At 44.0% G+C, this 60,948-nt stretch overlaps 1 protein-coding gene across 1 annotated transcript; it reads right to left on the minus strand.

The window, feature by feature from the left end:
- Window positions 1-10,022: 10,022 nt before the first annotated feature.
- On the minus strand, window positions 10,023-60,684 carry LOC309553272 (uncharacterized protein). The gene is made up of 6 exons (XM_082254274.1): window positions 60,588-60,684; window positions 60,467-60,493; window positions 28,587-28,698; window positions 25,256-25,363; window positions 13,949-14,060; window positions 10,023-10,995 (listed from the first exon to the last, which is right to left on the minus strand). The coding sequence occupies exons 3-6, from the start codon at window positions 28,694-28,696 to the stop codon at window positions 10,882-10,884; spliced, it is 444 nt and encodes a 147-aa protein (XP_082110400.1). The 5' UTR covers window positions 28,697-28,698; window positions 60,467-60,493; window positions 60,588-60,684; the 3' UTR covers window positions 10,023-10,881.
- Between the last annotated feature and the right edge of the window lie 264 nt (window positions 60,685-60,948).

The raw sequence follows: 60,948 nt of genomic DNA on the forward strand, positions 1-60,948 counted from the left end.
TTCAATTTAGCCTGAACTAAATAATTGTAAAATTACAGCTTTGAAATATTGTATATTTTGTGCTAATGTAGGTAGTTGGGAAGATTGAAGTCCCACCTACTGGACCTAAATCTGTCTGGGGATGGTACTGGTGTCAGAATGATGTTCTGAGGTCTCTCCTAAAACTCACTTAGCCTGTCTTTGTTGTGTGGAGAAACACAGGAATAGAGTGGAGCTTCAACCAAAACTTTTTTAGGATGGGGAAAGAATTAGTACTTTTGACCAGAATTTTATTGCTGTCTTTGTGCCCCCTTGAGAATTGTAACCTCCTGTACCAGTGACACCACTTTCACCAGATCAAAATACAGGGGGGGCTCTCTGCAACAGGAACAAAAAATAATTCTAGCAGAGTGGGAAAGCTAAAAATTCCTTCTGATAATTATTTCTGTCTGTACCTCTGTGAGAACTTTTTTCTCACTTATTTTGGAAATTGGTGCCACCTGGGACAGAAAGTAAGAAAAGATCACCCCAGTGGGAACACAGATTTAAATTAAAAAGAAACCCTTGCCATTCTATGCAAAACAAAAATGAATGGGCTGCCAACGCACTGAATTGCACAAAAAATGGTTCATGTACAGTTTATGGCATCACTGCAATGCACATCTATTATGAATGCATGCCACCACATCGCACCAACACATGTAACATGAATTGTAGTAAGGGGCACAATAATACATCGATGAAGTGGGAATCTGGCCTTTGTCAACGGAAGAACAAAATACAGTTAATAAAGCACATATAAACAACCTGTGTTTAAGGTTACAGAATTAACAGAAAAATTACCCAATCTTAAACATGAAACTATATAAAGAGAAAAAAAACAAAACCTGATATGTGAGTCAAAGAGAACAAAACACTATAAAGCTCAGCGGGATGAAACAAAAAAAAAAAAAAAACAGGAGCCTGCAAAGAAGTTCTGTACTAACAATGCGATGTTAGTATAGCAATCCCTGCTGCACTATTGTGTTCTGACGGGACGACTGCCAGAACCCACCAGTCAGCGCTCGCAGCCATTGGCTGAGAGCTCTAATTGGTTGCTGGTTTTCTATTATGCTTTTTTGACAGAAGTCAGTTGTGAGATCAGCTTTTTTGAAACAAGGACCTGTATACACTGGCCCAATTTCGGCCGAGTATCTACTGTACCGGCTGATTTTGAGCGATATTCGGCCCGCGTGTACAGGGCTTAAGTCACTGGATCTAGATCCTGGCAACACCCAAAAGTTCCCAAATCTATTCAGCAACTCTAGACTGAATGTTCTGTCTATCCACATGAGGAGAATTGTGAGCCTTAAATGCTGGTCTGGTAAACTGTAAGAAGCAGATAGTGGTGGCCCTTTGAGGGCAAGTATTTGTTTGGGCCAACATTATATGTTTTCATCCAGAGGGTAACTGTAGGAAAAGACACACTGCTGTCTTTGAAAAAGAAGATAAAAACAGCAGGCCTAAAGCCAGGGTCGTCTTCAACTCCAGCTAAGCAATCCTTTCATCAGCCACAGGCCTCGGGCTTCAAGCAGAAGCCTACCACCCACCTCTGCAAGAACTGGAACTTGAAGAACTCCAAGTCTATTTCAGGGTCCTCTTCCCTTGGGAGGGTGTCCCCACTCTTTGATTGTCAGGCTTTGTGGCTGTCTGGACTGGGTACATGACAGATGGTTGGGTTTACAGTGTAGTGTCAAAGAGTTTACAAGCTGAACTTTCCAAAGTTTTCCCCCTCTACTTTTTAGTCGCTCATGTGTTTCTTTGGAGCCTCAAAAGGAGAAAGCGTTTTACAGAACTGGAAAGGTTGATGTCTCAGGGTGTAATTTCACCTGTACCGGAGGGGGAGGAGTTGTACGACTTCTATTCAAACTTTTTGGGGGTTCTAAAGACAAACAGAGATGTCTGGCCTATTCTGGATTTCTAGGGTCCCAAATAATTGTAATGTGCTAAAATTCAGGATGGACCTGTCAGCAATTTCTTCACTCCCCTCACATTTTTTTGGTAAAAAAAAAAAAAAATCCCAATAAGCGTATATTGATTGGTTTGCCCAAAAGTTATCACGCCTACAAACTAGGGGAAAGATTTATGTCATTTTATTTTTTACTAGTAATGGCGGCACTCAGCGATTTTTAGTGGGACTGCGACATTGCGGAGGACAGATCAGACACCTAATAGACATTTTTGACACTTTTGGGGGGGACCAGTGACATAACTGTGTGGGGGATGGACTTATGGAATGAACATAGGGACCTGTGTTCCTAAATAGGAGGATCGCAGGAGCCCTGTGTTCATTGCTGACAGAACAGCAGTCTGCTGGTCTGTCTCCACGAGGAGAGATCGCAGGAGCCCGGTGGCAATCGCGGGCGCCGGACCCACAGACCACTTTCCCCTGCGCCGAATGGGCCCACGAGTGGATGTACAGTTAAGGCGTTACGCGGGACAGAGCCAACCTGCCGCAGTATATGTATTGCTAGCGGTCGGCAAGTGGTTAAGCAATTCATTAATTGCGACACAAGCCGAGTACTCTACATACTAGAGTGCCTGTGCCATAAATATTACATGGGTAAGACAAAACTCCCCTTAAAAATTTGCATCGGGGAACATCTCTCAAGTATCCAGGGCAAAAAAAGATGATGAGCCCCCACTGGCTCAGCATTTCATGCTGTGCCATAAGGTCCAACTGAAAGGATTAAAGGGAAAAGGATTTTTTTACCCTAAAATTATAAAGTAGAAGTGGCGATTCTGATACTGTGTTTGTTCAGCGTGAGAAAGAATGGATCTTTCGCCTGGGGACTTTGGTGCCCAGGGGCCTGAATACTGAAATGAATCTGTAGGTATTCCTGAGACCCTAATTCCCATGAACAGCACTGAACCCCAAACCCTCCCCCCCCCACACCCCCCTTTTTTCTGCACCCCCACAGAAAGGATGCTGAGCCGTGCTGGTGAGATAGATATACTCCTAATATTTTTGTCTGTGCTTTACCTTACCATCAACTACCTTCTAACTAAATTAATTATTTTAACTTGTATATGCAGGCAATCTCCTGGAAAATCAATGTATCTGTCTTTATAAATATCGGCATAGATGTATATGACCATATATGTATGTGATTAAATGTGCCTCTATACATATGCAAATAATTATTTTTGCTGCAATTTAAATTACCACAAGATAGCGATACTGAAATGCAAACACACTACATCGCAGGATATCCTGTTAAGGAGACACCATTCATGCTATTTAGGCAAAAAAAATGGTTGTAACACTACCCTGAAGAAGCCCAGGTGACCACTGGGTGAAACGTGTATGTCTGATCGTCCTCACATGCCCGTGGACATGACCACACTGCGGCTGATGGCATCCTGACGCTCAGCACTACCACCCTGTGATTTGGGTATTGAGGCTACCACATCGACTTGAGGCTCCCATTGCCCAGGCTACCTTTCTGACTCAAGGCTCCCACTCCTGAGGCTACTACCTTGACCCCAGGCTCCCACTTCCACATCTCCTGATGCAGGGAAAAAGCAATGCACTCTCCACTTTTGTATAAAGTGGAGAGTGCGGACTGTGTTCTGGTGTCCCTCTGTGGCTGATCCAAGAACCATGAATTATCCCCAGTGGGGAACAGCGCTACCTGGCCGCACGTCAGACTAACGTGAACTGACGGTTACATACATTGCCAGTGTGAGCTTGATAAGATCACTCACCGCACCTGACGCTGCAAGGATTTGCCTCATTCAATCAGAAAATGCGTGAATTTATATGCATGCACAACACCAACTGTCATAGATTAAACTAAAACCATTACTCACAGAACTGCAGATACTTGCACTAGTGAATTGCTCTGAGTAAAGCACCTACAGATTCGGTCCATTCCAGCAACAGCTCATGCATTCCAAGCACGCCATCTGACATCTGTAGGAACCTTAGTTCATGTGGTGAACTACCATTTCTTGTTTAGCTCATTTGGTCCACTTGGGGAAAAAAGAAGCCCAGACGTCCACTGTGAGCTGTATGGCCGCTAAGCGCTGACACCAAGGCGGTTACCTGGGACTCCTTCAGACCCCATGTACTCTGCCCTTTACCGTTGAGCTGTTATAATCATGACCTTTCATTTATGTGGTATTAAAGTATGTTGACCTAGATGTTGTTACATACACCCAGGCATGCGTTTTATGTATGACGTTGTCAGTCTTTTAACTATTGTCTATTGCCTATCAACTGTGTATGATTTTCTAATTTTTCTGAATAATAAAGTTTTTTCAAGGACAGACCGCTGGTTACTCTATTCCCTTTTCACAATTGTGAGCTACTTATAGCCTTTTCCTATACATTTTCTCCTGGTGTGTTTAGAATAAAGCAATCACAAACAAACTCATGTTAAATAGGAGTCAGTACACACCTGCCATCATTTAAAGTGCCTCTGATAAACCCCAACTTATGTTCAGCTGTTCTAGTGGGTCTTTCCTGACATTTTCCTAGTCGCATCCTACAGCAAAAGCCATGATCCACAGAGAGCTTCCAAAGCATTAGAGGGATCTCATTGTTAGAATGTATAAGGAGAAAGACAAAACGCAAAAAGACAAAATAATTTAGGCATTAGATATACCATGGAACAGTGAAGACAGTCATCATCAAGTAGAGAAAATATGGCACAAAAGTTACATTACCAAGAACTAGACGTCCCTCCAAAATTTATGAAAAGACCAGAAGAAAACTGGTCAGGGAAGCTACCAAAAGGCCTACAGCAACATTAAATGAGCTGCAGGATTATCTGGGAAGTACTGGCTGTGTGGTACCTGTGACAGCAATCTCCCATATTCTTCATATGTCTGGGCTATGGGGTAAAGTGGCAAGACAGAAGGCTTTTCTTTTCTCACTTCTGAATTCTCCCTAAGGCATGTGGGAAATGTGTTTTGATCTGGTGAAACCAAGGTTGAAAAATTCCAAAAGATATGTTTGACACACAAACAACACTGCACATCAGCAAAAGAGCACCCTACCCACAGTGAAGCATAGTGGTGGTAGCATCATGTTTTGGGGCTGTTTTTCTTTAGCTGGAACAGGGGCCTTAGTCAAGGTAGAGGGAATTATGAACAGTTCCAAATACCAGTCAATATTGGCACAAAACCTTCAGACTTCTGCTAGAAAGCTGAACATGAAGAGGAATTTCATCTTTTAGCATGACAACGACCTAAAGCATACATCCAAATCAACAAAGGAATGGCTTCACCAGAAGAAGATTAAAGTTTTGGAATGGCCCAGCCAGAGCCCAGACCTGAATCAGATTGAAAATCTGTGGTGGGGTCTGAAGAGGGCTGTGCACAGGAGATGCCTATGCAATCTGACAGATTTTGCAAAGAAGAGTGGGCAAATATTGCCAAGTCAAGATGTGCCATGCTAAAAAACTCATACCCAAAACGACTGAGTGCTGTAATAAAATCAAAAGATGCTTCAACTAAGTACCAGTATTGCAAACCCGATTCCAAAAAAGTTGGGATACTGTACAAATTGTGAGTAAAAAAGGAATGGACTAATTTACAAATCTCATAAAAACTTATATTTTATTCACAGTATAATATAGACAACATATCAAATGTCAAAAAGTGAGACATTTTGAAATGTCATGCCAAATATTGGCTCATTTGAGAGAGCTACACATTCCAAAAAAGTTGGGACAGGTAGCAATAAGAGGCCGTAAAAGTTAAATGTACATATAAGGAACAGCTGGAGGACCAATTTGCAAATTCTTAGGTCAATTGGCAACATGATTGGGTATAAAAAGAGCCTCTCAGAGTGGCAGTGTCTCTCAGAAATCAAGATGGGCAGAGGATCACCAATTCCCCCAATGCTGTGACGAAAAATAGTGGAGCAATATCAGAAAGGAGTTTCTCAGAGAAAAATTGCAAAGAGTTTGAAATTCTCATCATCTACAGTGCATGATATCATCCAGAGAATCTGGAACAATCTCTGTGCGTAGGGGGCAAGGCCGGAAAACCATACTGGATGCCCGTGATCTTCGGGCCCTTAGACGGCACTGCATCACATACAGGAATGCTACTGTAATGGAAATAACAACATGGGCTCAGGAATACTTCCAGAAAACATTGTCGTTGAACACAATCCACCGTGCCATTTGCTGTTGCCAGCTAAAACTCAATAGGCCAAAAAAGAAGCTATATCTAAACATGATCCAGAAGCGCAGGCGTTTTCTCTGGGCCAAGGCTCATTTAAAATGGACTGTGGCAAAGTGGAAAACTGTTCTGTGGTCAGACGAATCAAAATTTAAAGTTCTTTTTGGAAAACTGGGACGGCATGTCATCCGGACTAAAGAGGACAAGGACAACCCAAGTTGTTATCAGCGCTCAGTTCAGAAGCCTGCATCTCTGATGGTATGGGGTTGCATGAGTGCATTTGGCATGGGCAGCTTACACCTCTGGAAAGGTACCATCAATGCTGAAAGGTATATCCAAGTTCTAGAACAAATATGCTCCCATCCAGACATCGTCTCTTTCAGGGAAGACCTTGTATTTTCCAACATGACAATGCCAGACCACATACTGCACCAATTACAACATCATGGCTGCATAGAAGAAGGATCCGGGTACTGAAATGGTCAGCCTGCAGTCCAGATCTTTCACCCATAGAAAACATTTGGTGCATCATAAAGAGGAAGATGCAACAAAGACGACCTAAGACAGTTGAGCAACTAGAAGCCTGTATTAGACAAGAATGGGACAACATTCCTATTCCTAAACTTGAGCAACTTGTTTCCTCAGTCCCCAGACTGTTATAAAAAGAAGAGGGGATGCCACACATTGGTAAACATGGCCTTGTCCCAACTTTTTTGAGATGTGTTAAAGCCATGAAATTTAAAATCAATTTATTTTTCCCCTAAAATGATACATTTTCTCAGTTTTAACATTTGATATGTCATCTATGTTGTATTCTGAATAAAATATTGAAATTTGAAACTTCCACATCATTGTATTCCATTTTTATTTACAATTTGTACAGTGTCCCAATCGGGTTTGTAGTTTAAGGGTGTGTACATTTATGCAACCATATTATTTTAGCTTTTTATTTTTACTTCCCTCCACCTAAAAGATTTCAGTTTGTTGTTCAACTGAGTTGTACATTTTATAGGTCACATTAAAGGTGGAAAAAGTTCTATTATTATTTATCTGTGTCTCAATTTTTTTTACATCAGAGAAACCTGATACTTTAGCAGGGGTGTGTAGACTTTTTGTATCCACTGTATATGCAAAGTTGAAGTATTCTGGCAGTGGATGATATATTACCCAGGTTTTGATACCGGTGAAAGTGAAAGATAATGCTGCTTGATTTCTTCTATATGGTTTCACACTTTTATAGCAAACAATGTTATCAGAGGATGCTTCTTTTCTGTGCATATACCATTTACTCACCAATATACTGTATGTCTTCAGATGTAAAACGCTTCTGATGTATTATTGAGCTTAGTTTTCTATATGATTTATACATTTTTTTATGTTGATTTATGACATACAATAAAATCTTATTGAAACCAAAAGTTGGGGCCAGCTAAAGCACTAACACCTCTGCTACAAAATCCCTGTTAGAAACCTGGCTGCAGAGGGGGAAATCTGGGATCTGAGCTTCTATATAACCGGCAGGGGGAGTATTTGCAGCAAGCTGGGAAAGATTTTGACTTTGTCAGTGATATAGTTTACATCTAAAAGCTTTGGTGTGTATTTTTCACACATCCTGCACACTGTAGTACAGGTGCTCGAGTGTGGGTCACGGTGATGAGTGCTATTGCATATGAAATGTATGTAGGGTGTTTGTTTTTTTTACGTGTTTAGCCTCATCATATACTGTACAACCTATACAAAATCTAAAGTGGAAGCACAAAAAATATTCTTATGTACATGTAAGGCAGTAAGTGTGAAATGCATAGCATGCTTTAAGTGTGTGTAAAAGGTATATATGGTATATATTGATTTTGGATATAGTAAGAAAGAGTTAGACCAGCCATTCTCAGTTAGGATTCCTGAAGAGGTTGCTAGTCGTTCCTTGAGCAAAAAGCAATATCTGCCTCTGAGATAAGTAATCACTGACACCAATGATCTATCTGTAAGGAGGAATTCTTCCTAATGACCTCAGATGTACAGAAGTATCTTGCACATGACCATAACACTATAGTACTGTTGGTTTTAGATATAGCAATTATTAGCAGGAATTCCCTGAGAGCAGAAAGTTATTTCAAAGGTTCCTCTATCTTATCAAGGTTGAGAAAGGCTGGGTTAGACCATTGGACCACATATCCAGTTTCCCAATGGCATAGCCATTGTAGGACATATGGAGTTGAATGTATGTTTGTGTTTGGACACAGTGATGTCAATGTATGTAAGGCCTAACTTTTATTTGCTCCCTTTTGGTCTGTTAAATATTTAGGGGTCATTCAGACAGGCATTGACACCCATCCTGCTTTCTGAAATGCTGTTTTCTGCATCTGCATCTGCCTTGGAGCTGCATACAAGCGGCCTATACAAGTGAATGCAGTTGCAGTGGCTGCACGTACACAGCCTTGAGTTTAAATTTGACAAGCTTGCAGGAGCAGGTGCATGGATAACACAGCAAGGAGGATTCCTCAATCCAACTTGCTTGTGTGGATGGGGGAATCAATTTGTTATTTTCCAATCAGTGCTCTGGTTGATCTAAACAATTAGTCCGTCTTTGGGTAGAGCTAGGATTGGTAAACTGCAATGTATTTTTGATCTTGGGCTTATGTACACCTTAAGAGCACAAGCTTTAAATGTGTGAGCCAGCTGCTAATTTTCATATAGTAATTGTATCCACAATTCTAGAAAGAGATTGTGCTATTTAGTTTACTGTTTAGAATAAACCAACTCTAGACCATCAAAGCAATTCTGTTAAATCACTTTATTAGACATTTGATTTCATGAGTCATAAGACAGATGGAGGTCACAGTGAGAAGAAGGTGTCCTGCATTCCTTCACTCCGAACAGCTATTTTGTGAGGTTTACAGCATATATTCTGGCTGAGTTAAAAAAATAATAAATGTGCCCCTTCCTTTTCTCAACAGAATCAGAATACATTGCTAGTTTTTCTAGGGTATGTTAAAAGAAAGTATTGCCTTAATTCACAGTCCCACAGTCTTCCCCCTGCCGGTTGCTGTTGTGAGGGCCGGAGCCCTGAATCCAGGAACAATGGTCCTGGAAACGTAGACATTCCAGTGCAGCAGAGCAGGGGTTAGGGTAACTTATACCCTGTAGTTATATGATCCCCTAGTTCAGCTTATCAGTCATTTGGTCCTAAGCACAATGCATGATCACACGAAACCTTAGAGAAGGAATAGGATGGAATATTGCCACAAAACACAAAATGCCTGCCTGTACTGTATGTGAGCATCAGGACCCCTGCTTTGTAAATGATGATGTTGGCACGGGGGGGGATATCACTATTTATTTTTGTGGCCAGAACAATGGTAAATTGTTCTGATACATTATAACAGGTCAGAAGTGGATGTGGTTTCTTTTCAAAGAATGCGCCAACCTAACCTTCGACTATAAGAGTCCAATTTAGCTCTCATCTCAGCATCCTCATTCCTCCTAGCAAGTCTGACCTCTCTTCATCTCTATTCCTCCTCTGAAATTGCTGGTTAGCTAGCTGCCCTGCTGATCCAACGGATATAATACATTTGATACATTGAATACATTTGATTCATTGTCCCGGAACAAGAATGCAAATGAAAAAAGTCATAGAAAAATGGAGAACTTATTCCATATTAGGCACATTTTTTGCCTTGACATATGCTTTATTGCAAAAAGCATTAAAGTGCATCTGGGTGTTAAGATTCCCTTAAAGGAACAGGATCAGCATGATGGCCAGGCAACTAGAATTTTTAGAAAGTTTAACAATTACAGCATATGTGGCTTATCAGTACAAGTTTCCAGAGGGAAATGTCATGTAGGGGACATAGTAGGCTTAGCGGAGTTGGCTCAGTTGTTCCCATGGAAAGAGACAACAATGAAAACTGGCTTTGTGGCATAAAAAACATATTAGAACTTTCCACAACCCTAATCTATTTCAAAAGTGACCAGTCCTCTTTAAAGGGTCAGTCCACCCATAAATAAAATTTTAGTTGGCACATGGGTCGATCTGCAGTTTTCAGACGTTTTGGTTCATTTGGGTGATTTTATTAAGTGCTATTAAATGCTTTAATGGTATTGACCCAATCACAAGGTTTGCTGTGTGCTATATGCTTCATGGGGCAGGGAAAGGAACATTGCAGTGTAGTTATACTATAGAGCAAATGTGCTAAAAATGCCCATTCTGCATCATCCATATATAGTGACGGTTTCAATCAGCCACCCATTTCTTGTGATTTTCAGGGAGCAGTGAGCTTTCTCTGCTACAGTTCCCAGCTCTCCCCATGGAGTCTCACTTTTCTTTCTGCATTCTTGGTAATATAAAATCAATGACAAGTTCAACAGGAAGTAGGAGTCATTTTCTTAAGGACCATGATTGGCAGGTCTTAATGGGAACTATAGTGCAGTGATTTTCATGATCAGAACCTGATAGGTTATTAATCCTGCCAGCATCCACCAAAACAGAAATATTACATTTAGCCAGGCTGACCTTTCAAAATAAAAGTACACCATCCATACTGAATATGGCTAAACACATACACAGTAATTTAAAGGAAGTTAGCTAGCAACCACCCAGTTTAAACATTTATCATAAAAAAAACATTCAGTGACCCAGCACTATATGAAAAGTTAAATATAAAAAGGAGATTCAGGGTTTGAATGGCACCGCCGGGGTGGCACGCATCGACCAGAGTCCTGCCTTGGCCTTTATAATCTTCCTATGCTGTCAAGTCCCAGCTTGATAAGGAGCCCACAAACTGCAGCCAGTGCAGCCAGAAACAGAAGACTGTGGCAGATCCCGCCTGGTTCCGATCGGTATACCTGTGTGCAAGAGAAACATTAGTTCAATAAGGTGCACTACAAGGGAGTGTCTGAAATAAAACTGTTATGTATAGCACTACCCCCGTGGGACTTTCAGATGAAAGGGGTCCCCCACTTCTGCACTGCCAGGCACACTGAATCTTCACAAGCACCCAGAGTCAGAGAACAGTCCATGGCTTTGGTTTTGTTATTTATTGGAGATAACTTGGATAGGGATGGGAGGTTATGGGATGCCCACTTGACTTCAACAACTTCAGGCACAACTTCCTATATACTGTCTCTTCTCCGCTTTCCTTCTGCACAAACACTTTCTCCATGTGAATCACTCTTGACATGATCTGACAAGCTCCCAGTCAGATTTAGCAAGAGCCCATTACAGGCAACAACTCACAGCCCCTTTAAGTGAGGATTAGATATAGTGCAACAGAATGTAACTTCTCCTCTCAGCCCCCTGCCAGCCCATTACTGGGGATAAATACTGTTGATAAATATGCATGGCAGCTACTCCTAACCCCCCACCCTCTAGTTCTAGAAAATTCTCCAACTTTCTAGACCAGGGGGAGGCACCAGAGAGCTGCCAGGATGAATCATCCAGCCCTGAACTTTAATGAACCCTGACCTAGATTCCATGGCTCAGGCTTAGCCCTGAGCCAAACTATATTTGACCTACACTGACTTCTAGCACACACTAGAGGGTGCTGCATTAAAAAAAACAAAAAAAAAACAATATGCAGTGTAATAACTGTCAGTAGGATTAACAGCTCTCTTTGCTTCCCCTTTCCGGCAGTGGTTCTGCAGCTCAGCACCACAGTGCCTTCAGCTACAGCAGTCAGTGAGGGCTTGCATGAAGCTCGTGTGTTGCTTGTTAAGAAAATGCACATCACTTTAATCCTTTAAAAGGAAACTAGTGCTGACCAGAATAATGAGGTGCCTTTTCTGACCACCTACTGAAAATATTATCTGACTGTCTGTCTTTGGATTTAGTACTTTCTGAGACACTTATCTATAGCAAGTATGCACATGAAAAAAAAAAAAAAAAGAGATTAAAGTGTGAGTTCCTAATCTGTACAGTTCAGGTCAGTGACTCAAAAAAGGGGTAAAACTATCAGATCAGCATGACAGACAGGGACCAAGTATTTTCAGAAGGAGAGCAACCCCTACACCCAGCCCAGGTTTCCTTTAAATGGTCAATCCCTAAACAAAGTATTTCAAATGTATCTGTTAAAATAAACAATGTCCCCTTGTAGGTCTTGCTGTCTGGCAGAGCATTGGAAAGCTGGTGTGGCATAGAATTACATAGATGGTTGATGCACCTCAGCAGTCAGGACCTGTATTGTGTCATGGGATGGAGGCATGCCAGAGCTTTGACTTTGGAGCTGAGATGAAGAATGAAAGTAGGTTATGGCTGGGCTTGGGGCTCTGTTGACATAGGGCAGAAGTACTTCTTGAAATTAAAAGAATGTACAGGCACCTTAGTGGGTGATATTATTTAAACTAAAACTACACCTTCCAATTTTTTACAGCCTAAGAAGCTGCCAACTTTGTTTGATCTGCACCCATGTTGTGCGCAGAGTGGCACGCCTTTACATATAGAATTATGCTGCGTAGGCGGAGGAGGGTGTTCCATAGGCAGGAGGAAGTTTGATGGGTGTCCCAAACATAGAGACAAGAAAGAGGGGGCACTTATGAAATCCTCACTTTTAGCCAAAAACCTATGATGGTACAACTTATGTAGGAGGATTTTTTTCATCTCTGAGTATCACCCAAGGCTATTAACTTTTCTGGGTATATGTAAGGGTTTACAACCACTTTAATGCATTTTAGTCTTTTTACTAGCCTGTAAAAGCCTCCCTTGTGTAGACATCCAAAACCCCCAGGACTGCTACTGGATGCCACCATCTTGGATGTAATTTCAGCAACCCCAGCAGATATAAAGCTATCACTCTATAGCATTCCCCTTTGCTTCTCCCCTGGCTGCTGCATGAAAAGTCAGGTAGAGAGTTGAAGGAGGGAGTAGCTGGGCCAGCACAAAGAGTAATTAGACACTCCTAGAAGGTGAGAGGGCTATGGTGTGCAAGTAGAGAGAGGGCTATAGCAGGAAATTGACTCCTCCAAGATTAGCTAAATTTTCTAGAAAGTTCAGGGGCACATTCCGAGTGAATAAAAATTATTTATAGACATTGTTTAGGTTAGTGACAGGGTCTCTTCAAGGAATCTTCAGCATATGCACTGCCAGGAAGTTGTCACTGAGCCTTATTTGGCATAAATGTGCCATCAGTTTCAATAAACCTAGTTCAAGTATTAGCACAGTATCTGTCTGTGTCTATATGGTGATATTTGATAGCTGAGTCATTGTGGGGCTTTCCAGTCCTGCCTGTTGTGCAGGTGAGAGCAAACACAAACATCAGTTGTTAAACTCGACCATAGGAGGAAGTTACTGAGAACTCACTGTCGCTCTACCAAATATAGAACATAAGTATAATACAAACTATACAATTTTTAATTGTACCATTTTTTGTAATGTTTGCTCTTAGATTATACCTAAGAATCATATACATTGGGTTTTCCTAGGTCTAAACACCTGTTGTGTCCATTAATATGGGGTTCCACCGTTCCAATGCGGAGTTCATGGGTCTGTATACCTTCTGTGCTCATTATGAGCGGTTCACCATTCGTGGGTCTGCATACCTGCTGTGCCCATTCTTTCTGTTTTTTTATTTATTTTATATTATGGGAAACCTCCTAGGTGGTCATAAAACAGGAATCAGTAATTGTGGCCGGGAGAGTCACTGTTGGAGTATCCAAGACATATAAAGAACAAGGGGCTAACTCATCCCAACAGGCTTCACTAATAACTAAAACAACACTTTGGGTGGGTAGGCCCTTTTATTGGTTAATATAAATATACAGTATGTGTTTTATAAATGGGAAGGAGACTATTCAAATACAGTACCAGGCTTGTTCTACCAGGAGCTGGGGTCACACCATGATCCACACGGCTTGTAAGATTCCTAACACTTCTTAAAACACTCAGAACAAAAGCTTGGCAAGTGCTGAATATTCTCCTGCGAAAGATAAAGAAAAGTTCACAAAATAAACAATAAATAGCTACTGGAATCTGCCAGCTAAAGCTCAAAAAGGCTCCTTATTCACAAAAGGTGGATTATATTTGTGATATTTGTCAATAGGCTTTGGGCTGGGTTGATGACATCAGTATGAGATATATCCAAGATCATTCAGAATTTATTCACGGGTAAGTCTATGGAATAAAAATCATGCACAACCAGGGCAGCCATCAGGGGGGGGGGACAGCCCATACACATGTAGGGGGCCCAGGCATTCAGAGGGGCCCAGCAACCCAGGCCCCAACCAACAAGACAGAGTTGTTGCTGCTGCAGTAACTAGCAATTGCTAAAGAAGGGAGGATGCAGAGTAAGCCGATGCAGCTGAAGGGATGCCTCTTTGCTGAAAATGTGAGGCTGTCTCTTTGCTGGATTGGGATATCTCTTTGCTGAATATATGAGGCCATCACTTTACTGGATTGCGATGTCTCTTTGCTGTATATATGAGGCTGTCTCTTTACTGGATTGGAATGTCTCTTTGCTGAATATATGGGGAAGTCTCTTTGATGGATTGGATTCATTTTCATTCATTAAGTTGTAAGAGTGTTAACATAGAAGTGGGTGCACTGAAGGACTCGGTGGGATGGCCAGTGGGCAGATTCGGTGGGACGGCCAGAGGACAGGCCCCGCAAAATGTTGGTGGTCAGGCCCAGAGGGGCCCAGGCCTAATGCTGTGTAAGGGGCCCCAAACATTTCTGATGGCTGCCCTGTGCACAACGCAGGTCAGATGCACCTATCAATTTTTTTTTTCCAGTACTTTATTTCAAAAAAACACATGGTAAGTACAGAAATCACAGTTATGGCTATGCGAAACTGGAACATGTTCAATAAAAGTTGGACAGTGCAAGCCGTAACAAACAGAAGAAACAGATGTGTGTACATGGAAAGGACCCGGAATACCAGATTCTAGGTAGTCTCTGTATCCCAGGTGAATTTAGTGCAAGGTAATTACCATTATTATGCAAACGAAAAGTAAAAAGGCAAAGCAGGAAGAACAGGGAGAAAACAAGGAAGAAGGTCGGAGAGGAGAAAGAAGAGGGAGTGAAAAAAAGGGGGAAGTGGTTTAAGGGGCAAGCATGGACCAGTCACTCTGCCAATGCTCCGGGCCTGGAATAACATCAGCAGAAATTAGTCAGATAATAGGATTTACTTTGCCAGCTTCGTGTACTCCTCACAGTAAACAAATTTATGCCAGTAGAACCATTTTTTAAGGAATTTCTCCCCAGGGCCTTTTTCAGTGGCCACCAGGTCCTCATTGATTTCAGCCATTTTTTTCAACCAGACAGCTAAAGTTGGTGACTGTGTATTTTTCCAAAAAAGGGGGACAGCGCTTTGCTGCTGTAAGCAGGAGAGGTAGAATAGGTCGCCTCTAGACCTTGCCCAAGAAGCAATGGTGGTGCAGAAGGAAGAACGCAACCTTTGCTAGCTCGCAGTCCAGGAATGTTTGGGTTATACATAATGACAGAAAGAGCCGCTCAGGTGAGGTGAAGTACTCGGGTGCAGGTCGGATCCGCTGTCCAGATACTGATTCCCAATAAAAAATGAACCTGTCCCATGTCCTTGTGATGCACTGTATGTATTCATTTTTTATGGGGAATTAAAGCACTTCTACTTCATCATACTCCTGGGTGCGGTCAACTTTCCTTTTGATTGCTTAATGTTTGGGCTATACTTTAAACCCCCATCCAGAAGGAATGGAGAAGAAGGCAGGACCAGAAAATGTGTAGGAGACCCGGATTCCTTTCCACACCTCCAACAAAGGTCCGAGCATTGGAGGAACATCCTATGGATCGTCACTGGTGTATGGTACCACCGGGTCAGAACTTATAGACTGGATAACTGATGTTTAGCGCAGATTGAGGTTTTGTGATAGAACAAAAGAATTCTCTCCACCTGTTTATCCGTAAAGTTGACCCTCAGGTCCCATTTTCACTTGGCAATGTAGGGAGGTCTAATGTCTGGAAGTGGAGAAATCAGCAAACTGTATGTTTGGGACACTGCATGATGCAAAGGAGATTGTGCCAGGCATAGACATTTGAATTAAGTGAGGGGTCTCCTGAAGGAGTTCAGTGAAGGTAGGGAGCCGATAAAGTGGGCTAACTGTAGCTTTTGACAGAAGGATAATCATGCGTACTTCAGGCCATCCATGATTTGCTGTCTAGTCACCCATAGTCCATTTACAATAAACTGACAAACCTGGAATGACCCAGCTGCTTTCAAATTTTGGAATCTAGGGTCCTGTAGGCCAGGACTGAAGGTAGGATTACCAACTATGGGAGTGAGCTAAGTGGGGGGTCGGAGCAATGGAAAAGTCCCAAAAAAACTTGGAACAAACTGGCCAGGCCTCCCCCAGGGTGAGTGAGAACTCGGGTAATCAATTATTTCTGAATGATCTCCTAAGCCTCCTAAACTGATGCCATTGATACAGCCCAAAGCCTGCCATAACAGACCCTAAAGCTAGGTGCATGCTTGAGCTTCATTAACCGTTTTTGAAGCTTTTTTTTAAATATGTGTTTGTACATGTGTCTTCCAGGATTGAATGTTTTTTGCTTTAGTAATGAAAAGCTAGTTACTGGGAGAAGGAAAGGCAAGAAATCACGTAAAAAGCACACAATACTTGCATTTTTCAGACACTCCCATCAAAATCTAAAGGGATTTTCTGCAAAGAAGCTCATGTACTTTTGGATGATTACTTGTGAACAGGCACCATAGCATACAATTGGAATCCTCATGTCGAGCGTTGAAGCACATCTAGAAAAGTGCTTCAAATCCCTTAGGTGTGTTTTTTTTATCTGAATTCTCCTATCTATATTCCTATTTAGAAAACAGCTGCTTTAATACTATGTTTTTTTTAGGAAACACTTTACTCTGGAAGTTTACTAGTGTTTCATTCACACTGGAATATGTCTGAGTATCAGAAGGAAGTAAAAGTGAATTGTTGTAATTTTCCTACCTGCACACCAAAATGGTAGACTGAGATAGCAGCTCATGCACCATCCATTTTTTAATGAGCTTTATAAAATCTGGTTTACTTTTATGGCGGTGAATTGCAGGTTATGTAAAACAGCGTTTCATGAACATTACAACAGCAAGAGCAAATATTTTGCAATAGAAATGATATAGACCACAAGTGTAACTACAGGGAATAAAAGTAGAGAGTAAATACAGTTATCTTGCAACTAATGTGTTTCCATTTGGCTGCTTTCACTAGTTAAAGCGTAGGATCACAATCACTCCTCATATAAAGCTACATTTAATTCAGCTATATGCTTAAAGTAATATTAAACCCTCAGCATTTTTTAGTTTAACACATTGAGCACAATGAATTAAACACTCCCCATTAACCACTTGACCTCCCAAAGATTTACCCCCCTTCATGACCAGGCCATTTTTTTTTCAATAAGGCACTGCGTTACTTTAACTGACAATTGCCCGGTCGAGCGACACTGTACCCAAATAAAATTGATGTCATTTTTTTCCAACAAATAGAGCTTTCTTTTGGTAGTATTTGAGCACCACTGCATTTTTTATATTTTGCGTTATAAACAAAAAAGCGAAAATTAAAACAAAAAAAAAAACATTATTTTTTACTTTCTGCTATAAAACACATCCAATAAAAAAAAGTATTTTAAATTTAGGCCAATATGTATTCTGCTACATGTTTTTGGTTAAAAAAAAATCCCTATAAGTGTATACTGATTGGTTTAAGCGAACATTATAGCGTCTACAAACTATGGGATATACAGTATTTTTTTTTTATTACTAATGGTGACGATCAGCGACTTATAGCGGGACTGCGATATTGCAGTAGACAATCGGACACTAACTGACACTTTTGACACTTTGCGGCAACCAGTGACACTAATACAGTGATCAGTGCTAAAAAAATACACTGTACCAATGACACTGGCTGGGAAGGGGTAAACATCTAGGGTGATCAAAGGGTTGACTGTTTGCCTAGCCAGTGTTTTTGTGTACTGTAGGTGCTGCTTTGACTAGGGGAAGATATCGATTCTAGTCCCTTCTTTGCAGAGACACAGAATACATTCCTCCCCCCCCCCCCCCTGCCAGAACTGAGATATGCCTCTGTGTTTTACTGACAATCGACAGGTGCCGGATGACATCAAGTGCCCCCCACCTGCAGATCGGCTTCTGCTGTGAATTATCACAACAGGAGGGGCCCACCGACGGCACGCCCCCTGCAGGTGGAAAGGCAGAATCACGTATTTATACACGTGATCCTGCTCACAGCTGCTTCCCTAAACTTCTGGTGTTTACAGGAAAGAGTTAATAGTGGACAGTGCAGTCTCCAGTCAGTCTGTTAGCTTGGAGAATGGGGGAGGGAGAAAGAGGGAGGAGCATGGGAGTGCCTTGCTATCCTAGGCTACAGGGATGTGTGTTTCTATTGATGCTCACATTGAGATGACATAAGATGACACAACTCTAGTCCCTGTATGCAAGGGGCTCCATAAGATGCCATAGGAGCCACCCTGGTCACGGCACCAGCTTAAACTGGAACATAGCTAAGTTTCAGAGGATAAAGAAGCTGCCTACTTGCTAAGTGACTAAATTAGCTGTTGAAAGTGCTTTAAATATTGAGGGTTTAATATCACTTTAAATTAGACCTAAATTTACGGCTTGTTCACACTAGTCTGTATGGTAAAGCACAGCATTTTACTATGTGGGCAGCTGTCATGTGAGGTCTAACAGGGGATGGTGTGATGCACATTTACTTTTTATTTTATTTTTATAACTATATTCAAGTCTCCACACAGCAGCACGGTGACATGCAGTGACATCCAATGACTGAAAAAATGCACATAAAATTGGTAGTCACCAAACAAAGGTCACATCAATAGAATAGAATAGGGAAATGGAAAAAAATGTGATCTCTGTCATTTTGAATGTGGCATCATTGCTGATTCCAAACTAGCTGGCTTAAAGTCCAGGTATGATCTTTATTGCATATATATATATATATATATATATATATATATATATATATACACAGTACATCAGTTCAGCTTGTACCAATGTAAGTATGCATAGATCATACCTAAGGACCACTGTGGAAGGTGACAATTACAGTAGTAGTCATCGCTATTACAGTGATCATCATAATCTTCTGGGCCCCGTGCCTTGTATTTTTTTAGTGAACACAAAGCATTCTCTGATTGGTTAAGGTAGAGAATATGACAACACCACCCTTCCTCTCTAAATTTCCCATTTAAAGAAGAACTTGTATTCACTGAAAAAAATAGGTTTTGCGAATGGCGTCATTGCCAAACATGTGACCCCCTGTGGTTACTATGCAGAAAGGCAGCTGCTCGGCACAGAAGATTTTGGCGACCACTGTAGTATGCTGAATACTACAGTCATTTTCACCTTCCACAGCGACAGATTAGGTATGAGCAGAGATGTATAGTAACTAAGTAGAACTACTTCACTACTGTACTTAAGTACCGAAAGGCGGTATCTGTACTTTCCTGGAGTAGAATTTTTTTCTCCTACTTCCACTTTTACTTCACTACATTTTTTCGATGATTTCAATACTTCTACTCCGATATTTTTTTTTGTGCTGCATAGTTACTCGTTACAATTATAAAAATTACCACTGCCTGAACAGTAGATGGCAGGTTTCATGAAGCTCAAAACACTTTAAACCCCCATCCAGAAGGAATGGAGAAGAAGGCAGGACCAGAAAATGTGTAGGAGACCCGGATTCCTTTCCACACCTCCAACAAAGGTCCGAGCATTGGAGGAACATCCTATGGATCGTCACTGGTGTATGGTACCACCGGGTCAGAACTTATAGACTGGATAACTGATGTTTAGCGCAGATTGAGGTTTTGTGATAGAACAAAAGAATTCTCTCCACCTGTTTATCCGTAAAGTTGACCCTCAGGTCCCATTTTCACTTGGCAATGTAGGGAGGTCTAATGTCTGGAAGTGGAGAAATCAGCAAACTGTATGTTTGGGACACTGCATGATGCAAAGGAGATTGTGCCAGGCATAGACATTTGAATTAAGTGAGGGGTCTCCTGAAGGAGTTCAGTGAAGGTAGGGAGCCGATAAAGTGGGCTAACTGTAGCTTTTGACAGAAGGATAATCATGCGTACTTCAGGCCATCCATGATTTGCTGTCTAGTCACCCATAGTCCATTTACAATAAACTGACAAACCTGGAATGACCCAGCTGCTTTCAAATTTTGGAATCTAGGGTCCTGTAGGCCAGGACTGAAGGTAGGATTACCAACTATGGGAGTGAGCTAAGTGGGGGGTCGGAGCAATGGAAAAGTCCCAAAAAAACTTGGAACAAACTGGCCAGGCCTCCCCCAGGGTGAGTGAGAACTCGGGTAATCAATTATTTCTGAATGATCTCCTAAGCCTCCTAAACTGATGCCATTGATACAGCCCAAAGCCTGCCATAACAGACCCTAAAGCTAGGTGCATGCTTGAGCTTCATTAACCGTTTTTGAAGCTTTTTTTTAAATATGTGTTTGTACATGTGTCTTCCAGGATTGAATGTTTTTTGCTTTAGTAATGAAAAGCTAGTTACTGGGAGAAGGAAAGGCAAGAAATCACGTAAAAAGCACACAATACTTGCATTTTTCAGACACTCCCATCAAAATCTAAAGGGATTTTCTGCAAAGAAGCTCATGTACTTTTGGATGATTACTTGTGAACAGGCACCATAGCATACAATTGGAATCCTCATGTCGAGCGTTGAAGCACATCTAGAAAAGTGCTTCAAATCCCTTAGGTGTGTTTTTTTTATCTGAATTCTCCTATCTATATTCCTATTTAGAAAACAGCTGCTTTAATACTATGTTTTTTTTAGGAAACACTTTACTCTGGAAGTTTACTAGTGTTTCATTCACACTGGAATATGTCTGAGTATCAGAAGGAAGTAAAAGTGAATTGTTGTAATTTTCCTACCTGCACACCAAAATGGTAGACTGAGATAGCAGCTCATGCACCATCCATTTTTTAATGAGCTTTATAAAATCTGGTTTACTTTTATGGCGGTGAATTGCAGGTTATGTAAAACAGCGTTTCATGAACATTACAACAGCAAGAGCAAATATTTTGCAATAGAAATGATATAGACCACAAGTGTAACTACAGGGAATAAAAGTAGAGAGTAAATACAGTTATCTTGCAACTAATGTGTTTCCATTTGGCTGCTTTCACTAGTTAAAGCGTAGGATCACAATCACTCCTCATATAAAGCTACATTTAATTCAGCTATATGCTTAAAGTAATATTAAACCCTCAGCATTTTTTAGTTTAACACATTGAGCACAATGAATTAAACACTCCCCATTAACCACTTGACCTCCCAAAGATTTACCCCCCTTCATGACCAGGCCATTTTTTTTTCAATAAGGCACTGCGTTACTTTAACTGACAATTGCCCGGTCGAGCGACACTGTACCCAAATAAAATTGATGTCATTTTTTTCCAACAAATAGAGCTTTCTTTTGGTAGTATTTGAGCACCACTGCATTTTTTATATTTTGCGTTATAAACAAAAAAGCGAAAATTAAAACAAAAAAAAAAACATTATTTTTTACTTTCTGCTATAAAACACATCCAATAAAAAAAAGTATTTTAAATTTAGGCCAATATGTATTCTGCTACATGTTTTTGGTTAAAAAAAAATCCCTATAAGTGTATACTGATTGGTTTAAGCGAACATTATAGCGTCTACAAACTATGGGATATACAGTATTTTTTTTTTATTACTAATGGTGACGATCAGCGACTTATAGCGGGACTGCGATATTGCAGTAGACAATCGGACACTAACTGACACTTTTGACACTTTGCGGCAACCAGTGACACTAATACAGTGATCAGTGCTAAAAAAATACACTGTACCAATGACACTGGCTGGGAAGGGGTAAACATCTAGGGTGATCAAAGGGTTGACTGTTTGCCTAGCCAGTGTTTTTGTGTACTGTAGGTGCTGCTTTGACTAGGGGAAGATATCGATTCTAGTCCCTTCTTTGCAGAGACACAGAATACATTCCTCCCCCCCCCCCCCCCTGCCAGAACTGAGATATGCCTCTGTGTTTTACTGACAATCGACAGGTGCCGGATGACATCAAGTGCCCCCCACCTGCAGATCGGCTTCTGCTGTGAATTATCACAACAGGAGGGGCCCACCGACGGCACGCCCCCTGCAGGTGGAAAGGCAGAATCACGTATTTATACACGTGATCCTGCTCACAGCTGCTTCCCTAAACTTCTGGTGTTTACAGGAAAGAGTTAATAGTGGACAGTGCAGTCTCCAGTCAGTCTGTTAGCTTGGAGAATGGGGGAGGGAGAAAGAGGGAGGAGCATGGGAGTGCCTTGCTATCCTAGGCTACAGGGATGTGTGTTTCTATTGATGCTCACATTGAGATGACATAAGATGACACAACTCTAGTCCCTGTATGCAAGGGGCTCCATAAGATGCCATAGGAGCCACCCTGGTCACGGCACCAGCTTAAACTGGAACATAGCTAAGTTTCAGAGGATAAAGAAGCTGCCTACTTGCTAAGTGACTAAATTAGCTGTTGAAAGTGCTTTAAATATTGAGGGTTTAATATCACTTTAAATTAGACCTAAATTTACGGCTTGTTCACACTAGTCTGTATGGTAAAGCACAGCATTTTACTATGTGGGCAGCTGTCATGTGAGGTCTAACAGGGGATGGTGTGATGCACATTTACTTTTTATTTTATTTTTATAACTATATTCAAGTCTCCACACAGCAGCACGGTGACATGCAGTGACATCCAATGACTGAAAAAATGCACATAAAATTGGTAGTCACCAAACAAAGGTCACATCAATAGAATAGAATAGGGAAATGGAAAAAAATGTGATCTCTGTCATTTTGAATGTGGCATCATTGCTGATTCCAAACTAGCTGGCTTAAAGTCCAGGTATGATCTTTATTGCATATATATATATATATATATATATATATATATATATATACACAGTACATCAGTTCAGCTTGTACCAATGTAAGTATGCATAGATCATACCTAAGGACCACTGTGGAAGGTGACAATTACAGTAGTAGTCATCGCTATTACAGTGATCATCATAATCTTCTGGGCCCCGTGCCTTGTATTTTTTTAGTGAACACAAAGCATTCTCTGATTGGTTAAGGTAGAGAATATGACAACACCACCCTTCCTCTCTAAATTTCCCATTTAAAGAAGAACTTGTATTCACTGAAAAAAATAGGTTTTGCGAATGGCGTCATTGCCAAACATGTGACCCCCTGTGGTTACTATGCAGAAAGGCAGCTGCTCGGCACAGAAGATTTTGGCGACCACTGTAGTATGCTGAATACTACAGTCATTTTCACCTTCCACAGCGACAGATTAGGTATGAGCAGAGATGTATAGTAACTAAGTAGAACTACTTCACTACTGTACTTAAGTACCGAAAGGCGGTATCTGTACTTTCCTGGAGTAGAATTTTTTTCTCCTACTTCCACTTTTACTTCACTACATTTTTTCGATGATTTCAATACTTCTACTCCGATATTTTTTTTTGTGCTGCATAGTTACTCGTTACAATTATAAAAATTACCACTGCCTGAACAGTAGATGGCAGGTTTCATGAAGCTCAAAACATGTGTATTATCAGCGCATACAAAAATAAAAGCTACTGTATGCATGAATAAAAGCTGCATTTAAAATAATAAAAAACAATATGATGTTCAAACTTTTGACTTCTTTCTTTAATAACTACATAACACAGTACTTGTACTTTTACTTTCAGTACTTGAGTAGCATTTTTTTTTTTCAAAACTACTGGTACTTTTACTTTCAGTACTTGAGTAGCAAAATTAAAAAAAAAAAACTACTTGCAACACTTAAGTACAAAAAATGTTGAATACTTTAGTACTTCTACTCAAGTCACTTTTTGATCGAGCACTTGTACTTTTACTCAAGTATGAGTTTCGAGTACTTTATACAACTCTGGGTATGAGATATGCATATTTATATTGGTCCAAACTGGTCCAATGTAACTGCAATAATGATCATACCTAGACTATGGCTTTACATATTTTTTCTAATTGCTGATCTTGTTGATAACAGGGATCAGAGGCGAATGGCCAGACTGGTTGAAGCAGTCATAATTGCTATGGGAGCTCGGATCACCGTCCTCTACAACTGTGGTGAGCAGTACATCTCACAATGGGCAACACCACAAGCTTTGAAATGGTTCAGCTACAACAGCAGAAGGCCATGGAAGGTCCACTCTTGTCACAAAGAGCAGAAAGCTGAGGCTGCAATGGACAGAAGCCAACCAAAACTGCCAAAGGCCAGAAAAATGTAGGCTGATCTGATGAATCTTGTTAAGGCACACATATGGTAGACCAGTCACCAGATCTAAAGGCAATACAACACCTTTGGAATCAGTTCAAATATGAAGCTGAAAAATCTGCAGAAATTGCATGATGAAATCATAACATAGACCAGAATCTTTACAGACACTATCTCCATTCACTTCTTTGACATGCTGTACCCCCCACCTAAAGCTCCCCAGCCATGGAAAAACGTTTTTTTTTAATCTAGGCATTAATAATGCAGATATATATCCACATGCAAGGGGCCTAAAGCTGAACTCTTAATTGCATAATTACATTGGCCCTACAAGCAATTTTCTATGGTCAGTATGCGGGGGGCAGCCACATGGCACAGGCCTTGGAATATTGTGGTGATCACTGTAGAAGCAGCGTCAATGTGGACCAATGTAAGTATGCAATTAAGAACATACCTGGAATTCAGCATTACCCTAAAGTTAGGAAAGTCTGAAAAATGTAAAACTAGTTTCAGAGGGGTGCACAACAAAGTGATTTCCTCTGAATAAGGATATTACAGCCTTTATGCTTTAAAAAGTTTTAAAGGGGCCGACATTTTGGTTTTAACATAAAACGGATAATTAGTATTGTTTTGTTATGAGTTTCATGGGTTGACCTTTGTAACAGGACTCAGCGTCACCATTGAAACCATAAAATAAAAATCTCTTTCTAAAGCAAACACTGCGCAGCCAAAGTAAACAGGAACACGGACCTATCTACAGACACTGATACCACACGGAGCTTGTAAACAGGCCCTTACGTACATTGATTCACGGATAATGTGCGCCATCTTGTTTGGGATCCTTCCCTCATATGCTCTGTTGAATTCATCGCCGATGACTGCCAACCTCTGACCGATCTGCACAGCAGAACTGTAAATGCAAGAAATCGAAAGGTTATGGGTCCTTGTAACTTCAATCAAAACAGTGTCATTCAACCCAAAACCTGTGAGCTTGAAGATTGTGGCCTTACCCCTTAGTAACCTCATCAATTCATAATGGGCCTACAGGGAAAATCTGCAGGAAAGAGCATCCTTTCATTATAATGCTCTCTGTAGTATCTAAGGAAGTCTAAGGAAGAAGAGTGGGAAGAGCACATATGACTTTATATGACCAGGAGGAATGAAAAGAAGAAAAAAAAAGGAAAAAGTATGTATGTAAACATTTTTTACTAAATAAAGGTCATTTTGGTCTGGGGTTTCAAAGGTTTGTGCAGATAACTGGACAGGCCAACCTAGACTTTATGTTTATGTTGACAGGATGAAAATCAAGCATCAGGCTGAATATAGACAGAGAAAAATCTACCACTGCTCACTTGCGGGCCTTTGCCTAGGACAAAAGGGTCATAAAGAGGCACATGAAGCCATGAACTGTACACTTTGTGGTATTTTTGCCCCTGTCTTGCTCTCTCTGTCTTGCACTTGTAGTTACATCCAACCATAAAAAAAAAAAACCCTGCAGAGACGGGGATGCAGAGGCTACTCAGAGAAGTAACAAGACTTTTAGTAGTTATCATGGGCGTCTGCAGGTAGGGCCCCCCCCCCCCCCCCCGGAATCTCAACTTTTCCTTTTAAGTGGTTGTTAAGCCACTTTTTACCATCCTTTCTGGTCTGTTTAATAATCCTGTGTGTCTGTGTTTTAAAGAAATAAGCCGTTCTTTACCAGTTTTCAGAGGGCCGAGCACCACTCACGTGACACTGTCAGCTCTCTCCACTCCCCATCTGATAGCTGCCTGCAGCGGGCGGGGCAAAGGATTCCTCACTGATGTCAGTCGGGAGGGGAGGAGGAGGGAAAGGAGGAGAGAGGCGGGGGGTCAAGTGAGCGGCGAGTAGCACTCTGAAAACTTGTAAAGAATGGCTTATTTTTATAAAATACAGATTCAGGGGCACACAGGATTATTAAACTTTAAATGAAACTACAGCAGCAGGAGGAGAGGGGGGGCAGGCACTGACACAGGAGCAGACAGCCAGGGAGGAAGGGGGGGGGGCAGAGGAGGACAGGAGAGCTGCGGATGATGAAGGCACGTAAACTGACCACAGTGTCAGGGCTCAGCAGCCATGGTATACCGTGGTCAGTTTACAGAGGGGAGGACATAGCCAGGCAGAATCAGCCAGGTATTTTAGGTGATAGAAGGGGCCAAATTACACAGCAAAGCACTGTGCTGTATAACATGCTTTAAGGGAACAGGATCAATTTCTTTCTTTTCTTTTTTTAGGTTAACAAAAATGCTTTGCTTTAAAAATAAATGCTCAAAATAAGTATAATGACTAAGCCCCTTCTCTTCATGACATTGTTGAAAAGTTGCAAAGCATGGGGGACCTTAAAATGATGCCCCCCCCCCCCCCCCTGAAAAATGTTCTGCGGACGCCCATTGTAGCTATTTCTTTGCCACCTCTCTTTTGTTTCCTGGTCAGTAATGTTGAGTAATAGCCCGGTGTATAAAAACATGCTGCCTACAATAATGCATTCTAGCTATACTTTTTGCATAAGAAGAGACATCTGTGCAAGATCATATTAAACAGTATGACATTTAAATACAGTCCTTCATACAGAACAAGAAGCCCATTTGAGGTTTTCATTTTACATCCAGGTATTGCTATACATGTCCAAACAACTCCTTTATAGCCAGTAACTTTGGTTCTTGGTACGCCATCTCCTTGGCCTTGTGAATAAGCAGGCCAGGTATTTCTGTATAGCAGAGAAGAATTTTGTGACCAGAGGCATAGGTTTATCCCTGAAACCCTGTAGGCATTTTGCTCAATCTGACTACAGTGGTATTATATAAAGCCTACAATAATACAGGGTGGACATCTGGACTTCAGTCCTGCCCAGTTTCTTGACTGGCATCAGATGATTATTGATTTAACCACTTGCCGACCGCCGCACGACTATTTATGGCGGCGGTCAGCCCCTCACAGGCAAAGTGACGTAGGACTAAGTCGCTAGCCTGCGAGCCTCTAGGGGGCGAGCGCGCGCCGCCGGAGGCGCGCTCCTGCCCCCGCTCGTTCCCTAACATGTCCGAGCGAGTGACCGGCGGACCCGATGTCCGTCGGTCACTCGCGATCTCCCCTTGGAGAGGGAGAAAGGCAGGCAGCTAATGTAAACAAAGCCGCCTGTCATTCTCCCCTGTGTAAGAACAGAGATCATACGGTCCCGCTATGTAGGATCGTATGACTCTGTTGTTACACCACTAGCCACACCCCTTTATGGTTAGAAGCACGCCCTTAGGGACACACTTAACCCCTTGATCACCAATAAAGTTAACCCCTTCCCTGCCAGTGTCATTTTTACAGTAACAGTGCATATGTATAGCACTGATTAACTGTAGTAATGTCACTGGTAACCCCAAAAGTGTCAAAAATGTCAGTCAAGGGTCCGATCTGTCCGCCGCAATGTCGCAGTCCCGCAAAAAAAAAAAAAAAAATCGCAGATCACCGCCATTACTCGTTAAAAAAAAAAAAAAACACCAAGAATGACAGAGATCTTTCCTGTAGTTAGTAGCTTCGATTACTTTTGTGCAAACCAATCAAAATACGCTTATTGTGATTTTTTTTTACCAAACATATGTAGCAGAAAACAAATTGGCCAAAAATGTTAAAAAATTTTTATTTTTACATTTTTTTGGGGGGGAATTTCATACAAAAAAATTTGAAAAATATTGTTGTTTTTTCAAAATTTACGCTCTTTTTTTGTTTATAGCGCAAAAAGTAAAAATCGCACAGGTAATCAAATACCACCAAAAGAAAGCTCTGTTTGTGGGAAAAAAAAAGGACGTCAATTTCATTTGGGTACAGCGTCGCACGACCACGCAATTGTCCGTTAAATTCACGCATTGCCGAATCGCAAAATAGGCCCTGGTCAGGAAGGGGGTAAAATCTTCCGGGGCTTAAGGGGTTAAAAGAGGCGTTTGTGAAAAAGCAAAAGGCCTGTGTGAGAAGCCTGAGAGGGAAGCTCAGCCACGTAACCATTCCTAGTCACTGTACAGAAGACAACAGCCCTAGAATCAGTACACAGCCAAGGAGTCAGAGAATAACAGTTTCCATTAGGGGTTCTATATACGCATGTGGTAAGCATTTCTTCTTAAGTAAGAACATACCTGAGGTTGGAGGTTTCAAAGCTGAGGAAGGACTGTTGCCTTCTGCTCACGTGGCTGTGGGAGCCAACATAACAGTTGGATGTGATATTTCCTGAGATGTTTTGGGACATGTCTGCAAAAAACACAAAAGGAGTCATCATGTTAAAGATACATTTTAGGAAAATGTATACATAAATTTTACTTTTTTTTAATTAAAAAAAAACATTTAATGTGTTTTCCGAAGAACATCTATTATGATGTGAATATGTCTTGATAAGAACTGACTGTAATCCATTGTACGGCACCACAAAACGCACTTGTAGGGTAAGCATTTTGAGTGAATCAGGGATCTTCTACATTGCACAGTGTTCTCAGAATATCCATTTAAAACATGCTTGCAGAAGGGAAGAGAACAGGTATGACCACATATGGGCTAACCACAGGATGGGGGTTTGTCCGGGATCAGACTTATCACTCAACTGCAATGTAGTACATGGGAGAGGTTGAGGCCATGGCTGCTTTATGTGGCAGGGTCTTCAAAATGGCTCAACAGCCTTTTACCATTCATTTATATCTCCTTCATTTTTGTTTCAGCCTTGTATTTAAGAGTTTACTTTAAAATTCGCTTTCAGGTATACAGAAAATAGATACATAAATGTCAGCCATTTAAAACCTTTTAACCACTTCCGGATCGCCCACCATGTATTTATGTCGCTACTTTGACGTTAAATACCAAGGTTATGGCAACAGATAGCTGCCATAACCCCCAGTATTTTTTTACACGGCGGGTGGTCTACTTTGACATAAAAGTGGTCCCAGGAGCAGATTCACCATGGGATCACTTTTATAGGTGGTGGGAGAGATGCCCGTCCCCCTCCTGCAGCTTCCCAGTCATTTTCCCTGCTTACCAGAGCCACCGGTAGCAGGAAAAACTATCTGATCCCCTCCCCTGGTCGGCAGGAAGTCGAGTGGCCCCCACTCGCCTCTTTGCCCTTGGAGGACCGGAGCGATGTCAAATGTCACTTCTGCCCAACGGACCTAAAGAGCCAAAATTTTGGCTTTTTAAAAAAAAATTAAATTTTATTGTAATTGCTTTAAAGTGTAAGTCCCCGTTCACACTAAGGCGACCTGTGAGGCGACCTGGTCGCCTCACAGGTCGCCTTCCATAGGGAAGCTGCGGACCCGTTCTAATAGGAGCGACACAAGTCGCTCCGACTTAGAAAAAGGGTCCGGAGCTTCTTTGGGGCGACCCGGAGGCGACCGCCATAGACTTCAATGTTATGAAGTCCGTGGCGGCCGCTCCGAGGTCGCGGCGCGCTGCCCGCACTGCGACCTCGGAGGTCGCCCCCCCAAGTCGGATCGCCCCAGTGTGAACGGGGCCTTAATGTAAGAACTTTCTGACCCCCAGATCTTACATTATAGAAGACCTACCCTGCTTATTTCTATTACAAGGGATGTTTACATTTTAAAAGTGATTAAACAATATATATATATATATATATATACATATATTTTTTAAAAGGACAGTCTAAAAATAAAAAATAAAAAAGTAAAATAAATAAGAAATTTTTTTTTAAAGCATCCCGTCCCTCTGAGCTCGCACGCAGAAGTGAACACTTATGCAAGTCGTGCCCACATATGTAAATGGTTTAAACCACCCATGTGAGGTATCGCCGCGATCGTTAGAGTGAGAGCAATAATTCTAGCACTAAGCCCCGGTTCACACTTGTGCGTGTGCGGGGTTCGCATGTAATGTCGGAGCGCACTGCTCCGACATTACATGCGATTGGCTGTGCGGTGCGAGTTTAGCCATACAGTTTGTATGGCTAAATTCGCACTGCAGCCGCACCAAACACGCACAGGACCCTTTTTTCTAGCCGCATCAGGATCGGATCGCACAGCGGTTCACACTTGTGCGATCCGATCCTGTGCGAACTGCACGATCGCACTGCGATATGCGATCAAACTGGGGGTGTCGTTAAGATTACATTGACACCCCCAGCGTATCACATATGGCAGTGTGAACTGCCGGGGGTGCGTGTGCGATGCGGGAACAGGCTGCGGATTCGCAGCCTTCCCACACTCGCATAAGTGTGAACCGAGCCTAAACCTCCAAGCTGGTAACCTGCAGAAATTTTTAAAGCGTTACATATGGAGATTTTCAAGTACCAAAATTTGTCGCCATTCCACGGTCGTGTGCAATGACATGTTAGGTATCAATTTACTTGGCGTAGCATTATCTTTCACAATATAGAAAAAAAATGGGCTAACTTTACTGTTTTCTTATTTTTAAATTTTAAAAAAAGTGTATTTTTTTAAAAAGAAATTGCGTTTGTAAGACCGCTGTGCAAATATATGGTGTGACATAAAGTATTGCAGCAATCTCCATTTTATTCTCTAGGGCCTTATTTTTTAACCTGTCATTTAGGCACTGCATTACTTTAACTGACAATTGCGCGGTCGTCCAACACTATACCAAAAAACAACTGATGTCCTTTTTTTCACACAAATAGAGCTTCCTTTTGGTTGTATTTGATCATCCCAGCGGTTTTTATTTTTTGCGCTACAAAAAAAAAACAACAATTTTGAAAAAAATATTTTTTACTTTCTGCTAGAAGACATATCCAATATAAAAAATGTAAAAAATCTAATTTATTCCTCGATTTAGGCCAATTTGTAGTCTGCTAAATATTTTTGGCAAAAAAAATCCCAATAAGCATATATTGATTGGTTTGCGCAAAAGTTGTAGCGTCTACGAACTATGGGATATGTTTACGGAATTTTTATTTATTTATTTTTTTTACTAGTAATGGCAGCAATCAGCGACTTATTGCGGGACTGTGACTTTCCAGCGGACAAATCGGACACCAAGTTACACTTTTGAAACTTTTTTGGAAAACCAGTCAGACGAATATAGTGATCAGTGCTATAAATATGCACCGTCGCTGTACTAATGACACTGTATTGGGGAAGGGGTTAACATCAGGGGCCATCAAAGGGTTAAATGCGCCCAAAATGTGCTTGGTTACTGTGGGGAGGTGCTTGTACTATGGAAAGGCAGAGATCTGTGTTCCTGCTTTGCAGAAACATAGGATCAATACCTTCCTTACTGACAGAATGGCAGTCTGCCTTGTTTACAAAGGCAGACCGCCGTTCTGCTTGTTTCCCAAACGATCGACGGGTCCCAGGGGACATCGTGTCCAACGGACCCGCTGATTGGCTGTGTGCAATCATAGTGGGAGTGGCTCGCCGGCAGTGCATGTGCACACCCCAGACCCAGAAGTGCTGGATTACATACTAGGTACGTGATCCAGCGCAGGAGAGCCTCTTGCCGCCGTATATATACAGTATACGGTCGGCAAGCAGTTAAAGGAGAAAATGGCACATCATACAGAAAAGAAACAAAAACCTTTGACGTGGCATATCGTAAAGAAATAAGACATATACAGTATCTCACCAAAGTGAGTACACCCCTCACATTTTTATAAATATTTTATTATACCTTTTCATGTGACAACACTGAAGAAATGACACTTTGCTACAATGTGAAGTAGTGAGTGTACAGCTTGTATAACAGTGTAAATTTTGTGTCCCCTCAAAATAACTCAACACACCGCCATTAATGTCTAAACTGCTGGAAACAAAAGTGATTACACCCCTAAGTGAAATTGTCCAACCAGGGCCCAATTTGCCATTTTTCCTCTCTGGTGTCATGTGACTCGTTAGTGTTACAAGGTCTCAGGTGTGAAAGAGGGTAAAGATGATGGACTGGCCAAGCATGTCTCCAGACCTAAATCCTATTAAGCATTTTTGGGGCATCCTCAAACGGAAGGTGGAGAAGCACAAGGTCTCTAACATCCACCAGCTCCGTTAAGTCGTCATGGAGGAGTGGCAACCTGTGAAGCTCTGGTGAACTCCATGCCCAAGAGGGTTAGGGCAGTGCTGGAAAAACTGAATTTTTGTAAAATCTTACCTGTAAAATTCCTTTCTCTGAGTCCTCCGACAGTCGCCGCCTCTTCATATTCGTCACATATGGGTATTAGACTTTGCTCCGAAGGAGTAGCTAGGCAACAGAATATGTTAACAATAAAGCTTTTAACATATCCCACCCTCAAGGGGTGGTCCCCTCAGTCAATACCCTCCTACTTCCTGCAACCATATCTCAGTTTTAGTGGAATAGCAGTAGAGTATACAACCAAACCCCAAAAGAGGGGCGGGGGCGGCGACTGTCGGAGGACTCAGAGAAAGGAATTTTACAGGTAAGATTTTACAAAAATTCCGTTTTCTCTTACGTCCTCCGACAGTCGCCGCCTCTTCATATTCGTCACATATGGGGACGTACCAAAGCAGTGCAAACATGAGGGGTGGGAAACGCATCCGCGCCGAAAGGCAACGCAGTCTCCGCATCAAAGAAAGGAACCTTACCAAAGGAAGGAAACCAGCTGGGCAACAGCAAAAAACAAGTGCTCAACAGGAGCAACAACCCAGGAAAAGACAAAAAAACCAGGGGATACAAAACTTATCCCAACAGCCAGGAGTCCCCAACAAGGGACCCTAGGGAACAGCCGCACTAAGAACCTTGCGGCCAAAGGAAGCATCCGCCGATGCCTGAACATCTACTTTGTAGAATTTTGTGAAAGTGTGCACGGTCGACCAAGTCGCCGCCTTACACACCTGGGCTACAGAAGCCCCATGACGACAGGCCCAAGACGTACTCAGAGATCTAGTAGAGTGCGCCTTCACAGGCACAGGGGGAACCTTCCCCTGCAAAGCATAGGCCTGTTCAATGGTCTGCCTGATCCATTTGGCGATGGTAGAGGCCGAAGCCGCCATGCCCTTCCGAGGACCCTCTGGAAGAACAAACAAGGAGTCCGTCTTTCGAAAAGACTCAGTCGATTTAAGGTAAACCCTTATCGCCCGAACAACATCCAGAGAATGCAATCTCACCTCCTTTGGATGTTTAGGCTTCGCGCACAACGAAGGCAAGACAATATCCTCATTAAGATGGAATTCCGAAACTCGTTTCGGAAGAAACGAAGGATTAGGTCGCAAGACCACCTTATCCAAATGAATAACCAGGTACGGAGACTTGCAGGACAAAGCCGCCAGCTCCGACACTCTGCGAGCCGAAGTGATCGCCACCAAAAAGGCGACCTTTTTGGACAACATAGACAACGAGATCTCCCTGATCTGTTCAAAAGGAGCACGTTGTAACACAGATAGAACGAGATTCAAGTCCCAAGGGGGCAGAGGATCCCGCCTAGGGGGGACCAGATGCCGCACACCCTGAACAAAAGTGCCAACCAAGGAGTTGGAAGCCACGGGACGTTGAAACAGAACGGCCAGTGCAGACACCTGACCCTTTATCGTAGCCAGCGCCAAACGCTGATCAACACCCGATTGAAGGAAAGACAGCACACGGGAAACCGAGTACGTGCGGGGTGAAAACCCCCTGGACTCACACCAGGCAAAATAGGCCTTCCAAGTACGGTAATAAACCTTCCCTGAGGAAGACTTCCTCGCGTTGATTAAAGTATGAACGACCTCTGGAGAGAGACCCCTCTCCTTCAGGACCTCGGTCTCAACAGCCAGGCCGTCAAAGCCAGCGACTGTAAAGCAGGATGGTATATCGGTCCTTGAGACAGTAGATCGTCTCGAAGAGGCAGACGCCACGGGGCGTCGACCGCCAGAGTCACGAGGTCTGCGTACCAGGACCGGCGAGGCCAGTCCGGTGCCACAAGAATCACCGTGCTGCGTTCCGAGTGCAACCTGCGAAGGAACCTGGACAGCAACTGAATCGGTGGAAACGCGTACATCAGCCTGTACTGATGCCACGGGGCCACTAACGCGTCCGACGCGTCTGCCCGAGGGTCGCGCGTCCTTGCCACGAACCTCTTCACCTTGTTGTTGAGACGAGACGCGAACAGGTCCACATCTGGAAGACCCCACTTCGCGCACAACATCTGGAAGACAGCCGGGTGGAGAGACCATTCCCCCTTATCCAGGGTCTGGCGACTCAGATAGTCCGCCTGCCAGTTCTCCACCCCCGGAATGTGAACCGCCGTTATCGCCGGGACATGAGTCTCGGCCCAAGACAGAATGTCGGCCACTTCTCGAGCCGCTCGGGCACTCCTGGTGCCCCCTTGGTGGTTGATGTAGGCCACCGCCGTGGCATTGTCCGTCTGCACCCGAACCGGGCAGCCCTGCAGCCGGTCCGTCCAGCGATGAAGACAGAGACTTATCGCACGCAATTCCAGAATGTTGATCGGAAGGGAAGACTCCCCCTCCGACCAAGTCCCCTGGGCGGACAGAACGCCCAGAACTCCACCCCAGCCCGACAGGCTGGCATCCGTGGTGATTACCGTCCACGAGATCGGACGAAACGACTTGCCCCCGGACACCAACGGGGACTGGAGCCACCACAGAAGGTTTTCTCTGGTGCGATGACTCAACGAGATTTGAAGATCCAGAGATTGAGGTCGCCCGTCCCACCTGGACAGGATCTCCGCTTGGAGACCCCGCGTGTGAAACTGGGCGAATGGAATCGCCTCGAAGGCCGAGACCATCAATCCCAGACATCTCATACACGTCCGCAGAGACGAGTGCGGAACGTCCCTGAGGGACCTGACTTCCTCCTGGAGAGTCCTGAGTTTGTCTTCCGGCAGGAAGACCTTCGCCTGCACCGAGTCCAGAATCATTCCCAGATAGGGAAGACGAACCGACGGACTCAGTGTCGACTTTGGAAAATTTATCGTCCAACCAAACTCCTGCAGAGTTTGCATCGTGACAGACAGGTACTTCTCCAGACCCTGGCTGGTCGCAGACCGAACCAGAATGTCATCCAGATACCCCAGGACAGAAACGCCCTGGGCCCTCAATAATGCCAGAACCGGTGCAAGCACCTTGGTGAAGACCCGCGGAGCCGAGGCGAGACCAAAGGGCAACGCCACGAACTGGTAGTGATCCTCCGCAATGGCAAATCGAAGGTATCTCTGGTGACCCTCGAAAATGGGGATGTGAAGATACGCATCCTTCAAATCGATGGAGGCCATGAATTCCCCCGGAACCAGGGCAGCCACCACCGACCGCAGGGATTCCATGCGGAACCTGCGAACCCGCACAGAGCGGTTCAGAGCCTTCAAGTCCAGAATTGGACGAACCTTGCCCTCCTTTCTGGGCACGGTGAACAGATTGGAATAAAACCCCCGAAACCTGTCCCGATGAGGCACCGGAACCACCACTCCCTGAGCCCTCAGGTCCCGCACCGCCAGGTGCAGGTCCCGCAAGCGCTCTGGAGACAGTTGAAGATTTGAGGGAAAAAATCTGCTCTCCGGCCGAGAGAGAAACTCGATCTTGTAACCAGATCGAACGATTTCCTGAACCCATCTGTCCCGCACACGGGCCAACCAGGGCTGAAGAAAACCGAGCAAGCGTCCCCCCACCCAAAAACTGGGTGAGGGCGCCCCTTCAGGCCGAACTGTTATGGGCTGCAGATCCGGATTGGCCGGACTTCTGTTTACCAGACCAGGGCTTCTTCTGAGAGCCTTGACCTTTGAACGGTTTGCCCTTGTAGTGCGGCCGAAAGGCACGAAAGGACCCCTGAGGGGGCCGAAAATTAGCATGCTTCTTCCCAGAAGCCCCCTTAGCCTTGGGGAAATGGGGCAAGAGAGTGCTCTTACCCCCGGTGATCCCCTTAATCAACACATCCAGGGACTCCCCAAAAAGGCGAGACCCATCATAAGGTAGATTGGCTAAGGTCTTACGTGAAGATTGGTCCACCGACCAACATTTTAACCAAACCAGGCGGCGAGACAACACCGCCACGCTGTGCACACGTGCAGCCAACGGAACCAGGTCCAGGTCCGCATCACACAGATACATGACACCCTGGTGGATTTGATCCACCATATCCAGGGTCGCCGGCGAGGCCGAGTCGGCCACTAGGACGCGCCTAAGCATCTGCGTCCAACTTGCGATCGCCTGGGCCGCCATGAGAGAAGCAAACAGAGCCTTAAGCATAGAACCCGTAACAGAATAAGTATGACGGGCAAGAGACTCCAGTCTCCTATCCGTGGCATCACGGAACACAGGGGAATCCTCTGCAGGAATCGCAGTGGCTTTGTTCAAAACCGCAATTGCGTGATCCACTGGGGGAGGCACACACCACCTTTCATCAGTGGAAGGCGAAAAAGGATAACGCAGCTTGAATCTACTTGGTACCGCAAAAGGTTTGCGCAGATTGCGCCATTGATCCTTAACAGCGCGCTGAAAATCATCATTGCAGGGAAAAAGCTGCGGCGTCCTGCGTTTTCTCTGCGTCCCATAAGCCGCCAAGGCAGCGGGGGGACACACTTCGTCCTGCAAACGCAGCGTTTGCTTAATGGAAGCAATCAACTCAAACATGATTGCAAGCTCTTCAGGCGAGCCAGGGGGAGAATTATCAACCCCCTCAACTTCAGCCTCCACCTCAGACCCCACTAGATCAAGAGAGGAGCGGGACATGTTAAAAGCTTTATTGTTAACATATTCTGTTGCCTAGCTACTCCTTCGGAGCAAAGTCTAATACCCATATGTGACGAATATGAAGAGGCGGCGACTGTCGGAGGACGTAAGAGAAATAATGGTGGCCACACAATATATTAACACTTTGCGCTCAATTTGGACATTTTCACTTAGGGGTGTACTCTTTTTGTTGCCAGCGGTTTAGACATTCATGGCTGTGTGTTGAGTTATTTTGAGGGAACAGCAAATTTACACTGTTATACAAGCTGTACACTCACTACTTTACATTGTAGCAAAGTGTCATTTCTTCAGTGTTGTCACATGTAAAGGTATAATAAAATATTTACAAAAATGGGAGGGGTGTACTCACTTTTGTGAAATACTGTACATACAATATCCAAGAAATATCCAGCATCATCACCCAGATATATGCAAACAGTTACTATAACATCCAAAGAATCAATCACAACAATCCAGATGTGAGAGCAACCTTATCATCCCATAGGGAAATGAGGAAGAATAAAAGAAAAGAAAAATAGAGAAATGGGGGGGGGGGGGGCTGAGAGAGATAATGAAAAGCACTAAAGGGAGACGGAAGGTCATAAAAAACATCAACACAGTTGCTAATGAGAAAGGAGAGTACATACTATATATAGATCCAATTCTACTGGGAAACCCATTGTTTCCAGACCTTGTCAAATGACCATGGGCAACCACGATTGATATATGTCATCTTGTACAGGGCAGCGCAGCATCATATATGGCTTCCCAGGACGACACAGTAGGGAGAGTAGGGAAGGACCATTTACAGAGCATTTCCTTTATGGCATAAAATAGTAGGTAAGAAATCAGTAGTTTAGTATGATGGGACCTTTTTGAGCATTATCATGGATCTCCAACAGGGCCAGCTCTGGAGATACAAGGACCCACAACTGAAAAAGCATGAATCCTAGGGCACTCCCAGAACGTGGAAATAAGAACCCTACATGCTGCTTTTTTACCCAGCACACACTAATGCTTATGTATGAACAAGTGTTTTCTATGTGTCCCCACCTTGAGCTTGGACTAATGTTTGCAGGTCAATGCAACTCATTGGACATGATGTGAATGAGCCACAACTGGCTAGTTTTTTTTTTTTTTTAATGGAAAGTAAACAAATAAATATGCAATAAATACTAATGGCGCTTTCCCACTGCATGGAACCGAACGGTTCGGCTCGCTTTTGTGCTTTTCCACTGCTGGTACCGCATGGAATGGTGTAGGAACGGTTCGGTGCGGTACGGCGGCGCTTTTCCACTGCATTGAACCGAAAGTTACGGCTCTCTAAAACAGTACCACCTCGATTGTGGTTCCAAGAGGTACCATACCGGTACCATATCCCACAATCCTTTGCATGCAGTCACTACTAGCCACTGATTGGTCAGAGAATCGTTGTTATCCCACCCACTTAACTTTAGTACTACTTTAGTGGAAAAGCAAACCATACCGTACCGTACCGAACCATTCCAACACCGTACCATGCGGTACCAGCAGTGGAAAAGCAAACCGGGCCAAGCAGGGCCGAGTAGAGCCGAGCCGGTACTTGCAGTGGAAAAGTGCCATAAGTGGCTGATATGCTGCACTCTCCCTCCCCTCCTGTCTGCTTTGTCTGTACGTAAATCCATCTCCAGGTAATTAGACTGTATAGATGTCATCAAACAATAAAATGAATTCTATTTTGGGGCACATTTTCTCTTTGTTAGGAAATAAGGTGTATTGTGCGTGGAGCAGAGGGTGCTGCTATCTGGCCATAGACTGTCTCCAGACATGTACACAGCTTTGCAGCACAAAGACTATTCTGCACGTCGCTGAACACCTGTCACTCTAATTGCCTTCTTCCCACAGGCTAAAACAGAAGCCACCATTGTGTTATCCTCTGTCCCCAGATCACACGTCATGTCAGCTGAGAGGGTTCACATTAAACTGAACTCATGATCCAAACACAGAGTGTTCACATCAATCCCCAGCACTGATCCTTAAAGAGCCCCTTCATGCAATTGATTACATTCAGGAAACCCTGTGACAGTCAGGAAGCCCACTCGGCTTAGTGCATTTGTCCTTTTTGGCTCCCTACCCTGACTTAAAGAAGAATTCCTGGTATGGATATTTTATACAGCCTGGACCAGTGTAATGCCTCGTACACACGCAACGATTATCGGCCGACCGATCGTCCGACTTTTGTCCAGAGTGGTGTTTTGTTGGTTGGAATGTGCCTAGGCTGCACACGAATTTTCTCGGCCAACAAAAATCTACTTCAGAAGTGATGTCATGTGATGGTTTACTTTCCGTGTGTTTTTTCTTCTCTGAGCATGCCCAGTCTTGCTCATCAGATTTTTTTTCTGCCGAAATCTGTACTGACTGACGGAAAATCGGCCGTTGTGTTGACGGGCAACAAAAATTTTATAGCATGTACACCAGATTTTATTCAGCCGAAAAGTCGGAGTCGGTTGTCGAAAGCATCATACTAACAAGCCGAAAATCGGTCACGTTGGCCGAAAATTCCCGGCCAATAATCGATGCGTGTGTACGAGGCATAACTATGTGTATACCATACCTGGTCGATGCCCCTGGAAGCTGGAAATCACTGAAGACCATTATTTCAATGATCTTCACTTGCTTTTGGGTCCTATGCCAAGCAGCTGCTCTGCTACATTCTTATCACAGGAGGTCACCGGCTTGAAACGGGCACTTTTGTGTTTTCCAGATTTCAGAGACATCAGCCAGGTATGGTATATACATAAATACATTGGTTCAAGCTGGAGCAATGAACTTATGTATATAATATCCATACCTGGAATTCATCTTTAACCAAGCCCACTCTGCCCAGCCCTTCCTGAATGTGATCCAAGGGTCGCAGACTTTGGTGTTTGTTTACATTCTGCACTGAAGGTTTGCAGAGTGCTGGCCGCACCTGAGTAGTACATCAGCAGAGATGTCTATAGGTCTGAGTCTACAGGCCGCATAGTATTCTATAGGGAGCTATCAAGCAGGTGCTGTTGGGACCCTACAGACTTTTGGCATTGGATGTAAATAAACACTGGAGGCACCAACTGTTATGGGCCATACACACTATAAGATTTTCTGAAGACTTTTTCCTTCAGATTTACCAAAACCATATAATATGAGGTCAAACCTAAACACTTTCAATTTGTATGCAATCTGGCAGACCCTTGCACTACATAGAAAAGGTAAATCTGAAGGAAATCTAACCACAAAAGTTGGATGGTGTGTATCCAGCTTTAGGCCCCTTTGACACATGTGGACCATTCATTTCATCAGTTCAGTCACGTCAAAATGGATGAAGTAATCATCAGTTTTTCATCAGTGGTCATCAGTTTTTCATCAGTTTTTCATCAGTGGTCATCAGTTTTTCATCAGTTTTTTTTACATCCACTACCAATGCAAAAACGGATGAAAAACTGACCATTTGGCCCCTTTAACACGGGCTTTCTGATCCGGTCCGCCTGTCAGTTTTTCAGGCGGACCCGATCGGATGCTCCATACAGCCCTATAGAGCGGCGGATGTCAGTGGAGACATCTCCACTGACACTCGCTGCTATCCGATCCAATCCCGTCTGTGAACTCCGGACGGATGGAAACCCTATTTTTTATCCGTCTGGAGGATCGGATAGGATCGGATGACGGGCGGTCCGCTCTCATCCAATCTCCCATAGAGGAGAGCGGGGCTCTGACAGCTCCGTCTCTGCAAAGTAAGCGGAGACGCAGCGGTCATCCACCTGCTCAGCGGGGATAAGCGGATCGATCCCTGCTGAGCAAAACGGAGTCCGTCGGGCACACCACCTGTGTGAAAGGGGCCTATGTCAGTTTACATCCGTTTTTTGTCCGATCCGTTTTTTAACGGAACAAAAAAAACTTTGATCAGTTAAAAAAAATGGATGATGACGGATGCGGATGTAAACTGATGTAAATGGATGACCATCCATTTACATCCGTTTTTCCATAGAGATGCATTGATGTCCGTTTTTCATCCGTCAACAGATGAAAAACAGACAAACCAACAGCATGTGTAAAAGGGGCCTTAGATTGAGATCAGTATGAATTTGGGGGGAGCGGAGGCTAGGTTAGACCAGGGAAGGGAGGCAAAAATCATAAGTGCACTTGCTTTTAACCGGTTGCCGACCGCCGCACGACTATATACTGCGGCGGTCAGCCCCGGCCAGGCAGAGTGACGTATCGGTACGTCACTCGCCTGTCACTAAATTGCGAGCCTATCGCGGGCGGGCGCGCGCCCGCCGAGGCGCGCGCCCGCCGCGGCTCGTTCACAGACAAGTCAGTGCGTGTGACCGGCGGACTCGATGTCCGCCAGTCACACTGCGATCGCTCCTGTGAAGGGAGAAAGACAGAGCGGCTTGTGTAAACAAGCTGCCTGTCAGTTCTCCCTGTGTAAAAGTGAAGATCTGACCGTTCTACTATGTAGAACGGTTGATCTTTGCTTTTACACCAATAGCAATGTCCCTGCACAGTTAGAAGCACGCCCCTAGGACACACTTAACCCCTCCCTGTCCAATAAAGTTAACCCCTTCCCTGCCAGTGTCATTTTTGCAGTAACAGTGCATATGTATAGCACTGATTACTGCAGTAATGTCACTGGTACCCCCAAAAGTGTCAAAAATGTCAGTCAAGGGTCCGATCTGTCCGCCGCAATGTCGCAGTACCGAAAAAAAAATCGCAGATCGCCGCCATTACGCGTTAAAAAAAAAAAACACCAAAAATGACAAAAATCTTTCCCTTTGTTAGTAAACGCGATAACTTTTGCGCAAACCAATCAAAATACGCTTTTTGCGATTTTTTTTACCAAACATAGGTAGCATAAAACAAATTGGCCGAAAAATGTTAAAAAAATTTTGATTTTTACTTTTTTTTTGGGGAATTTCATATAAAAAAATGTGAAAAATATTGTTATTTTTGCAAAATTTACGCTCTTTTTTTGTTTATAGCGCGTGATCAAAAAATCGCACAGGTGATCAAATACCACCAAAAGAAAGCTCTGTTTGTGGGAAAAAAAGGACGTCAAATTCGTTTAGGTACAGCGTCGCACGACCGCGCAATTGTCCGTTAAAGTCACGCAGTAAAAAATCGCAAAAAAACCCCTGGTCCTTTAGCAGCCAAATCCTCCGGGGCTTAAGTGGTTAAAGTGTACTTATCCTTTAGACCGCATTCACACTGAAGCGGCACGACTCCTGCACGACTTCGGGGGCAACCTGTGAAGTCCCGTGCACCGCGACTTTGGTGTGACTTGCCCGGACTTCACATAATGGAAGTCAATGCAAGTCGCCTCCAGGTCGCCCTGAAGTAGTACAGGACCCTTTTTCTAAGTCGGAGCGACTTGTGTTACTCCTATTAGAACGGTCGCCTGAACAGTCGCGGTAGTGTGAATGGAGCCTTAAAGAAACTTTTGTTCTTTTGCCCTGAAAGTCTCCACCTAATGGCTTTTCCCAATGCACTTCTATTACTCGCACTCCACTGCTGAATGGTAGTGTACCAATGCACGTAATGTATGTGAATGGGCCCTGCCGCCCCATTATGTGAAAATGTGCTAATTTCCTGGCTGCCATTCTCAACTAATGGCTTCAATACTGAATTCTGAGTGAATGAAAGCTTGCATATATGGACTTCTGATTTTTTCTTTTTTTTTTTTTTTAACTACCCCGGGCTAGGTGCATGTTCCAAGTCAATGACTCACAATTCATAGAAGCCATTACATCAGGCACGACAGCCAGGCAGAATGCATTTTCAGAAGACCAATAGAAGCCTCTATTTTTCTCCTGACAGATATCTCCTTGTAATATATCCTGTATAGCCAGATGTTATCTGCTTGCAAGCTTTTGCTCCAAGGCTTCAGGACCAGAACATGTCAATTGTATCCCATACTGGACATGGCGAATCCCTGAATGGCGTTTACATCCCCTTAGATTGGACTTTGTTCATATGATGACAGAAAAGAACGTTCATTACTATAAATGCTGAGATAAATAAACAATGTAGTTGCCTTGCAGGCTATAAATCTCTCACACACAAAATAAATTTACAGTTACAGCAGATGCAGACAGAAAGTCCCTAGAGGCAAAACCGTCGCAATCGCCTCCAACTTCCTGTTTATTAAGAAATCGCATTAAATTGGTCTTTTCACACCAAAATCTGGAGCGGACAGCAGGAGAAGGGAGCCCATGGAATATTGTGTACAGGATAATACACTCAGAATTCCTACTGTACATCTTATATTCCTATACTATAAATTAAAATGGGCATTTTATTAGCATGAAATGTCTAAAGGAATACATGCCTGACACGTCATTACATACAATAGCAGTATCATTTTTCAGAAAAGCTGACAATTTTATCATAAAAAACCCCCATATCTGTGGGCTCCAGCTGAGGGACTTCGCCTAGGCTGAGATGATGTTATCAGTCTGCTACAGAGAGGAGGAAGCACTTTGGCTCCTCTCCCTCAGTGATCAGACTGCAACCATGCAACATTGTAAAACAGGTCACAAGGTGAGAGCCTCTAGCAGGGGTTAATCTGTGTCAGACATTTGTGAACACAGCCACAAATTGCACAGGCACCAGGATTGACAAGGCTGTGTCATCTTAGAGCTAGTATCTCAGTCCAGGAGGTAGACAGTGACTCTGGAAGATACTCGAATAAAGATGGTGCCATTCTTCTGGAGAGGAAAGCAGATGAAGGCATTATCAGGGAGAGTGAGCTCTTTGGGAGGTGCTAAATACTTGGAAGTGTTGCATGGACACACTACTTAGCATACTTCATTTACATTGACCCGATCACCAAACTGCAGTGCCTATGCCTGTAAAGTAGGGTGACCAGATGTCCCTGGTCCTGTACCCAGCGCTCTGTGTATTATGCAGTCCTGTGCCCAGCACTCTGTTAATTATGCAGTCCTGTGCCCAGCGCTCTGTTAATTATGCAGTCCTGTGCCCAGCGCCCTGTATTATGCAGTCCTGTACCCAGCGCCCTGTGTATTATGCAGTGCTGTGCCCACCGCCCTGTATTATGCAGTCCTGTACCCAGCGCCCTGTGTATTATGCAGTCCTGTACCCAGCACTCTGTGTATTATGCAGTCCTGTACCCAGCGCTCTGTGCATTATGCAATGCTGTGCCAAGCGCTCTGTGCATTATGCAATGCTGTGCCAAGCGCTCTGTGCATTATGCAGTCCTGTGCCCAGCGCTCTATATATTATGTAGTCCTATGCTCACCTATCTGTGTATTATTCAGTCCTGTACCCAACGCTCTGTGTATTATGCAGTCCTGTACCCAGCGCTCTGTGTATTATGCAGTCCTGTACCCACCGCCCTGTGTATTAGGCAGTCCTGTACCCACCGCCCTGTGTATTATGCAGTCCTGTACCCAGCGCTCTGTGTATTATGCAGTCCTGTACCCACCGCCCTGTGTATTATGCAGTCCTGTACCCACCGCCCTGTGTATTATGCAGTCCTGTGGCCAGCGCTCTGAATTATGCAGTCCTGTGCCCAGTGCTCTGTGAATTATGCAGTCCTGTACCCACCTCCCTGTGTATTATGCAGTCCTGTGCCCAGCGCCCTGTGTATTATGCACTCCTGTGCCCAGCACTCTGTGCATTATGCAGTGTTGTGCCCAGCGCTCTGTACACTATGCAGTCCTGTGCCCAGCGCTCTGTACACTATGCAGTCCTGTGCATTATGTAATGCTGTGACCAGCGCTCTGTGCATTATGCAATGCTGTGCCAAGCACTCTGTGCATTATGCAGTCCTGTGCCCAGCGCTTTATATATTATGTAGTCCTATGCCCAGCGCTCTGTGTATTATGCAGTCCTCTACCCAACGCTCTGTGTATTATGCAGTCCTGTACCCATCGCTCTGTGTATTATGCAGTCCTGTACTCACCACCCTGTGTATTATGCAGTCCTGTACCCACTGCCCTGTGTATTATGCAGTCCTGTACTCACCACCCTGTGTATTATGCAGTCCTGTACCCAGCGCCCTGTGTATTATGCACTTCTGTGCCCAGCGCTCTGTGCATTATGCAGTGCTGTGCCCAGTGTTCTGTGTATTATGCAGTCCTGTACCCACCTCCCTGTGTATTATGCAGTCCTGTACTCACCGCCCTGTGTATTATGCAGTCCTGTACCCAGCGCCCTGTGTATTATGCACTTCTGTGCCCAGCGCTCTGTGCATTATGCAGTCCTGTACCCAGTGCTCTGTGTATTATGCAGTCCTGTACCCACCTCCCTGTGTATTATGCAGTCCTGTACCCACCGCCCTGTGTATTATGCAGTCCTGTGCCCAGCGCTCTATATATTATGTAGTCCTATGCCCAGCGCTCTGTGTATTATGCAGTCCTGTATCCAGCGCTCTGTGTATTATGCAGTCCTGTACCCAGCGCTCTGTGTATTATGCAGTCCTGTGCCCAGCGCTCTGTGCACTATGCAGTCCTGTGCCCAGCGCTCTGTGCACTATGCAGTCCTGTACCCAGCGCTCTGTGTATTAGGCAGTCCGGTGTCCAGCGCTCTGTGCATTATGCAGTGCTGTGCCCAGCGCTCTGTGCATTATGCAGTGCTGTGCCCAGCGCTCTGTGCACTATGCAGTCCTGTGCCCAGCGCTCTGTGTATTAGGCAGTCCGGTGTCCAGCGCTCTGTGTATTATACAGTCCTGTGCCCAGCGCTCTGTGCATTATGCAGTGCTGTGCCCAGCGCTCTGTGCACTATGCAGTCCTGTGCCCAGCGCTCTGTGTATTAGGCAGTCCGGTGTCCAGCGCTCCGTGTATTATGCAGTCCTGTACCCAGTGCTCTGTGTATTATGCAGTCCTGTACCCACCTCCCTGTGTATTATGCAGTCCTGTACCCACCGCCCTGTGTATTATGCAGTCCTGTGCCCAGCGCTCTATATATTATGTAGTCCTATGCCCAGCGCTCTGTGTATTATGCAGTCCTGTATCCAGCGCTCTGTGTATTATGCAGTCCTGTACCCAGCGCTCTGTGTATTATGCAGTCCTGTACCCAGCGCTCTGTGTATTATGCAGTCCTGTGCCCAGCGCTCTGTGTATTATGCAGTCCTGTACCCAGCGCTCTGTGTATTATGCAGTCCTGTGCCCAGCGCTCTGTGCACTATGCAGTCCTGTGCCCAGCGCCCTTTGTATTATGCAGTCCTGTACCCACCGCCCTGTGTATTATGCAGTCCTGTGCCCAGCGCTCTATATATTATGTAGTCCTATGCCCAGCGCTCTGTGTATTATGCAGTCCTGTATCCAGCGCTCTGTGTATTATGCAGTCCTGTACCCAGCGCTCTGTGTATTATGCAGTCCTGTACCCAGCGCTCTGTGTATTATGCAGTCCTGTGCCCAGCGCTCTGTGCACTATGCAGTCCTGTGCCCAGCGCCCTTTGTATTATGCAGTCCTGTACCCAGCGCTCTGTGTATTAGGCAGTCCTGTGCCCAGCGCTCTGTGTATTAGGCAGTCCGGTGTCCAGCGCTCTGTGCATTATGCAGTGCTGTGCCCAGCGCTCTGTGCATTATGCAGTGCTGTGCCCAGCGCTCTGCACTATGCAGTCCTGTGCCCAGCGCTCTGTGTATTAGGCAGTCCGGTGTCATTTGCCAATAAAAAAAAAAAATGTCCCAGAATTTCATTTTAAAAATCTGGTCACCCCACTGTAAAGCAAACAGTATATACTTACCTCTCCTGCGACACTCATTGTCTTGTGCTGTTGTATTTAAGAATAATCGCTGGGTAAAATTTCTTTTAAAGAGGTTGTACACCGAGAAAAAAATTTTCTCTCTTCTTTACATCCTGAAAGAGAAACCCATAATGAGCTAGTATGCATCGCATACTAGCTCATTATGAAATACTTACCTTAGAACGAGCCCCCGCCATGCCGTCCGCTTACCTGTATGACGGGCGACATGTATAGTCGCCCGTCTTCCGGGATCGCGGCATCCGGCCATCTGATTGGCCGGAGCCGCGGTGACGTCACTCCCGCGCACGCGCGCGGGAGCCGACGGTCACGGCACGGGGCTCTGAAGGAACGGCACGATCTGCCGTTCCTTCAGAGCGCATGCACCAGTGACGTCACTGGCTGCATTATAGGTAAATATCTCCTAAACGGTGCAGGTTTAGGAGATATTTACAGTACCTATAGGTAAGCCTTAATATATGCTTACCTATAGGTACAACTTCCTGAGGAGGGTTTACTTCCTCTTTAAAACCAACATTTTTGTATGTGCCAATTTACTGTGCCCCTGCCCCCTCACCAGTTCCTATGTTACTATAGGATGTAGTAGGTGATGTGGGGGTCACTGATCAATGTACAACTCCAACAGATGCAGGATGATAGCAGAAGGCTCACATACAATACGAAAACTGCATTTGCCAAAGCCAGTTGTTCTTTATAGACTTATATTTGCTACATGCCAACCATTACACCATTAATAGAGATTATAGAACTAGATGAACAAAAAATATAACATACACACAGGCACCTGCTGTCTAATGCTATACATTATACAATCTAATTGTACAATCTCTGCCCAACGTTCTTTAGAATTACCAAAACTATGCAGTATGAGGACAATCCTAAGCAAACAATTACATTCATTTTGAATCAGACAGGCCTTTGCACTACACAGTTGATATAAATCTAAAGAAGATTGTACAGGTTTGTAAGAATTCAATCAGGCACATCGGTAATTGCCTTTGATATTTCAATCAAAAGCACAGAAGAATCAAATGTTTAAAATATTTTTTTGCAGTGCTTTTATTTCCATAAATTATTTTTATTCACTTGCCATGTGTCTTTGAACTTGCTAGAAAATTTGACTACTCCAGGAAGAGTCAGCTCCCTAGCACTGCCATCTCCCGCCTTATATGTCATAGCCCTCTGCTCTTCTGGGAGTGTTTAATTACTGTCTGTGCTGGCCCAGCTCCTTCCCTCACATCCCTAGTAGTGTTGGGCGAGTATTTCAGGCTGAGCAAAAGTTCAGCCTGAACATCGCCTGTTCGCCTGCCGAGCACCCCACAAAGCACTGCACGCTGCAAAGTGCATTCTAAGCCCTGATTGGGAAAAGTGCGGCATCCTTTACAATGGATGAGCCATCAGCTGTTAACGGGCTTTCCCGCTGACAGCTAAATGAAAAAAAAAAAAGTGTGGGGTTTCCTTCATAATCCATACCAAACCCTTATCCAAGCATGCAGCCTGGCAGGCCAGGACCAGGAAAGAGGGTGGGGAACGAGTAAGCCGCCCCCCCCTCCTGAACCATACCAGGCCCCTTGTTGATGGGGACAAGGGCCTCTTCCCCACAACCCTGGGCTGTGATTGTGGGGGTCGTTGGGCATGGAACTTTTCATAATAAGCGTGGGGTACATTGTATCTCTATTCATTCACCAAAAAGGTGTAAAAATAATATAAAATGACTTTTATTCCTATTACAAGGAATGTATACATTCCTTATAGTAGGAATAGGACATGAGAGGTCCTCTTTATGGAGAGATAATAAATCCCCACATCTCTCCTCTATGCTGGAAAGCCTTAGATAAAAAAAAAAGATCTTAGGCTTTCCAGGAAACAAAATGACGGTGTTTACATCTGCCGGCGCCAGAAGTGACGTTGTGAATTTTTACATTGATACATGTCCCCAAGGGCAGTACCTGGGTCCCCATATCCTTTTGATCTCCAAAAACTTGCATATAAGCCTTCAAAATGGGGACTTTTGACTTTTCAAGTTCGGGTCCCAAAAACTTTAATAGAGTTTGCGGCTCAGGTCCGAATTTTACATGTTCGGGAGTTCTGGTGCTAACTGAACAGGGGGGTGTTTGGCCCAACAATACTCCCTAAAAAACCTTTTATGCAGCTGCTAAAGAAAGAGTTATGTTGAATATTGCGATGCTCATGGATAGGTTGCGCTTTTTATCCATATGTACAATGTGAGTGTATGATTGCTAGTTTTCAACCCTTTTTATAATTAAAACGATATGGCACTATATGAGGCCTTTTTGAATTTTGGGTACTGTTGTAATGACCATGATCTATTGGTGAGACAGTGATTGTTCCAGGTTATAGATGTACTGTATATTCCGTGCAGATTTGACCTACCTATAATTTGGAGGTCACAACTGTCAGTGAATGCAGTTTGAATTGGTGGAGGACCAGCACAGATTATATTAATGAAGAGGATTCGTACATTTTAATCACATATATGGACTAGGGATATTATTTTATTATATGATTTACACTGAACAAAATTATAAATGCAAAACTTTTGTTTTTGCCCCCATTTTTCATGAGCTAAACTCAAACATCTAAGACTTTTCCTATGTATACAAAAGGTCTATTTCTCTCAAATGTTGTTCACAAATCTGTCTAAATCTGTGTTAGTGAGCACTTCTCCTTTGCCGAGATAATCCATCCACCTCACTGGTGTGGAATATCAAGATGCTGATTTTTTTGAAGTATTGAGGGAGTGTGCAATTGGCATGTTGACTGCAGGAATGTCCACCAGAGCTGTTGACCGTGAATTGAATGTTCATTTCTCTACCATAAGCTGTCTCCAAAGGCGTTTCAGAGAATTTGGCAGTACACCACACCAGCCCAGGACCTCCACATCCAGCATCTTCACCTCCAAGATCGTCTGAGACCAGCCACCCGGACAGCTGCTGCAACAATCGGTTTGCATAACCAAAGAATTTCAGCACAAACTGTCAGAAACCGTCTCAGGGAAGCTAATCTGCATGTTTGTTGTCCTCTTTGGGGTCTCGACCTGGCTGCAGTTCGTTGTCATAACCGACTTGAGTCACCATTCAATGGTGTCTGGCACTTTGGAGAGGTATTTTCTTCACAGATGAATCCCGTTTTTCACTGTACAGGGCAGATGGCAGACAGCGATTATGGCGTTGTGTGGGTGAGCGGTTTGCTGATGTCAATGTTGTGGATCGAGTGGCCTATAGTGGTGGTAGGGTTATGGTATGGGCAGGCTTATTTTTTGGACAACAAACACAGGTGCGTTTTATTGATGGCATTTTAAAAGCACAGAGATACCGTGACGAGATCCTGAGGCCCATTGTTGTACCATTCATCCACGGCCATCACCTCTTGTGGCAGCATGACAATGCACGGCCCCATGTTGCAAGGATCTGTACACATTTCCTGGAAGCTGAAAGCATCCCAGTTCTTGCATGGCCAGCATACTCACGGGACATGTCACCCATTGAGCATGTTTGGAATGCTCTGGATCGGCGTATACGACAGCGTGTTCCAGGTATTGCCAATATCCAGCAACTTCGCACAGCCATTGAGGAGGAGGAGTGGACCAACATTCCACAGGCCACAATCAACAACCTGATCAACTCTATGGGAAGGAGATGTGTTGCACTGCATGAGGCAAATGGTGGTCACACCAGATACTGACTGGTTTTCGGACCCCCCAATACAGTAAGACTGCACATTTTAGAGTGGTCTTTATTGTGGCCAGCCTAAAGGCTCTTATACACTTGGCGAAAATTAGACAAAATATCCTCCGATTTTTCTCTCTCTTGCTCAGCGTTCATTACCATTTTTAGTTGACAGTGCATAGTGTTCACAAAATTTCTCGTCTGATTTTTTTTTTATAGACGTTTGTACCTAGACTTCTGGGTCGTCAGCAACTTCAGATCATGCGCGGTCTTTCGTATCTGATTTTTTGCGGATGTACTGCATACACATTAAACGAAAATTGGTCTTGCTGGGGACGGACGATAAAAATTTTGGTATTTGTCCCTGTGTACACACTAGACCAAAATCGTACGATTTTACCTCGGATGGGAATTTTCGGCAGATTTTCTACTAGTGTGTACCCCACTTAAAGAGGTTGTAAACCCTTTTTTTTTTTTTTTTTTGACCCTGCAAGAGAAACACATAATGAGTTAGTATGCATCGAATACTAGCTCATTATGAAATACTTACCTTAGAACGAGCCCCCGCCGTGCCGCCCGCTTAGCTGGATGACGGGCGACATGTCCAGTCGCCCGTCTTCCGGGATCGCGGCATCCGGCCATCTGATTGGCCAGAGCCGCGGTGACATCACTCCCGCGCACGCTCGCGGGAGCCGACAGTCACAGCACGGGGCTCTGAAGAAACGGCACCAGCGGCCGTTCCTTCAGAGTGCATGCGCCAGTGACGTCACTGGATGCATCTAAGGTAAATATCTCCTAAACGGTGCATGTTTAGGAGATGTTTACAGTACCTATAGGTAAGCCTTATTATAGGCTTACCTATAGGTACAAGTGTCAGAGGAGGGTTTATTTCCTCTTTAAGGCACACCTGTGCAATAATCATGCTGTCCTAGTTCCCCGTGGGGGTGTCCATTCCTGGGGTGCCCCATCTAGATATATTCTTGCGTCCTCTCCACAGCCCTTTTCACAAGCTTACAGGTAGTTGGGACAGGGTACGTCCCACCCCCCTCTTTGTCACGTTTCTCTATATATACCACTTAAGATTGCTTCTGCTCCGTGTGGAAGCCCTCTTATACATACCACTTACTCTTTTTGGTTAATATAGCTTGGGTACACGCCCGTGTTACTTTTGTACACCATTGTACTGTACTTTTGATTTGATATTGTTTAGTTCGCCCCGTTCTGTTTTTGCATACTGTGTTTATTTTTTGTTTATTGACAATGGGATATGTGTGCAATGTATGATGCTTTTTGTTGTGCAATGTTGTATCACCTTGTATCATCTGGCCTTGCCATCTCGCCACTTGTTGTTGTTGTTCTCTTTCTATTTTTCAATAAAACGTTTTTTTAAAAAAAAAAAAAAATAAATAATCATGCTGTCTAATCAGCATCTTGATATTCCACACCTGTAAAGTGGATAGATTATCTCGGCAAAGGAGAAGTGCTCACTAACACAGATTTAGACAGATTTGTGAACAATATTTGAGAGACATAGGCCTTTTGTGTACATAGAAAAAGTCTTAGACTCGGTCCACACTAGCGCGACTTGTCAGGCGACTTGTCAACCTGACAAGTCGCGCTCCCTCGCGGTCCATTGACCGCTACAGGACCCGTTCTAATAGGAGCGACACAAGTCGCTCCGACTTAGAAAAAGGGTCCTGTACTACTTCGGGGCGACCTCGGAGCGACTTGCATAGACTTACATTATGTGAAGTCCATGCAAGTCGCTCCGAAGTCGTGGTGCATGGCAATGCACAAGTCGCCCCCGAAGTAGTACAGAGTCGTGTCGCCTTAGTGTGAACCGACTCTTAGATCTTTGAGTTCAGCTCATGAAAAATGGGAGCAAAAACAAAAGTGTTGCGTTTATAATTTTGTTCAGTGTATATTTTATTTGATGATATTATTATTGAATGCACCTGCACTGCAGCCCTACAAAACTGCTTTCTCCTAAAGGGTTTACAACATCCATATACCTCCCGGAGCAACTGATAATAATGAGGTCATATTATTCAGGACACGTCTCCCATGGATTGATCCTAACACAAACAATCTTTCATTTTACCAGCTGCGTATGCAAAATGCCATTTAAATAGCAAACAAATGGTGACTGGACATTTGCATGGATACATATTCAGCCCAGTTTCTGTTCTCCCCAGACGTGACCTAATCCCCAAACTCAACGTGGAAATGAGAACAAAAACACAACAGAAAGGCGCGAGTGTGCGCGCACCAGGAACACAGTACTGGGAACGCCCTGCAGACATTAGTAGAGACGGTATCACCTTTCAACCCGCAGCCAGTTGGCAGTGATGACAAGTAGTGTTAAGAAGACAACTGACACAATGTATACAATCCTCCTGGCTCATTGTGTCTATAGACTCATTATTACTCACAAATATACAATATACTTCAGAAATATGGAGATCTCATTTACTTCTTCAGTGCATGCTGCCATTTCTGAGTACTGCTTCAATAAATATAGTATTACAGTCACTACAATACCATGTTAGTAAAAAATATATATATAAATATTACCAAACAGCAATAAAATATAATATATCCCCTGCGCACAAGTAAAACACTCAGATGTGTCTCATTCAAGACCCTAACAATACCATGTTACTCTATCTAGTTAGTAAACGGTAACACGTGTGACGGTGTGAGCACTCGTCCTTTAGGGCTCGTTTTATTTTTTATTTTCCGTTCAATCAGTGGGTTGAATGAAAACCTAAAAAACCTGACAGATCCTCGCAAGTGATGTGGATGGAAGGATCTCCCCCACCGCGCTATGGTATTCTGACAGCAGGAACTCCCAAGCCACTACTAGAATACACAGATCAGTGCTGGCAGCCATTAGCTACAAGCACTGATTGAATTTCAAATTTCAGGAGGACCGTTTGACAGAAGCCAGTCTTCTGTTGAACAGAGGGCGGTCTACATGTTCCAAAATTTCTGTATGTGTGTACCGGATTCAACATTGCCCACAGAAGAGTGTTCGTGGTGGATCACTTTTCAGGAGGTTTGGAGAGGCCCCCTTCCGCTTCCTTACCGTCTGTTTAACCCTTGAAAGCCAGCACGACTGCAATGCAATGGCCTGCATGCACATATCTGGAGGGCAAGTGCAGCACAGCCCATTAACTTGAATGTATTGCGTTTGGCAGGTGGTGCTGCTGGCTGAATGCAACAGGGGAAAAAAACTCTAGCTGTGCTGCAAAGTGCCGTGATACCTATACAACTTCATCCAGCTGCCTTTTGGAGGGGGGTAAAAGAAATGTGGCTTAACCACCCGTTTTTCCACCCCTCAACCGCAAATGTAAACTTAGCCTCAGTGATTTCCCAATAAAGATACAAACTCTCATCCAACATTTATGGAATAAATAGCAGTCTTTCAGTAAATTAATTATAATATTTCAACTCGATTTTCATCATCTCTAGCACAACAGAAATCCGTCCAATGAGAATTGGAATGCAACTGCAGGCTCTATTGCATTGTATAATTCCTGTGATTAAAACATGTTTCAGGCACTGGGGGCTAAAGGGGAAGATAGACTACATCAGTCTATCTTGGACAAATATGGTGTCGTTTTGTGCTGTTGTTGACTATTGTTTTTGTGAATAATCGGTCCTGCACGCCAACTGCTGTCATTTACACAACACAAGACACCATCTACTACAGCAGTGATCTCCTCTAAACTAGCTGGTGGCTGCAGGAGATTATTGGTTCAGTCTATTAAGGTCTCATGCACAAGAGGTGTTTAGCCCGTGTGCAGTGCCGGGACGAGGTCACCCAGAGCCCAGGGCCAACATGCAACAATCTCCCCCCAAAAACAATGAGCACTAATCTGCATGCTTACCCCCTAAGCATAAATTCCACCTCTTTCCAGTACAAATCCGCATCACTGCTGAAATCCCCCATCTAAGAACAAAGCTTTGTCTCCCATCTAAAGTCCCCCCCCCCCCCCCCCAGCTCAGAAAAAAAAAAAAAAATGTCACCGCTCCTAACATGTATTCTTTACTTCTAAAATTCCCCCTCCTAGTACATGTCTTCTCCCCCTCTCCCCCACACTTGAATAACCCTCTGCCAAAAATTGCCCCCCCCACCTAGCACAAATTTTCTTCCCCCATCCCCTTCCCAATACGAATCCCCTAAATCACCACTGTTAGCACCTCCCTCAAATTTCTCCTCCTAGAAGAATACTTACCCCCTGCAGCCCCCCCAAATTCCCCCTTCTAACACAAATCTCCCCCCAATCTCCTTGTGGCATCCCGCCCCCCATGATTTCACAGTGCGCAGGGCAACTTCCCCAATACCACTTGGTACAGCATTCGGCTGCTGTGTAATTCAGCCTGCAATAGTTCAGCCTGTCATATATGCAGAATTTCAGTGCAAATGTCCACAGATCATGGTGGTATCAATGATGTAATGCAAGAAAGGAGCAAATGTGTGACTGCATATCTCACTCAGTGACATGTCTGGCTGTATGTAGTACACATAGTGCTGAATAGTTCACTGCAACTGTCACCTGCAAGAAGGGAAAAAAGGGAGGGGACATCACTGTTTACAGGTACAATAAGGACGTCTACACACAATCTCCAGGATAGAACTGGGTGTGGAAGGGAGAGACAGGGAGAGAGAGCAAGAGAGGAAAAAAAGAGAGAGCAAGAAAGGAAAAAGAGAGAGAGAGAGAGAGAGCGCAAGAGAGGAAAAAGAGAGAGAGAGCGCAAGAGAGGAAAAAGAGAGAGAGAGCGCAAGAGAGGAAAAAGAGAGAGAGAGAGCAAGAGAGGAAAAAGAGAAAGAGAGAGCAAGAGAGGAAAGAGAGAGAGCAAGAGAGGAAAAAGAGAGAGAGAGCGAGAGAGAGCGAGAGAGAGAGAGAGAGAGAGAGAGAGAGAGAGAGAGAGCGCGAGAGAGGAAAGAGAGAGAGCAAGAGAGGAAAAAGAGAAAGAGAGAGAGCAAGAGAGGAAAGAGAGAGAGCGAGAGAGGAAAGAGAGAGAGAGCGAGAGAGAGAGCGAGAGAGCGAGAAAAAAAAAGAGATAACGCATAAGAGAGTCCAAGAGAGAGAGAAGAAAGACAGATAAAGGATGAGAGAGTCTGAGAGAGAGGAAAGATAAAGAATGAGAGAGTCAGAGAGAGATAAAGAATGTGAGAGTCCAAAACAGTGAGAGGAAAGAATTAAAGGATGAGAGAGAGAGAGAACAAGAGAGTCTGACAGGGCTGCTAATCAGGCAGAACAGCCAGCCCTCCTGTACTGGTCCAGGAACCCATCAGTTTAAAAAGGGGGCCCAGGCACCTGCTGAGCAGGAGATCCGGCTGTACTGTCTTATTGTAGACACCAATCCTCTCCTGCCTCCCCTTGCAGCACTGCCAACTTCTCCCTTGCTTACTCCCTCTGGCTGCACTTACATATTCTTTCCGGGGCCCCCCCCTGTGTGCCCCTTACCCCCACAGCGCTTTTGGCTTCCCTCCTCTCCTCACCTGCCGGCTGCTGCTGCGGTCGCGCAGGGGCCTGTTTCAGGATGGAGAGCAGGGGAAGGGGTCAGTAAATATGTATTTTACTGGTCTCTTCCATTCCTGAATGAACTGTGAGCAATCGGTACCAGTTACTCCTGTGTCCATTCATCACTGAAGCATAGTAAACTGTGCTTACTATGCTTCAGTTTGTGAATAAGGAGGAAGCCTTGGAGCACTTCCTATTCATTCATCTGTGCAGCTGAGGCTACAGAGAAAAGGACTAATAAATCTATGTCCTGTCACTTTTGGCCAGGGGAAGGGGGCCCTTTCAGGTAGGCTGTATGGGGCCCCATGATTTCTAACTGAAGCCAAAGAGAGAGAGAAGAGAGAGATAAAGAAGGAGAGAGTCAGAGAAAGAGGAGAGAGAAAGAACAAGAGAGATTCTGAGGTTCTGAGGTATGTGGGTAGAACTTGTGAAGGAGGGAAGGGACACAGTACCACCTCGTAAGAATCTTATAATTCGTTTCTTGGATCTTCGTGCAAACTGAGGCTTTCAAGGCAAGTGTGTATATGCATTGTACCAGGTTCCGTGTAAATGTACGATTTAAGTCTCTTTCCCACTTCTCCAGGCAGGGTAGGGGCCGGGTTTCTGGTGGGAGCAACAGGAGGCTATACACCTGTAGCACCCTACAGGTAGGTGCTAGGTAAATGTATAGTGGGCCTTCTCTGCCTAACAGCATATGCATGATTTCTTTTGGTTAGGGTGTCATGGTTTCCAGATGTGCCTGCTGAAGGGGAAGTCTCCCCACTGGCTCCTGTCAGAGGCTTCTCATAGGGTAGTGGAGGAAGCCCAATCAGGGAACACATTCAAGCTTGTAACTACCCCAGAAGGCAGATTATGCTGCAAAGGATTCTGGGAGTGGGTATAAGTTTGGGGGAAGCGCGTGACCCGGCGTCTTTGGTGGGAGCAGAGTCCCAGGCGAGAGAGAGCGGCTGTCTCTCCTCCTGTCTGAGGAAGAGGATGTCTCGGGGTGTCTGCCTGGAGAGTTAGAGGAGACCACTCCGGAGGAGGCTCTGGGATCCAGTGTCAGCTAGCTGTAAAGGGGGTACCTAGGTTGAGGACCCTGAAGTAGCAAAGAGGGTACATAGTCAGTGGACCCTGAAGAGCTAAAAGTGTAAAGGGCCCTGAATTGTACAGAGTACCAGTTGAGAGTTGCAGCTATACAGTAATTCACAGCAAGCAACCTCAAGCCAGTGCCAGGCTGGAGAGGGTGGTCAGTGACTTTGCAGTGCAGTAGTGTCAGTAGTTCTATGCTCCACAGTCCTGAGTCTTCTGGACCTCGAGTCGAGGATTCAGCACTTCTGTCAAGGTACAGTGTGTTCTAAGTGTCAGTGAGCGTTGGCTAGCGTCGGCTGGAGTCAAGGCAGCGTTAACAGTCATTTTCTGGATAAAGTCCAGAATTGTATTTAGTTAAGCCTAAAGGAGTATCCCACTACTTCCCTTTTCCCATCCCCTTTATCTACAATATAACCACAAAACCTACATGCCGGAGTTGTCAGTGTCTCAGTTCTCACAGCCAGGGTCGCAGCTCACATGGGCTGGAGAGATAATCGGTAACAATGGCAGACCCACATCAGGCCCAATGCCTGGAATACCTGCCACACACCGTAGACAGTGGTCGTGGTAGGGTGTCTCCATCCGAGTAATATTCCTCAAAAAGAGTGAGATCCCTGCTGAAGGCCTCCGGGGGTGGTAATGTATGTAGGAAGTGGTGTAGTTGCACGGCATTCCAGAATGGGAGCCGAAATCATCCCTGTACGTCGGTCAGTTGTGCTAAAGTGGGCCAGCGGCCGTCACACACAAAGTGGGATGCTTGAAAGCAGCCCCCATCTTTCAGCTGCCGTAGAGAGCGATCAACCAAACCTGGGGAGAAAGCCGGATTCCCCAGAATCGGGAATAGCGTGGAGCTAGCGGTAGTCACTCCCGACTGCTTCACGATGGAGGACGCCACCCGTAGCGTCGCCCCAATGGTAGGGTGCCTCAGAAGGTCCCGAGGTACTGTGCAAAATATTTAAGCTGTAACCAGAGCAATCACTCTCTAAGATGAAATCTAGTCATTGGGAGGGATTTCCTCTAATTGCCTGCTGTGTCTCTAGAACAGAAAATCTCCCCCAAGGGACATAGGTAGGGAAAAAAATACCCAGATAGGGGCTTTGAAACAGAACTGCAATCAGTTACAAAAGACATACATGGATGCAGGTCTGTTTTCATTATTACATTGTTATATTTACTATATTTTAAATGCAAGCAGTATACAGTAAGGCCCCTTTCACACTTATGCAACCTAAAAGTCGCACAATTTTACAGCAATTTTGCCACGATTTTACTGCAATTTTGACTGGACTTGAATTAATGCATACGTCTATGGACTTCAAAACGCATTAAAATCGGCCCAAAGCAGTGCAGGGACTACTCTGAAGTAATTGCAACTAGAAGTCGTGCAGATATGAAGGGTACTCATTGGAAATCATGGCGTACGACTTGTCATGCGACTTTGCAGTCCCAAATCGCAGAACAAGTCGCTCAAGTGTGAAAGGGGCCTAAGTGCCTGAATTGAAATTTAGAATCAGTTACTTTCAATCACTGTACACCAGAGCACAGGGAAGGAGAAGAAGAAGAATAGCATGTCACTCAGCTCTTCTGTAGTGTAAGGAGCGTGCTCATAGCTGGAGAGAGCAGAGCGACAGTGAGATGATCTCATCAGTCTTCTGCTTCTCATTTCACTGTCCAGTCAAAGGGTAGAGGTGGGACAAGACCTGTGCGTGTTACTTAACTGCAGCAGAGAAAAATTAGATCTCGTGCCCTGCCAGACATGAATGTGCTGTGTAACCGGGCAGTGTAAATCTCAAGACTGGACAAACAGAAATAACAATTCTTTGGTAGGTATAACAGCTCCTCTATATGTATCTCATCTGTGTATTTAGCCATTTGCCTGGAGTTCAACTTAATCCCTTCCCAACTCTACCTAAACCAAAATAAAAGCTTTTGTCTTTACATACCATTTTAATATGTCAATTCAATAACTAAAATCCTATATGTCTCATCACTTTCTGCGTCGGTGTCAGTGGTCACCAGGACAAATAGAGCAGATGAATCTTCCCAGTGCAGCAATATAAACCTAGCAAAGGAGCCAACCCCTCCTCACTCCATCCATAACTAGACAATTTGCCTTTATATACACTTGTATTGATGAAAATAAATGCAGAGCTGTTTGCCCTATCAAACCACATGAACATTTCCCTTCTGTGCAAATGGGGCGAAAACAAATGTTATTGGGCTATTTTATCGCCAAGTCAAATATTCTTCAGAATATACAGAAAACAATAAATAGAAAAAAAAAACATATTAGGGCCACTAGATGGCACTGTTGATCATAGGAAATGAATAGTATCTCTCTTATGTTCATTGACAGACGCAGCTACTAGATGGCACTGTTGATCATAGGAAATGAATAGTATTTCTCTTATGTTCATTGACAGACGCAGCTACTAGATGGCACTGTTGATCATAGGAAATGAATAGTATTTCTCTTACGGTCATTGACAGATGCAGCAACTAGATGGCACTGTTGATCATAGGAAATGAATAGTATTTCTCTTACGTTCATTGACAGACGCAGCTACTAGATGGCACTGTTGATCATAGGAAAAAATAGTATTTACTATGATTGTTAGCTCCATCTAGTGGCCATAATGTGTTATGTTCCTGATTCATTCTATGAAGAACATTTGACCTAAAGAGAGAGAAATAGCCTAATAACATAGCCTATTACCCCAGAATAAATGTACATCCAGTTTCACAGGATAGTTTTTTTTCTTATAAATACACCCCTTAAAGTGAACCTTTTGCTTTTCCCTGGCCTGCCCTGCCAGGCAGTAACAGGATGATTTCCCCTGCATGTTGGATGAAGGAAGGATCGTCCAAGGGTCCATCCATGAATCAGATCCCTCTATATATGACCAACTTTATTCTGCAAAGAATAATTCTGTCCTCAAATGCAAACGCCGTTTTATTTCAGAGCAGCAGCGACTTCTTTGTTTACAGCAAAAAAAATAATCCAAGGATGGTGACGAGTCACCTGCCACTTCCCCGACACAAAGTCTACGGCCCAAACGTGTTATTTGAAGGTAATGACTGTTTTCTGGAATAATATTGACACATGACATCCCGGAGCGGTAAAAACAATCCATAAAACAGGAACAATACATAAACACAAAAACGACAACACGTTTAACCCTTTCATTGCTGGGACGGTTTGTCATTTCCCTGTTGGCGGCTGGTTCAGTGACCACCAGAGTGCCTCATCACACAATAAAACATACACATTATAGGCACTGGGGAGATATACAGCAACAATTTAGAATAAAAAATAAAAAAATCAGATAATTTTTCAACATTTGAGAAATACATCGAACGTACCTTTTTTTTATGGAAGCGACAGCTGCCCTGGAAGAGAACAATTAAAAAAAGGATTACATGGCGATCCATGAGAAATAAATACGATAAGGAGGTTAGATCTTAATTAGGTGTAGATACTCACAGCAGCGTCACTTGTAAGCTGTTGTTATGATGGTGCTTTCACTTTTAGCTGAATTACAAGTCCCGGGGTGGAGATTGGACGCCCCTCCCCTTGTCATTGTCACCACGCAGCTTTTTGTCTGACTAGCAGCGAGCAGCATCCTGTGCACACACAGAGGAACTACTGTACTGTATGTGGTTACATGTTACCATTAACTTATTCCTATAGCTACAGGAGAAAAATGAAAGAGCGGAGTCATGGTATTAAATGGTCAGTCTACCCACAACTGATATTTTAATGTTTAGTAGATACTAGTGGCGGCTGGTGCTCAAAATTTTGGGGGGGGGGGGGGCGCAAACAGAAAAATGTAATAGGCATTGTT

Source organism: Pelophylax lessonae (assembly GCF_965119305.1).
Source record: "Pelophylax lessonae genome assembly, chromosome: 4".
Taxonomy (NCBI): Eukaryota; Metazoa; Chordata; class Amphibia; order Anura; family Ranidae; genus Pelophylax; species Pelophylax lessonae.

Excerpts from the sequence above, each read along its gene's own strand:
- LOC309553272 (XM_082254274.1), bottom strand. The coding sequence starts at position 28,696 with ATGTCCCAAAACATCTCAGGAAATATCACATCCAACTGTTATGTTGGC. Across the intron at positions 14,061-25,255 it reads CACATTATCCGTGAATCAAT|GAGAATATTCAGCACTTGCC; the intron begins GTACGTAAGGGC and ends TATCTTTCGCAG. Across the intron at positions 10,996-13,948 it reads CTCCTGGTAGAACAAGCCTG|GTATACCGATCGGAACCAGG; the intron begins GTACTGTATTTG and ends TCTTGCACACAG.